The 72,089-nt window shown below is 45.0% G+C and overlaps 1 protein-coding gene across 1 annotated transcript; it reads right to left on the reverse strand.

Annotated features, from left to right (window-relative positions):
- Positions 1 to 10,338: 10,338 nt before the first annotated feature.
- On the reverse strand, positions 10,339 to 34,598 carry LOC311233462 (olfactory receptor 5AN1-like; the record flags this gene model as incomplete). Its single annotated transcript, XM_084320429.1, has 2 exons — positions 10,339 to 10,589; positions 33,683 to 34,598. 2 exons carry the CDS (start codon positions 34,596 to 34,598, stop codon positions 10,339 to 10,341), a joined length of 1,167 nt encoding a protein of 388 aa, XP_084176555.1.
- Between the last annotated feature and the right edge of the window lie 37,491 nt (positions 34,599 to 72,089).

Here is a 72,089-nt window from a genome sequence, read left to right on the forward strand (position 1 = left end):
GTATTCTATTAAAGGTTCCTAGTTACACTATGTAAACATTTTGTCACAAGCATGAGGATGTATTATTCAGTGAAACGGATCCCCTCATCAAGTAAAGTGTCAGCAGATTCAAACTGTGAAAACCATTGTCAGAAGACCCAAACGGTTGTGTCAGCGAAACATGTGGTCACAGGACACCAGCAGACAAGTTTCTGCTGGAATGTGACCAAAATAAGGCAGGCAGGGACTCGCTCTCTCTCCCCCCCCCCTCTCTCTCTCTCTCTCTCTCTCTCTCTCTGATAAAAAGGGCTGATGGCGACACACTGAAGGAACTCACACCCAGAAGGGACCTGGGGAAGCGCTGACACAAACCCGGACACACACAGGGGACGGACCCCTGAGAGGAGAGCCACCCAGAACTCGAGAGCCGAGCAAGACACTCAGAGGAGACGGAGAAGGACCTGGAGAGCCACACAGAACTCGAGAACCGAGCCTGAGACTCGCCAAACCGGCTACTGAAGAGCCGATGACACAGAGAGCCATTTGAGACCAGATGACCGAGCCGAGGTTCATAGCAGACTCCGCCGATACGAAAAACGAGCGCTCTCTGCTGAGCACCGATACTCACGGAGACCAGGTTGCATTGACAACCAGACCAGCAAACCACTAAGAGATGACTCGTTGTTGCCATGGACAACCTGAGACAGCGAACAGCACCGAGAGACGATTAGATTGAATGAAAGAGACAATTAGATTGAACCAAAGAGACGATGTACTTGTTGATTCCTAAAGCTGTGGTTTTATTAATAAACACCGCCGCCCGTTGATTTTGACCACGTTGTCCGTCTCCCCTCACTTGAACCAAACATTTAAAATACCTAACCAATGCAGAGGAAAAGGGTAATAGAAAACTATACGATCATTTAGATAGAGATGAATGAAGCAAGAAAGATACTTCAGTACAATACACATACCTTACTAGGACTGATCAGATCAAAGTGTTCCCACATTTGAGAACGGCTTCTCTTCCTAGCTGGCTCCATGATGATCAAAAAACAACTCTCAATAGCAACTCTCAAAAACAACTCTCAAAAACAACTACCACTCCTACACTACAAAAACAAAAACGCACAGATGGAGATCAAAAAACAACTCTCAATAGCAACTCTCAAACACAACTCTCAAAAACAACTACCACTCCTACACTACAAAAACGCACAGATGGAGTGAAATGTTTGGGGCGTTTATGTAGAGTAGAATGCCGCGCAAACAAAGTCTCGCGTTACGAAACATTCTTGCTGTGTCGAAACCAGTCACATGATTCACTGAGCGAACGATACACTTACTGGTTCGGATGTCATAGGTCACGTGACTTTTGCCATAGCAAAGCAGGCTTTGAAGCAGGGTTTGGGGGAAATGTAGTTTCGAGTTTGACGCTTGTATCGGAGCATTGGTTTCATAGGGCCATCACTATCATTTGGCACTAAAAGCTAAACATGGTCACCGATATGGCTGTCCGCAACATGTCATTAATTGTGTACGCGAGGTGGTCGATCAGTGACTGACTATGTTAACGTGAGCTAGGTTAGCTAGCATGAGCTACTGGCAGATGGAAAGACTAACTTTACTGGTGAAAATGTGATTTACGTTGGAATACTCCTTTGCCAACTTGCTGTACTTTGCTTGCAGGTCTGCAGCCATTATTGCTGGATTATGATGAATAGTCCCAACTTTAGCCAAGGTAACGCGTAACGTTAAGCTAAAACTAGCTCTTCAGCTAATGCTAACACCAGCAAGCGAACACATCAGAGCTCCCCGTCACACTGCTCTGTCGGGAGGATGGCATTTAAGAAAGTATCTGCTGTTAAAATGACAAACAGCATTGACACTTTAATTCACGGTCGGTTAAACACACGTTTGTTTTATAATGATCACAGCAGACAGCAGTGTTGTTGATAAATTACGTGGGGCCGGGGGGATTTAAGTTCTGCAAAAAAAGGTTCTGCACCGTTGCAATCGTACGGTGCACAGCCCGTACTGTACCGGAGGACCACATTGACGCGGTACAGTACGTATCCGCGTACCGTTACACCCCTACCGTCTATACACTCCACTTAGTGAATTGTTTGTGCCCAAGTACATTTTTAAAACATGCATTTCACAACCTTTGTCAATAGTCAATAGAAAAACAAGTTTTCACATATAGTACATGACCACCCCATCCCCCGTTCCAACTCTATCTATTCTAAATACATTATAATGGCTTAGTGCAATGGAGGAGTCATCATTAGATTTTTTAAACCATGATTCTGTTATTACTATGACATCTGGATCTGTTTGAGAGATTATGATCTTTAAGTGGTCTAATTTGAGCTAACTGATGAGCTAACAAAGTATTTATACAGGAGAGTAGAGTAGATTAAACAAGTTGAGCATTGACGTACCTAATGATGTACAGAGATATTTGGATAATGACATATCGGCCAGCTAATCACCCAACTCACAAGAGTGTGTGATTCAACACAAACTACCATTGATCTCATTCTGACCTCTGACAAGTCCAGGATCTCCAATAAAGGGGTTATAGTATACGGCTTAAACGATCATTATGATATTCTGTACTTGCAAAAAGCGAAAACAAAATGCCGGATGTCACAAAACAGTCACATATAGGGACCTCAAAAACTACTCTAGTGAGGCCTTTAACCAAGAACTGGAGAGCCTAGACTGGTCAGATGAGCTCAGTGGTACACTAGTTGAAGAAACATGGATTCAAAACCAAATTCTCAACAATACTAAACAACATGGCCCCCCTAAGAACCACCAGGGTTAAAAATCGTGCTGAGCCATGGATGCACTCAGACATACTGACCGCTATGAAAACCAGAGACAAAAAATGCTCTGAACTTCATAAAAGTCAGTCAAAGCTTGCCAAAAGCTCAAACAGTGATCTCCAAGCCCACATGGTTGAACTCAAACAACAAAGAAACAGACTAAGAAACGATGTAAATGTAGCCGGTCTGCAGCCTACTCCTCTGTCGAACGTGTATAGGAAGTGAAGACAGGCTCGTGATCCATTTTAGTATTTATTTCACCTGTGAGACACACAGATAATACAATTATCTTTTGTCCACAGGATGGCGCCAACAGCTCACAGGCTCCTCAATACCCAGTAGAGACTGCCATTTTAATCAAGCATTGAAAATAAAACATTTATAATAAAACAGTACAATAAACCAATACAAAATAAACAATATGGGTCATTCATTTACCTGTGAGACACACAGATAAATACAATTATCTTTTGTCCACAGGATGGCGCCAACAGCTCACAGGCTGCAATGAGGGAAATATATCACATTTCAGAACAGGGCCTACTCAACCTGCTCGTCCATTACTACTAGCTCAATCACATGTGTTCTTACAAAAGTTCGTCACCACGACTACATTTCTTTACAACAAATGCACAACTGCTCATCCTTAACATAGATACTATTATATACAAATGGTTCATAGCCCGAAACCTTATTTACAACATTTAAACCATCATAACGTTCTTTTAGACCCGAAATATATTTACAGACAGAGTAGACATCGTACCTCCTCAATACCCAGTAGAGACTGCAGCGTGAGGAGGGGCGCACAAAAGGAAATACGTCACTTCGGGAGGAAGTGACAACGGTGTCGATTTCAAAATAAAAGACTTAGCTCCCAAAAGTGCAATAAAACAAAACGAAAGCAATGAAATAAAACGTGAGGGATTATTTGTGGAATACATAACAGTATATTATATATACCTGCTACATACACCCCCCCTGAATTCCACTAAAATCATGAACCGACAGGACACACTAACAGGGACCTCCAACACCATGTCAGAACCGGCACGGGTTTATCTAAAGACACGCATCTTCAAAATCAGCTAGAAGCTACCTGTCACACAGGTTCAGAGAAAACAAAAAGATGATCGGTCCTATGTTCCTCCTAGAATAACTCGGTGCCTCGTACACAAACCACCCGGCCTACTCGAGTCCCACATCTTATTCGTGAGCACAAGTACGCTACTTACAGTGACACATTGCAAGATAAAAAAAAACAAAAAAAAAACTGAAAGAGATAGTACAGTACGCCTAGGACAGAGCGAGAAGAGACTGGGGACTCCTACCAACAGAACGGCCTCTGAACCATTGTCTCTATCAACCGGTTGACTCCCCTAACCACCCTGCCAGCCCGTGTCCTGACTACACCCTCTGTGCCCCTTAGTGTAGGTGTACGGCAGTCCCGATCCCGTTCTATAATAGCCGGAATGACTACAGGAATAATGGTCGGGCCCTTAGCACTGTGTCTGATGTGTCAACTGTAGACACTGGTCCGGAAGACTGGGCACTACTTGCATCAACCACCGACACTGTCCCTGATACACTTTGCAGGCTCTGGTCCACATCAGACTGATCTTCGTCCACATCAGCCACGTCACAGGAGCCATGACTGGTAGCTTCTTCAGCCCCACTCAACACCCATGCACCCGTCCTATCCTCCAAACCTCCCTCTTCCTCCAGAGTCCAGAGAGTTGACGAGACCCTTCTGAGATCCGCCCTCTGATCCTCTCTCTTCCTCCAGAGAGTCGACGAGACCCATCTGAGACCCGTCCTCTGATCCACCAAGACTGTCCTCAGTCTCCGGCGCGACCCCGCCAGCAGCCTCTATGGGTAGGAAGCTGATATCCAAGACAAGGTTGCGATGCACTACTCTCGTCTTCCCCTTGTCATCCTCCAGCTTGTAGACATGAGTCCGTGGGTTGCTGTCCATGACAGTATAGACTGTTGGTTCCCACTTGTCCGCAAGTTTCTTCTTCCCCCTCTCGCCTTTGTTTGCAAGGAGCACCCTGTCCCCCACGTTTAAACAAGCCCCTCTGACTTTACGGTTGTAACCTTTGGCTTGCATGTCTTGCTCCTTGATGGCATGTCTCCGAGCAATGTCTGCTGCTTCATGGAGGTGGGACATAAGCGTTGTCACATAGCTGCTGTAGTCAACAACCACTGGGTCATGCAGAACCTGTCTGAACATCACATCAACAGGGAGCCTCGGAACCCGCCCAAACATTAGGTGGAAGGGTGCATACCCAGTTGTCTCATGCACCGTCGCATTGTATGCAAATGTCAGAGTCTGTATTTGCTGAGGCCACCTGGCCTTCTCTCTCAGCGGCAGTGAACGGATCATACCTCCCAGGGTTCTGTTAAACCTCTCAGTCCCTCCGTTCCCCATGGGATGGTAGGCGGTAGTGTGTGACTTGGAGACACCTGACAACCTAAGCAGTTCCGCTATGAGCTCGCTCTCGAAGTTGGCTCCTTGATCCGTATGTATGCGCTTCGCAAATCCATATACACAGAATACGTTATCCCACAACTTCTTCGCAACTTGCTTCGCGTGTTGATTTGAGCAGGGAAAGGCATGTGCCAACTTTGTGAAATGATCTGTCAAGACAAGGATGTCCACCGAATGCTGTTTGCTATCTTACGCACTCCAGAAGTCCAAACACACTAGTTCCATGGGAGTGGAGGTCCTTATACTCTCGAGTGGAGCCCTGGCAGACAGATCTGGAGTCTTGGCCAAAATGCACCTCTGGCAGCACTTCACATAGTCTTTAATTTGACGCTCCATCCTCGGCCAAAAGAAGCGTTGTCTTGTCAGGTAGATCGTTCTTGCCTGCCCTTGATGTCCGGCTAAGTCATGTACGCCCCTCAAGGCCTCGCCCACTAGACTCCGGGGCAAGACGAACTGAAGCCTCTTCTGCTTGCTCAACGGATCCTTAGTGACTCTATAGAGCACTCCATCAGTGACCTTCAGTCTCTCCCATTGTCTGATCAGTACCAGAGCACCCGATGGTCTCCTCTGTCGAATCAGAAAAGACGTGACCTTAAAGATGTCAGGGTCACTCTCTTGGCTTCTCTGAAGTTCTGCCAGAGAAAAGGCAGGTACCAAATCCTGTCCTGATGGAGCAAGATGTTGAACGGTTTGGATCAACTCTGTTGCCCTGGACTCCGCAGCTGCATCCCAATGGTCATGGGAATCAAGGACCGCTTTCACAGCGTCGTTACACAAGAAGGGTGGCGAACACTGGGACTGCATCATAGCAACGCGCTCTGATCTCTCTCTCCCTCCAGAGAGTTGACAAGGCCCATCAGAGACCTGTCCTCTGATCCTTTCACTTCCTCCAGAGAGTTGACGAGACCCATCAGAGACCCGTCCTCTGATCCTCTCTGTCCGTTGACACTGGACCTTCAGACGGAAAACATCCTGAACCCCGTCCTCTCCAACCTCACCCGATTCGGCGAGCAGATTGCCGTAGGACTCTGTGACCAGCCTTCGCCCAACCGTCTTGGCAAACGGATCCCAACTGAGAGCATCAGCCACTATGTTATTGGTTCCTGTGATGTGCTTCAGGCTGAACGTATAAGGAGCGAGCTTTGCGACCCAACGTTGTTCGCAAGCATCGAGTTTGGGCTTGGTCATTATATAAGTGAGTGGATTGTTGTCCGTCCATACTGTGAAGGAGTTGCCCTTCAGCCAATGACTGAACTTGTCGCACACACTCCATTTCAGTGCCAAAAACTCGAGCCGGTGGGCTGGGTAATTCTTCTGAGAACTGCTCAGGGTCTTGCTTGCGAAAGCTATGGGGCGCGCTTTACTTTCACCAGCTGGTACTTGTGACAACACCGCTCCGAGCCTGTCCAAAGAAGCATCGGTTGACAGAATCAAGGGACGTGAGAAATCAGGATGCGCCAGAACCACACAGTCCAGCAGACTCTCCCTTAGACTGACGAAGGCGACGTCACACCGAAGTCCAGTCATCGGGTCTCAGTCTCCTGAATGTTCTCGCCTTCACCTTCACCTTCATCCCTCCTCTCCTCTTTTGTCCCCCAGTCAGAGCGAATAGCGGTTTGGCGATGGAAGAGCAATTAGGGATGAAGTGCTGATAGAAGAAAACCATTCCCAGGTAGGATTTTATCCTGCGTATTGAGGGTGTACATCCATCCTCCTCCATGAGATCTGTCTTGGACATGCTGGATATGACTTCCACCTTTGCGGGATCCACAGCTACTCCGCTACCGTCTATGATATGGCCCAGAAACTTGACAGACGACCTCATCAGATGACACTTCTTTGGACTCAACTTGAGATTGTGGTCTCGCAGTCGCTGGAAGACGACCTCCAGTCTTTGTAACACCTCCTCTTCTGTTGATCCGAAGACCAGCAGGTCGTCCAGATAGCATAACAGGCTGCTGAAGTTCATGTCCCCGAATATACTCAGCATCATGCGCATAAATGAGGCGGGACTATTGCACAGTCCCCGCGGCATTCTATTATACTCATGTAGGCCTATCGGTGTAGTGAACGCTGTATATCTCTTATCCTCTTCAGCCATGGGAACGTTGTAGAAGCCGGACGTCAAGTCCATCGTGCTGAAGAAGGTGTTCCCTCCCAAGGCAGCCAGACAGTCCGACTGATGTGGAAGAGGATGGGCGTCCTTGAGTGTCCTCGCATTCAACCATCGGAAATCGGTGCAGATCCTCAAATTACTGTCCTTCTTCCATACCATCACCAGCGGTGAAGCATAATCACTCACTGATTTCCAGATTATCCCTTGTTGCTCCATGTCTGTCAAGACCTGTCGTAGTTTCTGGTAGTGAGCAGGGGGTACTCTCCGGTAAGGAAGGCGGAATGGACGATCATCGGTAAGTCGAATGCGGTGGACGAAGCCCTTTGCCTCACCACAGTCCATCTCATGCTTGGAGAAGATATCGTTGTAAGACTCGAGTAGCTGGACTAACTTCTCCTTTCCTATGTTGCTGGTATGACAGGGTTGGATATCGAGCTTGTCAAGACCAACATCACGTAGCCTCTGTTCGAAGTCTGAAAGACTGGTTGCCGTATGGTGCTCGGTCGGAGGAGCCCTGTCAATCCGACTACAGCCGTGGAGAAGCTCCAAATCTTCCACAGCCAAGCAGGGAGACACATCTGCCAGCTTACAGTTCCTCTTCAGCGTAACTGGTCTATCAGACAGGTTGGTGACCTTCATGGGGACCCATCCATCACCCCACAGAGGTGTCACGATCCGACCAACCATAATATTCCGTGGCATGGATCTTGATGAAGTCGGTTCCACTATCACGGTGCTTCCCGGCGACATGATGGTATTTTTGGGTAGCTTACCCCAGACGAGGTGTTCTTGCATCACCAGAAGAGTGATCGACTGCTTGAGCTTGACCGTGCCGATCCTATCTGGTAGCTCTTCACCCCTCCAACGGGATGTATTCGCCATGAGGTCCAAAAACTGTTCACACCCTGGGGATGAGGATGGACTGCAGACGGAGATGAGCCGCCAGTAATCGTCACTGTTCTTCAACTTGTACATGAGGAACTTGATCACATTCGTGCCGATGATGAGATCATCCCGCTGGCCCGGCACCACAAGAACTGGTACGATGCAGCTCACCCCATATACTTTCAGTTCAACTTCGTACACACACTTCGGTTTAGTGAGTTTTCCTCCACACCCCACTAAAACCACTTCCTCAGTCATCGGTCTTGATTCTTGCAATACTTTTCCCTTCAACATCTTTTCCTCTGCATCTTCACTGAAAGTACATGCCATGGAACCTGAATCGAGCATCCCTTGCATCTGAAACATATTATTTACAGCATACGGCTCAACTCTTTGCGTGTCCTGTGCTATGATCTTCACACCAGCCGGCGCTGCACTGCACACCTTCACATAACACTGTTCATGTTCACTTTCAGCACTGAGGGTCTGTTTGTCCTCACCCACACGTTCCCCCTTCAAATGCAGGTTAGTCAGTTTAAAGACTGCTGCTCTCTGGGTGAAAGCGTGGCCTGGTCTCCCCGTCCGGGAGTGTAACTGCTACAGTCTCTGCGGATATGGCCAGGTTCAAAGCAACCCAAGCACAGGTGCTCCTTCATGTAGTGTGACACAGTGGAATGCCCCGTCAATTTGCATACCTTGCAGACATCTCGCCGTCTATACCTCGGCTGGTGGCTCTGGGCCATCGGCTGGTAGCTCTGAGCCATCGGTTGATTGTCCTGAGAGACCGGCTGATTGTTCTGAGCCCTTGGCTGGTAGTTCTGAGCCATCGGCTGGTAGCTCTGAGCCATCCGTTGATTGTCCTGAGAGACCGGCTGATTGTTCTGAGCCATCGGCCGGTTGTTCTGAGCCATCACTTGGCTGTTCTGAGCCATCGCTTGACTGTTCTGAGAAAGTGTCCGGTCAAGCAGGCCAATCAGAGTCTTCAGGCAATTACCATCAATCTGAGGAGCAGACGTGACACTCGCTCCGACCTGGACAGGGGGCGACTCTGAAAGGCCAGGCGCAGACCCCTCCTCAAACACAGGTGTCTGGACATGAACTGTTAAAGGTCTCCCCAGACCTGCACGGTTTGTTCTGGTGTTCAGCTGTCCTCTCATGCTGATCTGATGACGGTCAACATGGTCCTGTATTTCACCAGCTGTCCACTCCTCTGGTGCTTTGAACCGCAAAGAAAATTAATAAAGGGAAGATGAAACAGAAGGATTTGTAGATACAGTAATTAATGATAATAGATTTTAATTATAAATTCATATTTGACCTTGAACTTGACCTTGACCTTATTATGGCCAAATCATACATCTATGGATAGGGAAAATGCTCCTCTTTCCAATGGCAGGGTTGAATCTGGATTTAGTAATTTCCTTGCGGTTTTTACGATAATTAGCATTTTCCGATAAATTCGTATTTCCGATAAATCGTATAAAACATCGGTAAAATGAAAATATACACTTTGACTACTGTTTTTGATAGGGTTATGGTCTTTACTCTTTGCTACAAAAAAATATATTTAAAAACATTAACCTCTTAACATCCAAGGGCCCACATGTGGACGATTCTTTGTTGACCTCTAGTGGCTCGGGTGTGCATTTCTTTTAATACAATATATATATAGAATTAAAGCCCTATTTGTTGCCTGTCGATTGCCCTTTCAGGTGACAAAATCCGTTCAGCGGTTCTCGAGTTACATGCCGATATGTGAGGCGTGCCCCAAAGTATGCAAAAGTACACATTACCACCCCCGACTCCCGGGGCTCTAGTTCCGTCAATCATTTGGCAATCTCGAAAATCTTTGCACAGGGTTGTAGCCAATTAGTGTGGCTTTCCAATGATACCCCATGATATAATAATTGGGGATCTAATACGATTTATGATGAAAAGCAGGGGATCCTATAGGGGGACCTTAAGGCTTACATTTTCTTAGCCACAACACTGGTTAATAAACTACCCTCCCACTCAGGGCATTTTTGTTATGATTAGGCATGTCCCGGCGTAGGACCGCGGTCCGGGGGCTCCTCGGCAGCGAGACCCGTCGTAGGACCCCGGGCTGCAAGCTCCTCGAAGACAGGGCCCAGCGTAGGACCTGGTGTAGGACCCCCGACTGGGGTCCTTCCGGCAGTGGGATCCGGCGTAGATCTCCGGGCAGACGACACCCCCGTGAGGTGGGCCCGAAAGCAGTCCCAGAGCGTGGGGTCGTTACCAGGAACCTCCTCTGGAGTAGGAGACCCTGACCAGAGCGGTGAAGGGGACCTGTGGTCTCGGGAACCCCGTCTCCCCCTGGGGCTGTGGCATCGGGAACCCTGTCCCTTCCCTTCCCGGAAGCTCCCCTGTGGACCTGACGACTTCCCTCCCATGGGTCCAGACCAGGAGCGGCAGCTGGGTTGGTACCCAACATCGTGGCACCCAGAACCATCGGCGTAGCTAGGTTGGCAGCTCCGTCTATCCTCTTATCTGCTGGGTTGTGGTGTGGTCGCGTCATTCTGTTACGATTAGTGTGAGAATGCTGTTCATCGACTACAGCTCAGCATTCAATACCATAGTCCCCTCCAAACTCATAGCCAAGCTCAGGGACCTGGGCTTGAACTATGACCTCTGCCAGTGGGTCTTGGACTTCCTGACGGGCAGACCCCAGGTGGTAAGAGCCGGCAACTGCACCTCCTCATCCATCACGCTCAACATAGGGGCCCCCCAGGGCTGTGTTCTGAGCCCCCTCCTCTACTCCCTGTACACACATGACTGCGTAGCACAGCGGAACAACAACACCATCATCAAATTTGCTGATGACACAGTAGTGGTGGGCCTGATCTCTGCCAACGACGAAAGGGCCTACCTGGAAGAGGTAGAGAACCTGTCACAGACTAGTGGTGTCAGGAGAACTGCCTCTCCCTGAACGTCAGCAAAACAAAAGAGATGATTGTGGACTTCAGGAGGTCGGGGGTCAAGGACTACAGCCCCCTCAGCATCGACGGGGCACCGGTTGAGAGAGTGAACAGTTTCAAGTACCTCGGAGCCCACATATCCGAGGACTTGACATGGACCACACACATTGACAGTGTTGTGAAGAAGGCACGACAACGCCTCTACTTCCTCAGGCGCCTAAGGAAGTTCCAAGTCAGTCAGAAGATCCTTAGGAACTTCTACTCATGTACAATAGAGAGCATCCTGACCGGCAACATCACCTCCTGGTTTGGGAATAGCACTGCACAAGACCGTAGCAGACTACAAAGAGTGACACGTTCAGCCGAACGCACAATTGGAGGGGGGCTTCCCACCCTCCAGAACATTTACAACAAGCGGTGCAAGGGGAAGGCTAAGAGAATTATTAAGGACTCGAGCCACCCGAACAACTGCCTCTTTGAACTGCTGCGGTCAGGCAAGCGATACCGGAGTCTTAAGGCGAGCACAGAAAGACTCAGAAGAAGCTTCTATCCCCAGGCCATCAGGCTGCTAAACGAACAATAAACACTATGCAACAACCATCAAATGCACACAGCACACACACCCACACGCACACACTCACTCAAACAAACAACACACTGCAGCACCCACTCTCCACACTTTAGATCACACAAACACACTTTACACTTTATATTTATTGATAAAGGATTTGCACTACAACTCGTACACCTACTGTGAATTTTACCTAAATTGCACCTCGTCCCATTTCTGCCTTGCACTATATAGTATTGTATATTAGTACACTGCACAGTATTGTATATTGTATGGTAACTCAGTTACGTCTTCTGCATCGAACATTGTACATATGTCTAAACTGAACACTGTGACCTCATTTTTTTACTTCTAATTTTACTATGTTATTTTATTTCATACTTATCTTGTCTTGCACAGTCTCTGGAGCGTAACAGTAAGAAGCATTTTGTATAAAAGTATTCTGTACTTCTGTATGACAACTATTAAAGAAACTTGAGTCATGACAGTGGTGAACAGAGAAGGACGCAAGCGCAGACCAGCAGAGGATAGACAAGAGGCAGGTGTCGAATTTTGAAATACAGTTACAGCATTGCAAATTGAGGTCCCTCCTACCGCCATTCCAACGGCCTCTACCGCCCATTAACGTCCCTCGTCAAATGGTTTTATTAGGGTGGGTGCGGCTTCTGTTTTGTGCCGCCAGGAGGCGCAAAGTCAAAGTCAAGTTGGAATTATATCCATCCAGCGCACCGCTGTGTGTGTGTGTGCACACTACAGACATGGACATATTATTTTGCAATGTAATGCTTTTCTGTAGATTATTTGACTGTCATTGGTACAGTAATGGTGTGGTATTTTTCGATTTTCGATTAACGTGCGTTTTTTATGGATAATCAGCTAAGATGTACTGTACAGTATTATTCTTTACGTTGGATTCTTTACGTGGATTCCGACCGATGCAAGATGTTGCTGAATTCGTTTGGTCGACATGCCTTGAGATCGAAGTCTGCGCACATCTCTCGAGTGTTTGCAAATTTTAGTCATTTTGGGCAGCAACACAACATGACACTGTACAAACTATAACACTTTATATATACAGTAGTACAGTAGTGGATTGATATGATTGGTCTGATACAGATGGGCCATTCACGGGTTTGAGGCGGGGCTTCGTGGCGTAGACAAGTATTCGTGGGGACAGTGTCTCCCCCCCCCCCTCAATGTACAGTTTTGCTTGTTTATACAGTGTTTCTCCCCCCCCCCCAACCATAAATGTATAGATGTAGCAGTACTGACTATCTGTATGTCATGTATGTCATATATGTCCTGATGAATTGAAAATGGGGGACCCTGATGTAAACAAGACGAAAGTCTTTCTCTGGTCTGCATTCCCTTAACAATTGTGTGTATTGAGCTGTACTGTATTGTACCCATTCTGCAATCTGTTAATAAACTTTTCAATCAATCAATTCAAAAGTCCCCCATTTTCAACTTAACTTTCGTCTCGTTTACATAGATCCCCATAGCCCCACCAAGTATGGCTTAGTCAGTATTCCAATGTACAGTGTACAGTGTCGTCCCCCCCCCTACCCAACCCCCCCCCTTTCAGATTTGATGGTCTCTCAGTGCTGATGCTATATATGACATACAGATAGACAGTACTGCTACATCTATACATTTATGACATATCAGATTTGCAAATACAGTACTGTTTGTGATACAAAAGTGTCCAGAAAAAGAGTGTATATACATTTGACGTAGAAAGGTTAACCATCTGTACAGTAGTGTGGTAGTGAAAGTTTAACCTTCTGTAGTGCCACCTATTGCTGTAACACTTATTTTTTATTAAACTCTGTGTAAAATATATAAATTAGTACTACTGAGTACTTTAAGTAGTAGCTCAACATTGTATTGCAAAATCCTTTATTGGCACAACTGCATTTTGTAACAGTAGTGTGTACAAGTGTATGTTGTGTATAGACAGTGTATGTCATAAATGTCTTGATGAATTTAAAATGGGGGACCCTGATGTAAACAAGACTAAAGTCTTTCTCTGGTCTACATCCCCATAACAATTGTGTGTATTGAGCTGTACTGTATTGTACCCATTCTGCAATCTGTGTTCAATTTTTTTTTCAATCAATCAATCAATCAAAGTACAGTAGTAATGTCGTTTGTTGTGGACATTTAGTTTGACCAAGTCCGGTGAGCTTTATACATTTAATTTCAAACCTGTATTTAGAACAGCTGTGTTCTAAGCTTTGCATATAATTTCCCCTCCACTCTGTGTCACTGATCTCTCCACACAATGCCAACCCCCCACGCCCCTACTGTATACACGGAGGTGTTATATTTTGGGGGTTGGGAAGTGAGTCAAGTCTTTAACAGATTGCAGAATGGGTACAATACAGACCAGAGAAAGACTTTCGTCTTGTTTACATCAGGGTCCCCCATTTTAAATTCATCAAGACATTTATGACATACACAACATACACTTGTATGTTGTGTATGTCTACTGTCTATACACAACATACACTTGTACACACTACTGTTACAAAATGCAGTTGTGCCAATAAAGGATTTTGCAATACAATGTTGAGCTACTACTTAAAGTACTCAGTAGTACTAATTTATATATTTTACACAGAGTTTAATCACCTGTTCATTGTATATCACTATTGCACTTTACTGTTACATTTGCACTCTGGTTGGATGTCATGTTAATGTACATTAAACTTGAAAACTTATTATTATTCACTGTAAAAAATAAGTTTTACAGCAATAGGTGGCACTACAGAAGGTTAAACTTTCACTACCACACTACTGTACAGATGGTTAACCTTTCTACGTCAAATGTATATACACTCTTTTTCTGGACACTTTTGTATCACAAACAGTACTGTATTTGCAAATCTGATATGTCATAAATGTATAGATGTAGCAGTACTGTCTATCTGTATGTCATATATAGCATCAGCACTGAGAGACCATCAAATCTGAAAGGGGGGGGGGGTTGGGTAGGGGGGACGACGACACTGTACACTGTACATTGGAATACTGACTAAGCCATACTAGGTGGGGCTATGGGGATCTATGTAAACGAGACGAAAGTTAAGTTGAAAATGGGGGACTTTTGAATTGATTGATTGAAAAGTTTATTAACAGATTGCAGAATGGGTACAATACAGTACAGCTCAATACACACAATTGTTAAGGGGATGCAGACCAGAGAAAGACTTTCGTCTTGTTTACATCAGGGACCCCCATTTTCAATTCATCATAACATGACATACATGACATACAGATAAGTAAGTTGAGAACAGCTAAATGGCAAGTGAGCTGTATTTCTTTGAATGGATACACAAGTGGGCTACTTAGCAAAACAATGATTACATTCCATTCCAACATTTCTGATGTAAACTACTACACTTTGCCAGCTTTGGGGGAGCAGAGGTGAGTGTCCTCAGAGTGAGTGGAGGCTATTGCCAGTAGTTTAGAAAACAAAGGCTATAGCTGAGGTCTTGGGGAATTCATATGGAAATGTGACAATGGTCTATCTGGGGGTGTTGGTACAGTCGCATACAGATTACTATCCCTGGCCACAATAGTAATCTGGCAATCTATCCATGAGTTAAGATAAGACATTCCTTTATTGATCCCATTGGGGAAATTCCTGTATCATAGCAGCATGGGGGAGGGGGGTGGGGAAGTAAAGGTATGGACAGGGTAATAGTAGAAAGACATAAATATAGGCAATAAAATGAGATCTGAATATAAAAATATGAGAAAAATAAACAGTATAAACAAAGGTGCAGATGAAGGTCTGTATCCCCTATTGGTTATATTATATGTTACAATAAATATAGGCAATAAATAATTTGAATCTGAATATATACTACACCATTTCACATCAGGTGAAACGGTGTGACATCATGTTGAGAACCCAGAGACTGATGTACCTCCAATGTACAGTAAAAATGACCAAGTATGGTCTTGTCAATATTCCAATGTACAGTGTTGCTTGTACAGTTGTACAGTGTCCCCCACCCACCCCTCCTACCCAACCTCCCCCCACTCGTACCCAACCTCCTCCAATGTACAGTACCCCCCCCACCATCAATCTCGAACACGCCTAGCTGCTATTGGCCGAGCGCAAGATACGTTGGTTGGTTGGTGAGCTCGCACCAATGGGCGACTAGCAGCTGAATACATTTTATTTCACAGCGATACACTTTTTTCAGTGTAATCACTACCAGTGATGCCACAGATTACTTGTAAAAGTAATCTGATTACTGATTACTGATTACTCCTTTAAAAAGTAATCTAAGTTACTTTACTGATTACTTGATTATCAGAGTAACTTAGTTACTTTGAAAGTAACTAGGTTACGAAGTCGGCGTCGTTCCCCCAACAGTTTTTTTTTAAACGCTTTATTGAAAGTGCATAAATTGTTTTTAACTTGTTTCTCTGCACATAACGTAAATTGTTAAACTAGTGCTTCAGCTTCTGTACCATCAAGTTGGTAAAGCAACAGTCTATGATGCTCACAGCATTAGAGCAGCCAGCCAGTGGTTTTACAAAACCAGTGTATCACATCTAACAAATGCAGGCTGAACTATTCAATTATATCAACTGTAACTATTAAATTGTTTTTATAAATGTCTCTCTATAAACATACAATCAGTCTCTCTTTAACATGTAAATTAACTGTAAATCTGGCAAATAAGAGCTTTTGCTCTGCCACCATCACCATTTGCTGTTTGGCTGCTGGACCTCTGAGTCCTCCTGTACCTAGTCGAAGCGTCGGCTAGTGTTGTGATTCCAGATGCTTTCAATGCAATTGGATGTGCTGTTTTTAGCGGTAGACAGTATTTTGTTTCCTCCGCATATGAATGTTTTTTTCACCCGGCTTAGCTGACACAAACGTGAAGTAGTGAGGCTACGTTTAGACAAGCGTTTTGGGATGGAAGTCTGAACAGAAACCGCAAAAGTCTTCTTGCGGTTTCACTTTTAATTTTGCGTTTAGACAAGCGTTTTGGGGTGGAATTCTCCGTGCACGGAGCCCTGCTGTCACACGATTGGCGCATATGTCACATGACGTGCTGTGAAGACCCGCCCTACTCTGCCTCTGATTCGCAGACTGTGGATGGGGAATGTGATTGGACCAAAGCAGAGTCACTCACAGACAGAGGGTCCAGTCACGCCGCGGGACACATTCTTGTGTAACCCTTTCACTGCCACAAGACGTCACTCCCAAATAAGAAAAACAGCTCAAAATGTATTTTTGACTGTCGAAAACGAAATAAAATACTGCATTCCGCCTGCATTATGAATTTATGATGAGATAGTAACGAAATAGTAACGCACAGCCACTTGGACAAGTAACTGCAATCAGATTACTGGCTTTTAAAGATTAACGCGTTAGATTACTATTTTCGGGGAAAAGTAATCAGATTACAATAACGCGTTACTTAGTAACGCGTTACTGGCATCACTGATCACTACAGTATACAGTATTCTTACTGAGTACAGATCGCAATGACAACTTTTTACAGTAAACAAACGAAGAGATCTACTGTTGATCGGCCGTGCGTAATTGCAGCTCCAATCAAAGAAAAGCAGCCGCCAAAGATCAAGATTCGGATGGTTAAGAAAAAGGCTGTAAGTATTACATCAACATACTGTATGTGACATGTGTCCGTTCGTACCCGTATCTCTGTCCGAAACCCTCATGCAACTGTGAGTATAGGTTCGGCCAGAACCAGTCCTTCATGGTCACATACTGTATGTTGGTTTCCTATTGAGACATCGGACATTTACGCATATAACGTAGAACATTTGCGCATATTTCTCTACAGTAACGTTTAGGGGTGGGACGATACAGCAACGTAAAAAGACCCAACCCCACCCCACCCACCCAACCTCCTCCAATGTACAGTTTGGGGGACCCTGATGTAAACAAGACGAAAGTCTTTCTCTGGTCTGCATCCCCTTAACAATTGTATGTATTGAGCTTACTGTACTGTACCCATTCTGCAATCTGTTAATAAACTTTTCAATCAATCAATCATTCAATCTAACCTGCTTTGCAATCCTCGCCATTCCACTACTACTATATATAATAATAATAATTTATTTTGCATCCCTTTTTTTCCTGTGCAGGCTGCAGTTACAATCATGTTGACGCCGCAGTCCACTGTCCTTGGACCAACACCAGCAGATGCAGAAAAAACCATTACTGAGATGTGTAATGGAATCGTCATGTCGATAGTCAAAGTATACTTTGCCAGGCTGGAGCAACGGCATGAGGCGACGGAGAAAGACTTGGCCATACTGCGTACACAACTTCAGGCCACAGAGCAAGGTCGTGCTACGCTGGAGACGACTTGAGGCTACAGAACATCTGCACGCCACACAGCTTAGACAGCTACGCAACCAACAAAAAGACCAAGGCTAGTCGAACCCTCTGTCACTGCTCGGGCTTTTCACCGCCAGCTATTCACACCTGAAAGAGATGAAGGTTCTCCGTCTCCGTTCGAAGCCGCCACGCCTGCAGCAGCGGATGAAGGGGTTACCATAAGCTTGACGCTGTCGCCGTGCAAAGCCGCCACGCCTGCAGCAGCGGATGAAGGGGTTACCATAAGCTTGTCGGTGTCCCCGTTCAAAACCCCAGAACCGTTCAAAACCCCAGAACCGTTCAAAACCCCCCAGCCGCCAGTGGCTAAACGAAAGAGGCCGACAAATGGTCAACTTTTGCCCGACATACAACTGCAAACCATTTCAGCAGAAGACGAGCAAAAGTCGTACGAAATGTCTAGCAAAGCCGGCAATCGAGCCGATGATTATGCAGCTCGAATGTTCATGTTGCTAATTGACTTTCCAACATACCAACTGTGGGCTCAGAAGGTTAATTGGAGCGGCCTACAGGGAAAGTCTGCCTTACCTCTCAACCTACGACAGTCGTTGCTCGATATGGTTAAACGCCGCTATAGTGTTTTTGAGTATGGAGCAGTTCGTGATCGGATCAATGAGCGTTTACGAACGCCACGGACAGAAGATCCCAGGAAGAACTCTGTTGTGATTTAATTATTCTCACATTTTAGTGTGAATTTGGAGGCATACAGGACCCTGATGTAAACAAGACAAACGTCTTTCTCTGGTCTGCATCCCCTTAACAATTGTGTGTATTGACTGTAGTGTACCCATTCTGCAATGTTAATAAAATTCTCATTGTAAAAAAATAAGTTGTATCTATTCTATTCTACTATTTTATTGCACTGCACTATTTTACTCTGTCTATTTTATCTTACTATTTTTTAGATTGCTGGACAGTAGTCCAGATGTGACAAAACTAGTGATTGTATGACTTGCTTGGTACAGTAGCTGTGTCTGTTAAAAAATAGGCATTCCGTCTAATAATTGAAATACTTCTGCTCATTTTTGTTACAATATTGTTAATGTGAGTTGACCAAGAGAGTGTTTCATCTATTATAACTCCAAGCAATCTGGCCTCCTGAAGAAGTGTCTTTATTTGAACTCTGCAGAGGAAGGATGGCAAAATGTTCCAGTTTCTGAGTCCTTATGGGGTTGTCAGTCATCATGCCTGCAAGAAAAAAATTAAAAATTAAAATGTACAAATCCCCATCTCGGCTTATTTTTAAAGCAAACTACAAAAAAATTGTAGTGGCCATACTGGTTGTTTACATCAGGGTCCCCCATTTTCAATTCATCGTAACATATATGACATACACGGCATACAGATAGACAGTACTGCTACATCTATACATTTATGACATACCAGATTTGCAAATACAGTACTGTTTGTGATACATAGTAGTATAGACATAGCAGCATAGGTAGTAGTAGATAGTAATACATACTGTACTGTAGTCAGAAATAAAACGTTACCAAAAGAATAATATTCTAATGATATTCCTACTTCTGCAGTAGTTGCATTTATTTTACAACATATTCAAAATAGTTTTGGGAGCAGGACTAAGTGGATTATGACTTCTGCAATCTATTCAGTTCATGACAACAATACATGACAACAATAACAATACACTTTTGTATTTATTAAACCAGAAGTGAATAGGAAAATATGATTATTCGATCCACAGGACAGCCTGATCACAAGAGTCGACGGTCCAGTTTACATTTTAACATAGATAAATGCCTTGTATTTTCAATTCATCATAACATATATGACATACACAACATACAGATAGACAGTACTGCTACTGTACATCTATCCAGCTAAATGAACGTTAGCTAATGTTACGGCCAGCCTTGCGGTCGCATTCTATTTTCGAGGGACCATAACCATAACGTTAACTTGACAGCAAATGTGGATATGCTTTATTTGAGCAGTTGCTAGTGTTAGTTGATTAGTTGATTGTCGTTCTGACATAACTGCAGTAAACAAACGAACGGTAAACCTAAGTTATCTTACCAGTTAATTCACTACATGATCCACCAGCCTGCTCACAACTGGTTCCATCCAGTTACATTCCCCCCAGAGCCTAACTAGAGCCACAGTCTGCGAATCAGAGGCAGAGTAGGGGCGGGTCTTCGGTGCCAGCACGTTGGGTTGTCTCGTAAAGAATAATACTGCACTGTATCTAGCTGATTATCCATAAAAAACGCACGTTAATCGAAAATACCACACCATTACTGTACCAATGACAAATACTGTACCAATGTCAAATAATCAACAGAAAAGCATTACATTGCAAAATAATATGTCCAAGACTAGTGTCGCATGCACACACACACACACACACAGATTGTAGAATAGCTCCCTCTCTCCACCGTGTAACTCGACTCCCCCTACTGGTTGAACCAGGCAGAGCAGCGTCAGCAGACGTCATCTTGCGTCAACCACCGGCATCTAGCTTGCTACCGGCGGGAGAGGCCTCATTTTCCAGTCCCACATCTGTATGAGCACTGCTCCTTTAATGACGGTACGAGTAGCTCCAAAAACACAGAGAAAGGGCAAGTCTTCCAACGTGCTAATTGCCCTACAAACATAAACACTATAACTGATACTATCCTCCGTTACATGGAGCGATAGAGACTTCGACAAGAACAGATAAGCTACTTACAAAAGGTGTTCAGCGAATGGCTGACAAACACATGAGCACAACACGACAGGAACCAGGGAACACAGAGTAATGACGCGACAGGGAAGTCAGGGCAGACCACACTTAAATACACAGATTAATTGACACATGAGGGTAATGGGTAATTACACAGCTGGGAGGAACAGAGTGACACAGAAACATTACATGGTCGAAATATAAATACACACAATAGAACAACACCAAACCAGATCACAAAACCAACACAGACAGGGGAGACACTAGGCCAGGGAGTGGAACATCACAGACAACACAGACATCAAATGCATAGACAACAAATTGGTAACAATCACATAGAACAAAATTAATGAACAGGGACAAGAGCTGCACCACCTGAATTAGTCCACAGGATGGCAGGATCGCATTGTTCACCAGATGAGGTGGAGACAGACCAAAGGTAGCACCGTGGGGAACGTTACAATTTTGGGGTAGAACACATCCTAGCCTTCTACAAAAACCTAGGGGTCCGCAAAGACGACTTCAAACAAAAAATGGTAACAACAGATGAGGTGCTCAAAAAACTGAGCGCCCTGCAACCTAACAAGGCCACTGGCCATGACAATATCCCCGCCAAATTCCTCAGAGACACAGCAGCCGCCATCACCCCAGTCATCACCCACATAATAAACCTCTCCATAAAACAGGGATACGTCCCCAAAAACTTCAAAATTGGGAGAGTGACCCCCCTGCACAAAAAAGGCAGCAAATTAGACCCAGGCAACTACCGCCCTGTTTCTATTCTTACCTCCATCTCGAAAGCCATGGAAAAAATAGTCTACGAACAGGTAGAAAAGTACCTTGTGGAAAAAAAGCGAATCTACGAATTCCAATCTGGCTTCAGAACATCCCACTCCACTGACACATTCTTTCTCTATTTGAACGACCACATCAAACAAGAGGTGGACGCGGGCAAATACTGCGCCATGGTCATGCTGGACCTTCAAAAGGCTTTCAACACTGTCAATCACTCCATTCTGATTGACAAGCTAAAAGCAATTGGTTTTGTTAGTTCATCAGTGAGCACCGTGAGCTGGATGCAATCTTACCTGGGGGGGGGAGAGAACAGATAGTGGAGGTAAACGGTACACTACCCCCCCCCCCTCCCAGTGAGCTGCGGTGTTCCACAAGGAAGCATACTAGGGCCATTACTGTTCCTAATTTATGCAAATGACATGTCATCAGCTTGTGACTGCAACTTGTTCCTGTTCGCGGACAACTCAGCCCTGCTGGTCTCTGACAGGGACAAGTTGCAGGTACAAGCTGATGACATGACATTTGCATAAATGTTGAAATACTAATCCCTACCCACCTTCAAAACTGCCCTCAAAGAGCACCTACGGGAGGCTGCAATTCGAAACTGGCCCCCGTAAATGTCCAAACTCCCCCACCTCCACCCTCCCAACCCCCTCCTAATGTACAGTTTCTTCCCCCTCAAATGTATATATTTTCTTTTAGGATCACTGTCTCCCAAACAGTACTGTATATTTGTTTATCTTGTATGTCATGAATGTCTGGATGTAACAGTAGGCCTACTGTATATTTTAATTGAAAATGGGGGACCCTGATGTAAACAAGACGAAAGTCTTTCTCTGGTCTGCATCCCTTTAACAATTGTGTGTATTGAGCCGTACTGTATTGTACCCATTCTGCAATCTGTTAATAAAATGTTCAATCAATCAATCAATCAATCAATCAATCAATCAATCAATCAATCAATCAATCAATCAATCAATCAATCAATCAATCAATCAATCAATCAATCATATAGGCTATAGCTTTCTTCCATGTTACACCTTTTACCTCTGCTCTGCTCATTCGTACTGCCATATTTACGTTGTCATTTGATAGAGCTTGCTTGGCCAAAACATGTACAACTTAAAGTCCCTCAACCCCAACATGAGCTGAAACTCACATTTTATTTCAATACCTTGATGAACAACCTTTATTATAAACATGAAGAAAATTAAACAATAAGTCTTCCTGACTCTTCGACTCGAAAGACATTATACTCATGGGGAGCTTGAATCAGAACATACTGCTTTATCTGGCTTCATCTCCCCCGTTGTAAGGCTTTCAGCAATGCACTTCCACTGTATATATACGGCTGGATAAGCTGAGGATTCTTCTAACTTCTGATCCAGACATCATAGAACAAATGAACCCAGACAAATCTGACATGGGGAATTCCTTAAAAAAATCGAAATGTTTGTGATGAAACAACATTAAATGTGTAAAATGATGGGAAACATGTAGAAAATATTATAATATTTTTTATATATATATATATATATTATATTAAATTCATATCAATATTATTATTACATTTTAACTAGGAAGGTCATAGTCTAGTATTCAGGGGGGCCTCCAATGTATCCCCCGGAAGATTTATGAAGACATACACCTTTAGACCTAGTAGTTCCTTAGCAAGGCCAGATTAAGACTTCAGAGGCCCCTGGGCCAGATTCTTGTGGAGGCCCCCCCACACACACATACACGTGCACGCACGCACAGTGGCGTTTATATATGTCACTTTAAAAAATATATAGAATATTTAGAAGTGGTGGGCTCTGAGGGCTAAGCTAAAAGGACTTTGATCACCCCTGCCCACTTTGACAGCCTAGGATGGCTTAGAGTAGACGACAGAGTACAGCAACTTGCAATGGGCCTGGTCTACAAGATACACTACACGACCAAGGTACCCATGTACATGTCAAAATACTTCCCAAAGGCCAGTGAATACCACGATCACAACACCAGAGGGAGCTCCACAAATCATGTTAAACCCAGATTCGGCTCAAACAAGGGACTAAACACGTTTCGCAATTATGCCACATCAATGTGGAACGCCCTACCCAAAGCTGTAAAGGAATGTGAATCACTACCCACTTTCAAAAACACTCTCAAAGAACACCTACGGAGACTGCAATTCGAAACTGGCCCCTGTAAATGTCCTAACACAACCCCCTCCAATGTACAGTAAATGACCAAGTATGGTTTTGTCAATATTCCAATGTACAGTTTTGCTTGTACAGTTGTACAGTGTCCCCCACCCACCCACCCCTCACACCCACCGAACCACCTCCAATGTACAGTCCCCCCCACCCCCCAACCCCACCTCACCTACCCAACCTCCTCCAAATAATGTACAGTTTCTACGTCAAATGTATATACTCTCTTTTCTGGACTCTTTTCGTATCACAAACAGTACTGTATTTGCAAATCTGGTATGTCATAAATGTATAGATGTAGCAGTACTGTCTATCTGTATGTCATGTATGTCATATATGTTATGATGAATTGAAAATGGGGGACCCTGATGTAAACAAGACGAAAGTCTTTCTCTGGTCTGCATCCCCTTAACAATTATTGAGCTGTACTGTACTGTACTGTACTGTACTGTACTGTACCCATTCTACAATCTGTTAATAAAGTGTTCAATCAATCAATCAAGAAGAGAAAAGAAACACATCATGTTTAGATGGGGGGATGGCGCCATCCTCAGGAAGAAAAAAAACATGCACACACTTTGGAGACAAGAATATAATATTAGAATAGTAAGCTTACTTTTACGTGAATGTCAATTTAAATTATAATTAGGGAAGGGAGGGGGTTGAAATGTGTTTTTGTCCTGTGTTACTGTCTGTGAATGAATGAATTCATGAAAATTGTATTTAAAGGATAACTCCACTTTTTTTTTAAATTAGCTTATTTAACATCTTCCCTGGAGTTAGACAAGAAGATGCATACCTTTTTTGTCTCTGTGCGTGCATTTTAGCTTTGGGAATAGACGCTCCGTTAGCATAGCTTAGCTTCATCACTGGAAGTGGGGGAGGACAGTAGCCTTACAGTGCCTTACAGTGTATTGCAAGGTCTGACATTGACCAAACTTGATATGCATGACCTTGGTGGGCTCTAGGTCAACTCCTGAAAAGGGGGTCAATGTCAGACTTTGTAATCAAAAGTTAGGGGGCTAATAACCCTTGCCATAATTTCAGTGCGCCCCTAACTTTTGATTGCAAGGTCTGACATTGACCCCCTTTTCAGGAGTTGACCTAGAGCCCACCAAGGTCATGCATATCAAGTTTGGTCAATGTCAGACCTTGCAATACACTGTAAGGCACTGTAAGGCTACTGTCCTCCCCCACTTCCAGTGATGAAGCTAAGCTATGCTAACGGAGCGTCTATTCCCAAAGCTAAAATGCACGCACAGAGACAAAAAAGGTATGCATCTTCTTGTCTAACTCCAGGGAAGATGTTAAATAAGCTAATTTAAAAAAAAAGTGGAGTTATCCTTTAACAGATTGCAGAATGGGTACAAATAATACAGTACGGCTCAATACACACAATTGTTAAGGGGATGCAGACCAGAGAAAGACGTTTGTCTTGTTTACATCAGGGTCCCCCATTTTCAATTCATAGTGACATGTATGACATGCACAACATATATGACATCATGACATTTATGGCATAGGGACATACATGACATACAGGTATATAGTACTGTTACATTTGTGACATATATGATATGCAAATATACAGTACTGTTACCAGGGCCGCCTCAGGGGGTGTGCGAGCAGTGCGGTCGCACAGGGCCTCGCGGGAAGGGGGGCCTCGCAAAAAAAAAATAAAAAAAAAATAAAAAAAAAATATTTTTTATTTATTTTTTTTATTATTTTTTATTATTATTTTTTATTTTTTTTTAATTTTTTTGCGAGGCCCCCCTTCCCGCGAGGCCCTTTTTCATCACAGACCTAAAATCTAGTTTTGCTTATATGCTTATATATTTCACATTAGACACGTTTGTAGAATGTGTCTGACTTCCTGGCTCTGCAGACTGCAGTTTTCCGGTTTCTGCGGATTTGCTGCTCTACAGATTTTAGGATAGTGTTTCCGGCCCGTCCGCCGACCGCCGTAATACCAAATAGAAGAAGAAGACACACGAGGTAGATAATTCAGCGCTATTCAGAGGAGCGAGGCGAGTGGATGTCTTTTCAAAAGAAGGAGAAGAGAACTTGTGAGCAGATAAATCTGTTAGGCAGCAATATGCCGAAAGGTGTCCAGTCTGCCGGAAAGTACTCGAAGAAGAAGAAGAAGAAGAATTACACCGTGGGCCAAGTCTCCTTCCAACTTCTCCATTGGCGCCGGCCGCGCCGCATTCATTGATACTGCGTTATGTGAGTCAACCTATGATTAAATACCCGCCGTGGACCTGTCCTGACCTATCTATCTTTCTCTCTTTCTGGAGCCAAACTGGTCGACAAGCTAATATATAGTACTACTAGTAGCTAACTGTGTGTGCCTGCTGAGAGCACCTGGCTGTATGTAGACAGTAGCCGCATAGCTTGTTAGCTGTTAGCTAACGCAGAAGCAAGCTATGCGGCTACTACATGCAGCCAGGTGCCTGATTGAGCTAACTGTTAGCCAGTTAGCTGTTTAGCGTCAGCTGGGAACGTTCGTTTGATGCTATCAGTTAGCCTTGAGAATAGCAGGCCCTGGCACTCTGACTACGACATCATCTTTGACAGAAGATGTAGTCGGGCCTGCACCATGACAAGGCTCTGGCCATAGCTTTGTCCCGACAGCGAGAGGCCTTTCGTCAACGTGGAGACCTGTGTTCCTCGTGCAGGTAAAATGTCATGACATTACCCCACTCTTCCTTCCTTCCCCTCCCGAATGTTTTGTTAATAACGATGTTTTTTTCCAGGCAAAACATATGCTACTTCACAACATTTGGAGATACGACATGTGCTGTGTGTGAATGGTCGTTTGTGTAGCTTGGGTAGCGTTGGGCCGTTGGCCAAAGCTGTGTGTCACGTGGCCTGGTGTCACAGTACCTGGCTAGCCTATTTAGCTGATGTCGGCCATTGGCTCCTTGCTGCTTTGGTTTCTCTGGTATAGACGCTCTTCTTGTTGGATTGTTGATCTTTGTCCTTTTGAATCTCTCATACATGCTATAGTCTCTCTCTAACACACACACACATGACAAACACACATGTTCTCTCTCTCTCTCTCTCTCTTTCTAACACACACAGTCTGCCTATGGCGGCCTTTCTCGATGGCTAGGCTGTGCTCAAGGATCTTCAGTCACAGTGCTCAGGTATTCTGCCACTGTGTACTCTCTGTTTAGGGCCAAATAGCATTTCAATTTCTTTCCAATGTGTCTCTCTCTCTCTCTCTCTCTCTCTCTCTCTCTCTCTGTACACTGTATATTGACTGTAGAACGGGAGCTCTCTCTCGCTCTCTCTTTTGCTATATGTTGACTGTATCATGCCCCGCCTCGGGCAGCGCTATTATTTAAGAATATGTTGACTGTATAAAAAAGAAAAAAAATATATATATATATATATATATATATATATATATTTTTATTTTATTTTTTTTTACCTTTTGGGGGGGGGGGGGGGGGGGGGGGCCTCGCGTTAAATCTCGCACAGGGCCTCGCATTTCTCCCAGGCGGCCCTGACTGTTACCCATAGATCCTGACAGAGAGTATATACATATGATGGGGAGGGGACTGTACATTAGGAGGGGGTGGGTGGGTGGGAGAGAAATATACATACGGTGGGGAGAGAATATATACATTACATACGGTGGGGAGGGGACTGTCTATTAGGTGGGGGTGGGGCTGTATGTATGTATGTATGTATGTATGTATGTATGTATGTATGTATGTATGTATGTATGTATGTATGTATGTATGTGTATGTATAAATGTATAAAAGAAAAAAAATACAATCGAAATATTGACTGACGTTTCTTAGGCGACTCTTTCGAAGTTGGTTAAGGTTAGAGTATGGAATCAGGGCTGGTGTTCTATCGCCCTGCTCTAAGACAAACTCTAACCTTAACCAACTTCGAAAGAGTGCCTAAGCTTAACCGGTGAAAAAAGGAGGCGTCACACGATTGGCGCTACCAGAAACGTCAGTGGCCAATCAGAGCGCAGAACGCGAACGCGGAACTGGAAATCCGTTGGTAAAAGTATTCAGGCGTCAGGGCTGGGATGTGGAGATGCAAACCTCAAACTCTTATGAAGAGGAGAAAAAATACTCATGATTAGCCACTTGCAGACGGCAGGGGTGTGACGTACTGTATATTTTAGTTGATGAAATATTTTTGTTGACAAAATATTTTAGTTGATATGTTTTCATTTCAGTGTCACAGTATGACATCGATCTCCAAAATAAGAAAAAAAAATAAATAAAATGTGGGGCCTCTAGTGACGAGGGGCCTCCAAATGTTTTTTAAATAAAAGTAAAAAAAAATAAACAAATATTTGGGGCCTCTAGTGACGAGGGGCCGCCAAAAGGCCTCGAGTGATGAGGGGCCTCCAAAAAAATTTAAAATAAAAGTTTAAAAAAGAAGAATACTAATTTGGGGCCTGTTGTGACGAGGGGCCTCCAAAAGGCCTCTAGTGACGAGGGGCCTTCAAAAAAATAAAAAATTCAAGTTAAAAAAAATTACGTTTTTTTTTATTTGTATTTTTTTTGGAGGCCCCTCATCACTAGAGGCCCACGGGCCGCGGCCCGGACGGCCCGGTCGTTAATCCGGCCCTGTTCCTTAGACACCTTTAGATATAGTAGTCCCTTAGACACCTTTAGACATAGTAGTCCCTTCCATATCCATGTCTCTTTTAATACCACCCTGTAATTACAGACTTTTGTGTTGAAGAAATGACAGACATATAATAGGAAAAAGTACTATTACAATTGACACAATCTTCCAAATGGGTAATGAACTGTATTACAATAAACCCTATGTTATATGTAAAAATGTACACACAAAGAAACTCATTTAGCACAGAGCTTCACTAAAACCACAGCAACAAGTAAAAGTAGCTAACATTCTAAAATGTAGTCAGTAAAGTTCAATATAAGGAAAAACCCAAAACGTGGTAACAGTGGTGTGTGATTTCATTCACATGATGTCATCATCAATAGCCTCTCCTGTTGAGGCTTGTCTGTTGCCTGTGTTCAGTGAAGCCCGTCTGTATGGTTGTAATGACTCTACTCCATAAATTCCTAAAACACATTATACAATATCTGTGTCATCGTTGGGCCTCATAGGAAATGAGACACGCAGCACCTATAGGGAAATTAAAAAAGAATGCATTACCATACTGCTAATTAGGGAATCCAAGTATATAATCATGCCATTATGTGAAAACGTTGATATTATAAATGACAGGACTTACAAAAATCCTTTTCCGCAGCCCAGAGGTCCAAAGAACATCTCTGTTGGAAGGCAAACCTTCCTGCAGACTCCACTCAGACTGGGACAGGACCAGGGGAAGGCTTGCGCCTCAACCACTAGAAGAAAAAGGGATGGAATTGATAATTTTGCTATCTTTCAATGGTCACCCCCCACACACACTTTCTCCATCCATCACCTGTAAGTGTAACCATTACTTTTTTTTATGAATGATGATATTTGAGGAGCATAATAATAGGGACTTTCATTCATCTTGCTTTTGTTTCCTCTTGGTTAGATTACTGCAGTGCTCTTTTTACCTGTTTGAACTGCAAACGGTCCAAAATGCAGCTGCATAGCTTTTAACTACCAACAAGAGATCACATTATTACCCCAAATGTATCCTCTTTGCACCGGCTATCAATTCATCTCTGGGTCCAGTTCAGAGTACTGGTGCTAACCTTTAAAGCCTTGCATGGTCAGACACATGGCAACACTGCTCACCTTCTTCTCCCGTACACTACCAGTTTACCAGTCAAGCTCATCTCAACAACTATTATCCGTCCCTCCAACCCATCTAAACACCAGAGGTGACCATGCTTTTAAAGCCATTGCACCACTTTTATGGAACACCCTCCCCTTAGCGCTGCAATCTGCAGAATCCTGTCATTCTTTTAAAAGCCAGCTGAAAACCAGCTTTTTTATTCAGACAGGCTTTTAGTTAACGACATCATTGATCGTTATTGTATATTTTATTATGTATCTGGTCATGTCTTTCTGTCCTGTTTCAGCTCGTTTTAGCTTGTTTTAATCTGATTTTACTTGATACTGTTAGCTACTGTGTTATCTGTTTCATTGCTTTTTGCTTTTAATTCTGTGAATCACCTTGTGATTTTGTATCTGTAAAAGGTGCTATACAAATAAACTTTAAACATACTTACTTACTGTACGTGACCGCAGATATCACAAGCATGAACAACGACGAAGCAGTGAAACATGCAGAGAAATTAAATCAAGACTTACTATAAAGAAAGACAAGCAAGACCACCAAAAGAATCCCACGTTGACCGGACATCATGCCTCTGGTGTTGCTCTCTCAATGTTATTGGACAGAAATGAACATCTACTCCAGAATCTTAGTCTTTATTGAATAGGTCTCAAGGGAGGAGGGATGTTTATTAAAGAATTATGTGTATTGAATGAACACATTGTAGGGAAACTGTGGGAAAAAGAAGGAGCTCGTGATTAACTGTTGTCATGGGACTGTCATTTAAAACTCATGCTTGTCATTAACCCAGCGATTTTTCTCTCAGGGAGGGTTTCGCCTGACATAGAGAAGTAGTCGACTTGCCTTTCCCTCACTTGATAGTCTAAAGGTCATAAAGGAAACATTCTTTGCAGAACATTTTAGGTAGGGAGCCGTATCCTCAGGAATGAGCCAAATCATGATGCAGTGGACAAAAACAAGTTTTCTTATTTTTTGCTTCACAAACATGAACACATGATGACATTCATATATGAAGATAAACAACATATTAACTTACAGACAATGAGAACCAGAAAAAGGGGATAAGACATAACAACAACAGAATGTGTTCTGAAGGGTACATGGCAGGAGGGCTTGGATCACTATAGACCCACCAGGGCCCTATTCCCCGTACCTGGTTCAACTAAGTCGATCAAGAGTCCCATTATCCAGATTCAATTAACCCGATGTTTGAATCCGGGATTTTCCTGTTCCTCGAAGGTGGATTCAGTCTCGTTCATTTGAACCAGACTTGAGACTCAGGATAATTGCGCGCGCCCGCCTCAGCTGAAAAGACAGCAAGTGTCGATAGCAGAAATCCTGATCTTCTAACGGCATTGATTGATTGATTTAAAACTTTATTAACAGATTGCAGAATGGCCGTGCCTGCTGGCAGTATAGGCTTATGGAATGAATAATCAAATGAGATCTTGCTAGCGAAAATAATTAGTTCAGCTCTTTCAGAATAACGATAAAAACAAGCCCAAATAGTATATCTAATTGATACGAATCATATCATGAGGATATCTGTATGTGCTTAGGTATTATGTACTATATAAATACATGGTTTCCAAAGAGAGGCTTGGAGGGAGGCTTGCAGTTACACTATTAATCAGGTTTTAATCTGTTTCGGACCTAATCCATACATGCATTGAATTGATTACCATTTGGTTTATACCAGTGACACCTCATGTTCATCATCAGATAACAGTGCTTGAAAAGATAAATGCATTTTCTCAAATTCATTCATCAAAAACGTCAAAGGCTCATTCAATTTATCAAGTCACGTCACGTCATCAAATCCATCAAACAGCGCATCTCCTCATATATTTTAATCCCAGTTACAATATCACAATAACGTGTGACAATGTCACAGTGATACAATTAAATACTCCACAGATTCAGATTCCTCATAATTCATATCCACAATCCGCGCATAGACGCTTCAGCTTGAATGAAACGCATCCGGGTGCTCCGTTAAGCAAATACACAGTGAAGAATATTAAACGTTTAGTCCGTTATTAAAATAACTGTGTGTGTCGCGACTCACGAGCGCCGTATCCGTATACATATGACGTGCATTATATAGGACAAAGTAAATTCATAGGCTGAATATGATTTATTATCAGCGTTACTGCAGACCTATTACTTTACATTTCAAACGAAGCACAAAAACATAATTCAGAATGGCATAATGGGATCTAGACTGTGAGAAATATTTCAGGAAGGGAGCTGGGACTTCTTTGCGGGGGTGTGGCCATAGTTCATCCAGCTAACTGAACTTAACCCTGCCCTCGACCAGGTTCAAACTTTTTGATCTGTTGTCATAGTGATTTAGACAATCGAGCGTCGGGGAATGGAAAGGTCTGGCTTAAGTCAAGCTATGCTGAAAATTATCCGGCTAACTCAGTTAGCCAGGTACGGGGAACGGGGCCCGGCCAGATGGATCACCAAAACACCACATTCACTGTTACTTTCTACAGAATATACTGTATACCCATACTAGAAAGGGTGGCCAAAACTTACAAATATAAATATATTAATATTATAAGTAACTTTGGCACTTTTGTGATTGTAATGTAGTGCATTCATGAAAAATGTGTAGAACTTCCTCATTTCAGCCGTAAATGAATACACGATTATCATTACCGGCATCAGTTTGTTTACATATAATACTATAGGTAGAACACTATTCCCTGAGAAACATTTGCACAAGGTATTCTGAAAGAGGGGGCAGGACTAGTGGAATATCACTCCTGCAGTCTATTGCATGAAAGAGAAAATATAAAAGTTAAAGATGAAAAAAGTGACTCATGTGGAATGGGTGATAAGCCTGGCAATGATAAGATCAGGTCTGTCACATAGTAAACAGTTATTTCAGTTTGCTATGTATGCCATGAAGAGAAATACAGATGTAAACACAAAGACTAAGGTACATTTGAAAGATATTGATGACTCACAGTGAATAGTAATAATAATAATAATAATAATAATAATAATAATAATAATAATAATAATAATAATAATAATAATAATAATAATAATAATAATAATAATAATAATAATAATAATAATAATAATAACTTTATTTGTATAGCATCTTTCATAAAACAATTGCAGCCCACAGTGCTTCACAGCAGTAGATATATATATATATATATATATATATATATATATATATATATATATATATATATATATATATATATATATATATATATATATATATAATTAGCATAAAATAGACACAAGTAGTGGAAAAAAATAGACAGAATAAAAGTAGTGAAAAAAATAAATTATGTGGGCTTCATTTCCTCCATTTCACTGTATGCAGATAGATGCCACTGCAGTTGAATTGGCCATGCTGAGGAAAATGTCTGCAGTCCAAAGTGCTTCATAGCAGTACAAATAGACATAGAATAAGCATAAAATAGACCAAATAAAAGTAGTGCAACGATTGAATTGACTATTTGAAAAAGGGACATTTAGGCTTGCAAATGGAATGCGAGGAAAAGAGCATTGTACAAGTAGAGGTGTAGTGTGTACTTTATGCTCAGTTGAAATTCAGATGTCTGACGAGCAATGCTGGAAGCTATTCATGTAATATATACAGTTTATTATTATTATTAATAACGTGTTGTAAAGGTGTCCTATAATACCATGTAGGATGGGTCAAAAGTAGAGGCCAGAGTATAGTCTACAGTCCCTTTCATTGGTGAGGTGGAGATTTGATCAGATATCACAATAGTGAGCAAGAGATATAGGATATGGTCTGTAAGTGGTGTGGTTATTATAAAGGCATCAGTTTTAACAATACAATATTTAGCCACACAATGATCAATTAATAACAGGATTGTTGTGACAGCCTGGTAGCTCAGTGAGACAAGGCTTTATCACATGTCTTCCCCCTACCCTCTCATCCCTTTCATTCCTCCCCTTGCTCTCTCATCCTTGTCATTCTTATCCTCTATCATCCCTGAATATCTCTTGAAGAAGAAAACATTTTTGTCTACTAAATTGGTGTTAGCTTACTCTTCTTACCTTGGAAAATCCTAAATAGTCGTTTTCTTATGGATTGAATACTTATACCATAAATTGCTGGATTAAGAATGGGAGGGATTATCAAAAAATACAGAGACATAAATATCTGTGTTTGGTAAGGTAAATAACTCATGTCAAATCGACTTTGTAATATTTCAAAGAAGCACCCCACAGAATAATTTATTACTGCAAACAGGTGTGGAGTACAGGTTCGGAGGGCTTTGAATTTGGATTCTTTGGATGAAAATATACATATTCTCAGAATATGTACATATGAGTAAACAATCATGATTAGCTGTGGAAATGAATAGAAGAAAAGAGTTAGTAAACCTGCAATATTAATAGTAGATGTATCTGTGCAGGACAGTTTTACCAGTGAATAATTAGTACAGTATAATTTTGCTATAGTTTTTTCACAAAACTGTAGCTGAAGAGTTGCTGAGTAATAGATGACAAATGCTACCAAGGGGTAAAGCCAAGTAAATGCAATAAGTTTATACACTCTAGTCAATGATACAATAGCATGATACTGCAGTGGGTGGCATATGGCCACATACCTATCATAACTCATTGCTGCTAGAATTGTAAATTCAATAATGGCATAAGTATGTATAGCATAGATCTGTACTTGACAGCAAGGTAGAGATATCTCATATGAATGTGATAAGATATTATTCAGCATGGCTGGCAATAGACCAGTGCCTCCATAGATGCCATTTGCTGCCAAGTTACACACCAATAAATACATTGGCGCATGCAAGGATTTTTCAACACAAATCACTGTGATTAAAAGTGCATTTTCAGCAATAATGGTGATGTATAAAAAAAAGAAAATGCAAAAATATGTGGGCTTCATTTCCTCCATTTCACTGTATGCAGACAGAAGAATAGACGTCACTTCAGATGAATTGGCCATGCTGAGACAAAATTCTGCAATTGCTGTAAAGAAGCATATTTTTTATGCAAGGCACACCATACAGTATGTTGTTTTGTACAGGAATATATGAAAATATAATAACTTACCTTTCTGTGATGTCTCTCACGCTCCACAACTTAACAGAACAGAACTGAGAATATTTTATACTCTTCAGTTTCATCTCTTGTGAAATCAAGTCACATGATCGTATTCCCTAGAACATACCATAAGGCCATTGTTACGTTGATGTGTTATCACCTAAAGGCCATGCTTTACTATGGAGTTTAATTGCAGTAAACAACTATTTAATTGGCTTGAAAGATCTGCAACACTAATGAATCTACTTATAACTATCTGAGACAATAATGTTTTTGTTTTGTTTTTACATGTATTTCCAAGAAACTGCTGTTAATTATTCATACTTGAAGGTGACTTGTGACTCCTTCTTGGAAAATGTAGTCCATTCATAAGATGTAGTGCATTCATGAAATATCTGTAGAACTTCCTCATTTCAGCCTTAAATAACTCACGTCAAATCGACTTTGTAATATTTCAAAGCAGCACCCCACAGAATAATTTATTACTGCAAACAGGTGTGGAGTACAGGTTCGGAGGACTTTGAGCTTGGATTCTTATAGTCTATGTAAATATGTATACCCTCAAATTAAAGCTGAAAGTCTGCACTTAAATCCAATCCATTGTGATGGTGTACAGAGCCAAAATTATGAAAATTGTGTTGATGTCCAAATATTTATAGACCTGAGTAAGTGCTGTTAATTATTCATACTTGAAGGTGACTGGCGACTCCTTCTTGGGAAATATAGTCCATTCATAAGATATAGTCCATTCAGAAAAAAGTTATGTGTAGAACATCCTCATGTCATTTGTTTACATACGTATTGTGGCAGACCGGCTGGCGTGGTAATATCGACGGCCACTATGTATCGGCCAAGGTACTGGGGCATATGCCCATATTAGGAGATCTGAGGAGACTCCAGGCAGAGGAGAGCACATCAGCGCCAATGAAGCGCACCGATGCCAGATGTGCCCGAGACAGGTGAGCGTAATCACCACCACACAATCAATCAGCATAGAAAATGGAGACAGAGATACAGAATCATTGGAGTAGCTGAGGCGAAACCTGTATGGAACCTGTATGGAAGTGAGTAAGCGAGAAGAGAAGAAGAAGAGGAAGATTGTTGTCTGTGTGACCCATGCTGTGTTTATCTGCTTTTGGAAGGAGGACCCTACTGTGTGCTATAACCCCTGATCGGCTGATAACCCACATGTGTATCGACCCCTGCTTGTCTGGCGTCTCTTCTCCCGGATCATCCCCCACCCGTATGAGAACCACTCTTTGTGTACCAAACGCTAACGTACCAAGACAATTCTCTATTATTACGGACTGGCTGACGATCACACTAACCTCTCTTTTCCCCCTAAACAGCAATCAAATTGCTGTTAAACTCCAATCTGGTGACAGCTCATCACACCCTGTGTCTGTCACAATATACATGACATGTAGAACAATATTCCCTGAGAAACATTTGTACAATGTGGCGACAATGGCTCAGGAGGTAAAGCAGTAGAGCGGTCATCTGGTAGTCGGAAGGTTCCCGGTTCGATTCCCACTCCTCCCGGGCAGCATGTCGATGTGTCCTTGAGCAAGACACTTAACCTCTTAAGCCCGAGCGGACCGACAATGACATCACGCCATGAATCCATCTCTACAGAATGTATGTTGTTGTAGTGGGTGCTATGGACATAATTCACCATTAGATTGTTTTGATGTATTGATGGGGCACTGTCACTTTAATGAGGTTGGTTGGGGGTTGGGCTTAGAGAAGACGCGCTGGTGGAATGTCATTCATAAAATGTTTTTGGTGACGCGGAGCTGTCAGAGTCTTTTTTCAAATGTAGCCAAGAGTAAAGACCCTAACCCTGTCAAAACAGCAGTCAAAGTGTACATTTTCAGCACTATGTTTGTTTACCAATGGTTTTAAGTGTTATAATGGAAATATGAGTTATAGAAATAGATTTGGCGCAACCTAACTTGAGTGTAGTCTTTTGAGAGAAGAGACCCAGGGCTTTCAATGGGCTTTCGAATTTAAATAAACTACACTTCCCAGCTCACGCCAGCCCCTGTCAATCATCTGACTTCTTTTTCTGTTTATTTTTTCCTCTTTATTCTCGGGATAATATATCTCACGGCGGGAACAAATCTGAACGTTATTGCCGTAAATTAGAACGCAGTTAGTTTGTTTACCTTTCTGTGAACGTCTAGCAAAAAACAACGTTGCAATCTGATGAAAAATGGTGGAGAAATTTACATTATAAAAAAAGTAACTGTACTTACAGTAGATTTTATTCACGGTTTTGCTGCACGCCTGGTGATACTAAATCCAGATTGCACACTGCCATTGGAAGGGGGAGATTTTGCCCAATCCATAGATGTGCGACTTGGCCATAATCAGGTAATTTATAGGCCTGATATTCTATATTCTATAATCATATTTCAAATTGCATGTGTCCGGATGGCAGAATTCAGTACTGTATCTACAAAACCTTCTGTTTAATCATCTTCCCTTTATTCATTTGCTTAGGTTTTTTGTACACGTGATCTCAAGAAGGTGCTGAATTTTGGTCTATTAAATTTTAGCATGGTGTTATTGTCGTGGCAATATTATCATGTCATTCATTATAGATCTGCGTTGAAATATCATAGATATTCGACTGTTCCTTTAAGGAGTCCAAGGTGTGGGGAGAGGATGACTTTTGACCCAATCTTTTCCTTTTCTAGCAAGGTTGTTTCCCATTCCAGTTAGACATAACAAATAACACCGCCTAGCCAAGGCTGGTTATTCATTTCTCTCCTTTGGGCAGACTTTGTTTACCTTTCTGAATGTCTAGTGGACGTCATTTCAATTGTGTTTTAATGTACGTCTGACCAGAGCTCTTTGTCACTTTCTGGTCAGACGCTTGTGTGTGAACATGATGTGTCTGTCTGTAAACTGATCACTTTTCACTGTGGCCACAGAGAAATAAACTATGTTTCTATTTTTAATAACTCGACTCAGAATGATTACACAGCGGAGAGAGGAGAGAGGGAGCTGACCCTGCTGCTCCAGAGAGAGGCAGATGCAGCTGACACTGCTGCTTCGGGGCTGGGAGGCAGAGCGGCTGACCGTGCCGGCCTGCTCCGCTCTACAGCTGAACACCACCACCCCAGCTATGGGACGCAGCTGAAACCATCAGACCAGCCAACAGCTGACCCCAGCCTAATAGTATCACTGGCCGGTGAAGAGACAGTTCCAGCAGGCCTAAGCGGCCATTCACAGCAGGCTTTTAACTGAATCTCCTTGCATCAGAGGAAAAGACAGTTAGCCTGTTTCATCAGTCAAACGAACCGAGGACGTTGAAGGAGACCACCTGAGAGAGAGGGCCATGGATTGCAGACGGGGGTGTTTGGGTGGACAGGAGGAGGGATTACCCACTTCGAGATTCTACAAATGATTTGGAGGCAAGTTGAAACACACACTACAGATGTGCATTTAATTTTTTATGTGAATTATTTTTCATTATTGTAAGTGTTTTTTCATTATTCTCAGAGTCTTCAAGTTTTGTTTTGTGTTTTGCTATCTCTCTGCTCTGCTCTGAGTATAGCCTTGAGCCTTTCCTCTGGGAAGAGATTCCAAACACTGCATTTTGCAGTCATGTGTTTCTTGCTGTTAATCTGTTTTCGCTCTACTGAAAGAGTTTTGTCAGAATGTTTGTTTTGAATACATTTGTATGAGAAATTATTCTTCTGCAAGATACTCTCCTGTTTTTGTTGTGATTCTATTTTCCATCATGGTGATTGGAGAAATATGTTTTCCCGCCTGGACACTGTATTCTGAAATCCCGACCAACCAGAGACAGGGGTTTTTGCCAGAGACCACCTGTTTACCTGTCGCCATTAATTTATGTGTGGACTAGTGTCTCCCTCTAGTGACTGTTTGGTGTAATAATAAAAATTATATTTTTTCCCCTTTTGCTGAATTATTAAGGTTGTTATGTGTTTGCTGTTTCGATGTTAGAGACAGTGTTCCAACAAGTATTCTGCATGTACATTATAGGTTAAACTCTTGTCTGGTTAATATTTTAAAAACAGTATTTAGAGGTTTAATTCTTGATAACATTTCTATAGTTATCAAATGATAATATTTTATAGTTATTATGATAAATGATTATGAATATATTGTTATCAAAAAGGGAGAAGTGTCGTGGCAATATTATGTGGTAAATATTGAGTTGAATTTCATAAATAATATGTGTGAATAATTAGAGATCATCACAGTTACTCTGCCAACTAGCAGAGTGGGTTTTCAGTGCTAAATATAGATGAAACAGGGGTGACAGAGAGCTATTCTCCACCCCCACTAGGTGATCAGATTAGTACTGTATGGTAATTTGGCCCAAAGGGTCAAAGTGTATTCACACCCCCCCACCAGAGGACATCAGGCCAGCCCCCACCCGTGAGACAACACACAGAGAAACCCGGAGGTGGGGGCTGCCACCGCTCACAGAAGACGCCCACGGACCAACTGTATTATGTAAAGCTATTATTGGCTAGAAATTAGGGTATATAGGAGGAGACAAATGGGTAGTTCAGCAGCCCTCAGACCGGACACAACCCCAGGGGGTCTGTAGGGCTCCACCGCTCCTCCCGACCAGAGAAACTACTGCTTTTTGATGTAAGTAAGCCGGATGGAACCCGTATGTTTGGTTAGACTAGAATGTAACTTAGCTTAGAAACCAGGCTTACTTATATGCAAAAAAGGGCTTACAGTAAACTATGTATGTTCAAATTATGTTAACGAGCGACTGTTTTATGTACATTATTGAGGTTTGAGATGCAAACCTGATTGTGATATTTCTGTACACAGACAGCCCTGTTAATGTTCTCTGATAAATCTTTTGTATGTAAAAGGCAACCTTCTATTCACTCTTGGCCCTGGCTCAAATAAATCAGTTGAGTTGAACTACAGTTCTGGTTTGTCTGGTGTACACGTTTATTCCTCATCTGCTAAGTCAGATGAGGAGACCAACAATTCTATCAAGTATGATCCCTTCCTCCTCCTTCCAGATAATCAATCTCATTGTATTGTACTACAATAACCTCAAATTATTGTAGAAAGTCTGTGGGAATTTACCACAGAAATGGTGCCGTTCTTCCCACCCTTTGTGTCTCCCCCTGAAAAGGTGCGGTGGGGTCTTGTCATATCAAATCTGGACCTTGCTGTGTGTTGGGGACACGGGGCAAAGAGCTGGGGTGTTGCTGCGTTTGGAGTGATAGACGATGGGTTTGTTGTCTGAATGGAGGAGAGAGAGGGACAGGATGAAGGTTGGTTGTGTACGCCACTGGTTGGGGCCCACGGTGAATATGGCTTTTGCATGCAGGGTTGGGGGAGCGGTGCCTTAGGTTAGGATGTCCGGAGGTATGAAGGTCGCGCTTGTTGTGCAGTGAACATGCAAACGTGGGCTTTTTATGTTTGTATGTTTGTTCAGACACAGGAGGCCGGTCTCGGCCTATGCGGGCCACGGGGGTTGAGTTGGGACTCGTATGGAATATACTTTATGAAATATATGGGGGGGGTTGCACCAAGAAGAGACGGCATGTAATGTGATTGCGTATTGGTGGCGCACAGACTATCTGATCATGATGTAAGGGTGGCGTCGCATGACGGCAGATAAAAGGCTTTTCTGGCTAGGAGGCACGGTTATCTGGTGTGTACGACAGGAGCGCGTTCTGAGTATATAATTGCCCGAAATTGTTCTCAGGAAGGGGGCGCGGGTAAGTTGGGGAGATTTGATTGTTCTGAAATGGAAAGAGAGCTGTGTCCAATGTGCATTATGACCCTGCTTAGAGCCACAGAATAGGCGGGACGGGGACCGTGAGTGGGTCAGTATGGGCATAAATGCGTCGGGCTCAATGTAAAGAAGGGCTCTGTTACTATTTCAGAACATGCAAGTCAGGTATGGTGAAAGATGGGTGGACCTTGACATGATCAGCGCAGGGGGTCTGTGCGATTGCAGGATTAAAACGTAATAATTAATAGAAGATAAGGGTGCCGGCGTGTTCAAGACAAGGCTCGATAATGGACTGACTGAAGTCAGGGACCAATCAGCCTAATTTAAATGAAGATATATTTGCCGTCCTTAGGCATAGTATCGAGCGGAAGAGATGTGTCCTTTTTAATCTTGAGCGAAACCGCCCTGTTGATTCGATTACGTTCGCTGTGATACAAAAACAATTCGGTCGAAATGACTGATAAGTACTTAATGGTTGTAGGGGGGACTATGGCTATGGTTAGGAATTGTATGGGGGACTATGGCTGTGGTTGGAATGATTGGCGAAACGTGGGAGCTTATTGTTGTTTTGTTATGATATTTTAATGACCAACGGACCTAGGTCGGAGGCGGGTCCTACTGGTGGTTGGGGCTAGCTAGCTTAGCTCTGTGGAAGAGTCCGCGGCGTAACTGGGGACGTTACAATGGCGTTATGAGAGAATTGTTTAAACACTGTGGCGGCGATTGCAGGTAAGAGGCGAATCTAGACGTAGACTGGCGAGATTGTGGCCGTTTTGAGGGTTATTATTGATGCGGTAGCGATAGTGTATGATATTAAGGAGTCGCTGCTTGATGACGTCATGGTGTTGTGGAGAGTGTGTAACGTTCGCGGTGCTATGGAGTGAGGCGGAGTAGGTAGGAGGAAGGATTCGTGTTGAACTATGTGTGCGGCGTTGGTTTGTGTGAATGTTTTAAAAATTATTTTCTGTTAGAGTGGTTGGTTATTTTAAGCTTGTGTGAATTGTTAATGCTTTGGGTGATACTGAGCGAATTGCGTGGATGAACGGATCTTGAAAGGCACGGCTCCCGTGAGGGCCTTGAACGTCGCATTAGAGCTGGCTAAGCTAGTTAGCTTGCGTGCCGTTGTTGTGTGGCGTTTGCGGGCGACATACGTTACGTTTCGAGTTTTGAGAATGATGTTGGGGAAGGGGTAGAGAACGTGATGAATGTCGTGGCAGGTTATGAATGTCGGGGCATGTTATGAATGTCGTGGCAGACTTTGATTGTCGTAGCAACGTTATAACGGTCGCATCGGTTGCCACTGCGCATGCGCGGTACAGCGTGGATTGGGTCTAGTGCATTCGTGATAGTTCGCTTAGGGGACAGAAATAACGGGTAAGAGAATATTCTGCATTATGTGATATGGTTGTATTTGTATATTGTACATTGTATTTTTGTGTAAACAGGGGAAGAGATGTAACATGTATGGTGGTTAGGTTAGGGGAGATAGTCAATAAGGGTTTACTTAGGCTGCAAACAGTACAGTGAGCCTATTGAGGGGAAATGAAGTAATGGATACATTGCCTATGATAAATCTGGAGTTCACAAACCGGCTATACGGGGTAGATTGTATTATTGTCTTTGATGCACAGGGGTATATTTTTAACCAGGGGGGAATGAGTAGGGATTGATTAAAAATATTGTTTAGTTAAAAACATACAGTTGTTAAGGGGAGGCAGACCAGAGACGGAGTCACCCGTTTTAAATACATCATAACTTTTATTGAAAATTGGTAAAATGTTCTACAAAGTAGAATGCAGTAGAATCAATTTATCACTCGTGTATGGAGAAAGGAGCATTTGGACCTAACCACTAGTAATGTTTTTCTAAATGAAAGATGCTGGTGTTTGTAATATGCATAAATATTGTTTTGTGAAGATGTGAGTTTTAAAATCTGTTTAGAGTGCAATTGTTCAGAGATGAATGAGGTTGTGTTTATGCTTGTTTTAGATTGTTAAATCTTTAATACACTGTTAATATGGTTAGGACATGTGTTTATGCTTGTTTTAGATTGGTAAATCTTTAATACACTGTTAAAATGTTGACACAAGCCTCCGACTTATAGAAGATTATAATTTTATGATGTAGGCTTGTGGGCGTATATGTTATTTGGTTGCATTGTTATGTTGAAATACTGTTAGAATGTTATATCTTTAATGCCATTGATTTACATAAGCTGATGGTTTATATTAGGAATTGATTGCAAAATCCTTGGGTCACAGTGGGATAATTTAGTGACAAGGGGTTTGGTTTAGATGCTGTTTTGATGACTGTATGATGGTGTTTTTGCAGTAATTGTAATGATTTGCTGTCTAGTCTGTAATTTTTCTGTGTTTGGCTGTTAGGGACGGGAAAATGTATTACTTTTAGACTCTGGGGGACAGCTGCCTCTGGGGGATGAAATGTGTGAATTTTACCCTTTTTTGGTGTTTACAGGAGGGCCCAAGGGGGGTCGTGTATACAGCTGCTTACAATGGCTGTTCCTTTATGACAGGATGGCGTGAGATTAGATGCAACAGGAGAGAGGTCAGAGGTGAAGATGCGGAAGACAGTTGTAGAGTGAGAAAACAGTTGGCAGTTATTTTTATGACGGGGGAAATGTTGAGCCAGGAAGTGACAGGAAGGTGAGACAGGGGAAGGTTTGTCAGGGAACAGCTGGGTGAGTGAGTGAGACAATCAAGGAAGTAGGCATTCATTTGGGGTTATGACTTATGAATGTTAACTGTTTTGATAAGGGAATATTTGGATCTGTCTGTGCACTGGAAGGCATGGATAGGTCTGAATTAAAGATGGATTCCAGTCCATCTTTGAAGTGAGAGTAGAGGAGCTGATGTGAGGAGAGGCTGTAGAGCCTGAGATCAGAGTAGCCTGAGATCAGAGCAGAAGAGTTGAGCGCAGAAGAACTAACCTTTTGTTTGTCAGAGATGTGAAATGATTAACGAGTGTGGTGAAAGGTATATGTTTATAATATGAATGATGGGTGGATGATGTTGAATTGTGATGTTTGGTGGTTTTTGCTTTTATTTCTTTTTTAGAAAACTCTAAGAAGGTTCAGGATTGAATGTGTTGTGACACTGTGAAAGTGGATGTTTGGTTGAGTTGGTACAGATATTATTTTTTATTTAAATTTAATTTTTGTATGTATGTGTGAGATTGAGATGTCCTTTTGATTTCAGTGAATGATTGAGCGGGGGATGGGGGCCAGGAAGCCTTAATTACCCATTCACACACAGGCACACACACACACACACGCACACACACACACACACACACACACACACACACACACACACAGACACACACACACACAGACACACGCAGGCACACGTTCACACAATCTGATCTACACATACATACACACACACAACTTAGCTTTCACTTAAGGTGAAACTAGTCTTAAAAATAACAAAATGTGTTTAAGTGTGATATATCTGGGTTGATGTAATCAATTGGATGAGGGTATTGAATTTAGATTTCTTTTCTATTTTTGATCTATGGTTGTGTGGCCTGATTGGGTGTGAATGGGGCCTGTGGAGGGTGGATGTGCTGGCTTAGGAGGTGTCAAAGTCACTGACATGTGTGAATGGAACGGTTGGGTGATGAGATGTTGAATGGGTGGTTTTGGAAAACCTGGTTTTTATTTTATTTCATTGATTTACTGTTTTAGGTATGAATGGTTTAGATGTAGGGTTTTGGATTTCTTTTCTTTTCTTTCTAAATGTCTAGATAACCATTAAGGTGGTCTGCGGTTGGAGCTGGTTAATTTCATGGATTTGCTTTCACATCTGTGGGGATGTTTTTTTTGATTATTTGCCTTTTGTTGTTTCTCTGTCATGATCTGGTGAGAGGACGGTTGAAGGCTGGGATGCATTGGGACAGATCGAGGCTGGGGTGCATTGGATCAGATCGATGACAGTTAAGTGGTCCCATCACGTTTGCATAATGGTTAAACATTTGGCTTCTCTTGAGAATAGTTGACATATTGTGTAAAGGAAATTTGTGTTTTTGTTCCCTCGCAGGTTCAGTCGAGGGGGAGGACGGACCGTCGCAGGTGGAGGAATCATGGAAGATGTGTAGGAATACATTTCATTAGATTATGACACAATGGTGTGAACCCGTTCAGTCAGCTCCTGTGGGAGATTGTTGGATTGTGGAGAGAGGTCGCTTGTAGACACTGCCCCTCCTTCAATATAGCCCCGGATACAAAGGCCGGAGGTTTGGGACGAACCTCCAGACTGACGGAGTCGTCTGTAGATCCATGGAAATACAGTCATGGGACAGAATATGACGAGGTCACAGGCCTACAAACATTGGCTTCAGCTGAGGCTGGCCGACATGGGGTGGAGGGGGGGGGGCGAAAACGGTCAGAGACTGTGCAACCAAAACGTTGAACAAGGGCCTCTGTGTGATTGATTGGTATGTTGAACGGGAGGTGACTGAACGGTAGCAACTGGTATAGATTATGACACAACGCAAGAGTACTAAAACACATACACATAGGTAGAATATTAGGTGTAGATTATGGCCGACATGGTGAAAAAATTTTTTCCTTGCGTGATGCTCCGCCCTCCCTGTAGACTGTGCGCTGAGGTGGTAGGTGTTATGTCCATGGGATGTTCATAAAAGGGGGGAGAGGTGAGAAGACCAACTGAGTTGATTATGCAAAATGTGATTGGGCTGACTTGGAAAAGGAATTAACAAGAGAGGAGAAGCAAAATGTATGAAAGAATGAATAATAATTTCTGTGTCCTCCCCAGATCATGTAAACGAATACTGTAATTTTAAAAAATTGTGATGGATTATACTTTAAGTGTGTAATGTTTAGATTAAAATTATTTTTAATTGTTGTTAGCATATTAAGACAAGAAAGCTAATTGATGATATGTACCAAAGAAAAATGGAAAAAGAAAAAATGGAGAAATTTTGAAAAAATGAATTTTAATTTTAGAAAAAATGAATCCTTTGTATGGTTAGTATGTATAGAAAATCAAGTCAATATATCATATGTGACGATAAGAATCGTCAAAACGGGGAAATGTGGTAAATATTGAGTTGAATTTCATAAATAATATGTGTGAATAATTAGAGATCATCACAGTTACTCTGCCAACTAGCAGAGTGGGTTTTCAGTGCTAAATATAGATGAAACAGGGGTGACAGAGAGCTATTCTCCACCCCCACTAGGTGATCAGATTAGTACTGTATGGTAATTTGGCCCAAAGGGTCAAAGTGTATTCACACCCCCCCACCAGAGGACATCAGGCCAGCCCACAACACACAGAGAAACCCGGAGGTGGGGGCTGCCACCGCTCACAGAAGACGCCCACAGACCAACTGTATTATGTAAAGCTATTATTGGCTAGAAATTAGGGTATATAGGAGGAGACAAATGGGTAGTTCAGCAGCCCTCAGACCGGACACAACCCCAGGGGGTCTGTAGGGCTCCACCGCTCCTCCCGACCAGAGAAACTACTGCTTTTTGATGTAAGTAAGCCGGATGGAACCCGTATGTTTGGTTAGACTAGAATGTAACTTAGCTTAGAAACCAGGCTTACTTATATGCAAAAAAGGGCTTACAGTAAACTATGTATGTTCAAATTATGTTAACGAGCGACTGTTTTATGTACATTATTGAGGTTTGAGATGCAAACCTGATTGTGATATTTCTGTACACAGACAGCCCTGTTAATGTTCTCTGATAAATCTTTTGTATGTGAAAGGCAACCTTCTATTCACTCTTGGCCCTGGCTCAAATAAATCAGTTGAGTTGAACTACAGTTCTGGTTTGTTTGGCTTACACGTTTATTCCTCATCTGCTTAAGTCAGATGAGGAGACCAACAATTCTATCACGTATGATCCCTTCCTCCTCCTTCCAGATAATCAATCTCATTGTATTGTACTACAATAACCTCAAATTATTGTAGAAAGTCTGTGGGAATTTACCACAATTATCATGTCATTATAGATCTGTGTTGAAATATGTTCCTTTAAGGACTCCAAGGTGTGGGGAGAGGATGACTTTTGACCTAATCTTTTCCTTTTCTAGCAAGGTTGTTTCCCATTCCAGTTAGACATAACAAATAACACCGCCTAGCCAAGGCTGGTTATTCATTTCTCTCCTTTGGGCATACTTTGTTTACCTTTCTGAATGTCTAGTGGACATCATTTCAATTGTGTATTAATGTTCGTCTGACGAGAGCTCTTTGTCACTTTCTGGTCAGACGCTTGTGTGTGAACTGTGAACATGATGTGTCTGTCTGTAAACTGATCACTTTTCACTGTGGCCACAGAGAAATAAACTATGTTTCTATTTTTATTAACTCGACTCAGAATGATTACACAGCGGCTCATCCTTTGTCCTTAATAATTTCCATAACATTATTCACTGTCATAGATGAAAAAAGAAAATAAGAAAAAAGAAAATATATATTCTCCTTTTGTTCATTACAATTTACTCAAGCCTAGTAACAGACACAATATTTCTGACTGCTCTACAGTACCTCAAACGGTTCTGACCACCACCGGCGCCATGGATCTGCTTCATGCCGTCTCCAGTCAGACCTACAATTGTCTAACCATGCCTGCTCTACTTCAACTTGTTCTGAGTGGTTTTCCTGCCCCTCGGGGGAAATTACCATGAGCCAACATCTTGTATTCCATCCTGTATACCAGCGCTTGTATTCTACTTATTTCTTCTAGTTCTATTTATTACTTTAACTTTAGAATGTTCTTATATACTTAGATACTATTGCTACTAATATTATGCATACAGATATGCTTAAATTACATGTATTTATTGCTCCCATTGCTGCCTATTGAGAAGACGGGAGCTCTCTAACCCCTGTCCCTGTCTCCCTGTCTCTCTGTGAGTGGATGTCTCGAGTGTTAGTGTGTCAATATACAGACTGCAGTGACTGTTCTACCTCATACTGGATCTGAGCACCACTGGGGCCATGGATCTGCTTCATGTCGTCTTCAGTCTGACCTACAATGTATAACCATACCCGCTCTACTTCAACCTCTTCTGAGTGGTTCTCCTGCCCCCCGGGGTAAATGGCCTGAGCCATCTTCTTGTATTTCATCCTGTATACCAGCGTTTGTAGTCCTATGCCTCTTTGTTCTTAGTTCTATTTATTACTTTCATTTGATAATTTTCTTATATACGTACTTTGATTCTATTGCTACTATGTATGCATATATATATATGCTTTATTACATGTATTTATTGCTCCTATGTCTGCCCACTGCAAACACGGGAGCTCTTTAACCCCTGTCCCTGTCTCCCTGTCTCTCTGTGAGTGGATGTCTCGAGTCTTGATATACAGGTATACAGCCAGCCCTGGTCCCGCCCCATTGGGCCTGTCAAGGTGGTGTGATGGGCAAGGTGGTGTGATCTTCCCTGCACCGTCCTTGATGTGGCAAACAGTGTCGACCGCAGCGGCTATTCTTCCTCAAACTGGATCTGATTACCACAGGCGCGATGGATCTGCTCTGGAGTACAGTACGTCGCCCTTAGTCAGGGCCGGACTGGGGAAATAATTCATACCGGGAGATATAGCGCGAAATATAGCCCCAGTCAGGCCACTTTTTAAGCTGGGGGTCTGGGAGTCCCCCACCAGGAACATTTTAGTTACAACAACTTAATTTCCTGCATTCTGGTGAATTTTAGTGCATGTGAATCACAAACTAATGAGCCAACAATTGCTTAGTACAATGTACTGTTATGAACCTCAAATAAAACCAAAGGTACATATCATTAAGGAGGGAGACGACACAAGGACTAACGTTTAACCAATATTTATTAAATAACAAAATAAATAACTAATGTACAAAATCAGTGGTGGGTGCAGGTTGTTGAATGAAGTGTACTGGTGTCAAACTAGAGTAAGTGTCAGCTTAGCTGGAAGTACTGCTGCAGGAGTCAGGAGGGATGGACAGCAGCACAATACCCTATTATTCAGTTTACTGATGCACTACCCATCAAAAGTTAAAATAGCCCTTTACACAAACATTAAATAACATAGTTAAATAGCCCTTTACACAAACATTAAATAACATAGACCTTTCATTAAAGGTCCCATGCATTATAAATGGCCTTTTCCAGTGTTTAGCATTGTTTCCTAGCAATGGGGGCAGTGGCGGCTCTACCACTAGGGGCGCTAGGGCGCCGACCCACCTGCTGGCCAGCTGCTGTTAAATCAGAGAAGAAGACAATAAAACTTTTTCGTTTTTGTGTTTTATAGCCCTATAAATAATATAAACATGTTTAAAATTAATAATATTTACTCATTTTAAGTATGTTTGTATTTCCAATGCACAATATAACGTTATTATCTAAATTAAAAAAACATCGTTTTCCAGAGCAGGAAGTGACATCACGTTTTTTTTTATTTTTTTTTATTTTTTCGTATTTCTCGGCCCGGGCTATAGCGCTCTGAGTGCGCGTCACAGTTTGATCGCTGTCTCCGTCACAGCCAATCAGTGCATACGGCGTTGTGCGTTGAAATATGACTATTATGTTGGAATCCGAGCGCGATTTGAAGCGGTCTAGCCAGCAGCGTGAACTTCCGTGAAGAATTTCCATAGCCGCATTTCGCGGAGACGCTCTCTGATTGGCCGACGCCAGTATTTTTTTCCATGGCAGAATTTCACAGAGACGATCTCTGATTGGCCGAATCCAATTTCTAATGTTCCAATTCTAGCTTCTAGCTTGGTTCCTAGGTTGGTCTAGGACTGTTGTTTGTCTTAGAGCGTGCCGTGCCGTGACTGCAAGTTCTTTAGACTGTTAAGCTTAGGCACTCTTTCAAAGTTGGTTAAGGTTAGAGTTTGTCTTAGAGCATGGCGATAGAACGCCAGGTAGTTTGCAGTCTGTTCGAGCGGAAATGGACAAAGGAATGTACTTGTTGAGTGTTGTGCTAACGTCAACGAGCTCAGCTGAGCTAACACTTGGCTAACAAGCTATATGGCGGATTATACACGTTTATCAAGCTCTCCTGCCCTGGACGTTTCAACTAAACAGTGAGTCTCTCTCTCTCTCTCTCTCTCTCTCTCTCTCTCTCTCTCTCTCTCTCTCTCTCTCTCTCTCTCTCTCTCTCTCTCTCTCTCTGTGCTTAACGTTAACGTTTGTAAATAGTTTTTTTTAGGAGCAGTACTGTTAGGCTACTGCTGTGCTGGCCATTAATGAAGCGAGACATTGCTGATTGTTTATTTATTTTATAACACAAGACTATGACTACCAACTGCCTAGCCAGCCGTGTATCAATCTTGGATGCAATAATAACGTTACTTACCACACTGACTATGTCGATGGCTCATTGATTTAACTACTGCAGCTCTCTCGGATTGAAAATACGTGGATTATGGCTTGTTCAATATCGTCTATGTTTGAATGAATGAATGAATGAGAACTTTATTAACAGATTGCAGAATGGGTACAATACAGTACGGCTCAATACACACAATTGTTAAGGGGATGCAGACCAGAGAAAGACGTTTGTCTTGTTTACATCAGGGTCCCAGATTTTCGATTCATATCGATAGTTTAATAGCTAGCCTTGGCTCGTTTAACAATATGCAAAATATGTGTACAGCCCTGTACTCATACTGAAGTTATTCTTGGTATATAATAGGTCTGATTGTGTAACGAATCGATTCCACGTCGCGCTGTGTGTGAGAGAGAGAAGGAGAGAGGGAGAGATCTGCCTGTGTTTGGAGACGGGCGAGTTTTGTTTCTAACTTTTCTATTTATATTGTGTTTCAAGTTGTGAATTAGAGTCTAGACTATACTTTATTTGACTGGTTGTGTGTTGTTGTAGTAACAGCTGAGCGACTCGTTCATAAGAGCCGATTCATTGCCGTGAGCGTGAGTCGAATCGCTCACGTCTTGCCATGCGTCTTGCGTGGTACAGTACTGTACTGTACAAAATATTTGGTATAGCGCCCCTAGTGGCGAAGTACCCAGCGGCCGCCACTGAATGGGGGATTATATCAATGTGGTCTGTGTCGTTAATTAGAGATCTTCCCTCACTCAACTAAGCCGTTCTGATTTGACAGTATTGCTGACGTGAATAAGGTACTGATTTGCATATCTCCGCCCCCTCAACAGCAGAGCGAGTGGAAATACCTTCACTTCCTCAAAATGAAGCGAGGCAGAGAACAAGCGAGTGAGAGAGAGAGAGAGGGAGAGAGAGATAGAGAAGGAGAGGAGCTTCTGTCGGGGAAACAAACGCATTTTACACACAACCTGACCGCACGCATGGAGGGACTTCTCCCAGAGCACGCTCATAACACACGCATTTTACACACAACCTGACCGCGCATGGAGGGACTTCTCCCGGAGCACGCTCATAACACACACGCATTTTACACACAACCTGACCGCGCGTGGAGGGAATTCTCCCGGAGCACGCTCATAACACACACGCATTTTACACACAACCTGACCGCGTGTGGAGGGACTTCTCCCGGAGGCTTATAGCTTATCCGCAACAGTAAGTTACTTCCGGGGTAGGCCTGATTGGCCCCGACAGGCACGTGACGCGCAACTTTCTCTGCCGCGCGGCACGCTCCGCGGAGCCGAGCGGCAGAGCTTGCGGAATTACGTAACCGTCCAAATACGCCATGACTTTCATTCGGCGCTTCAGCTCACCTGGCAGAGCAGCGGTCCTGCGATCCTGCGGTCCGTTGTTGGTGAGTTCGAATCCCATCAAATCTTTTTAACGTGATTTTTTTTTTAACGTGTATTCTTTCGCCGGTTAAGGTTAGGCATGGTTAAGGTTAAGGTTAAGGTTAGGCATTGTTTTGGAGTTGGTTAAGGTTAGAACGGTTAAGTTTAGGCGCTGTTAAGGAGCTGGTTAAGGTTAGAGTTTGTCTTAGAGAATGGCAATATTCTTTCTATGGTTAAGGTTAGGCATGGTTAAGGTTAAGGTTAAGGTTAGGCATTGTTTCGGAGTTGGTTAAGGTTAGAACGGTTAAGTTTAGGCGCTGTTAAGGAGCTGGTTAAGGTTAGAGTTTGTGTTAGAGAATAGACAGCCTATTTCCGCGCGACAGCTCTCAGCAGCCTCGTTGCGCGTCCTGAGTTTGCCGCGTCACGTGCCTGTCGGGGCCAATCAGGCCTACCCCGGAAGTCACTTACTGTTGCGGAACAGTTACAGGCCTCCCGGAGCACGGTCATAACACACACGCATTTTACACACAACCTGACCACGTGTGGAGGGACTTCTCCCGGAGCACGCTCATAACACACACGCATTTTACACACAACCTGACCGCGTGTGGAGGGACTTCTCCCGGAGCACGCTCATAACACACACGCATTTTACACACAACCTGACCGCGCGTGGAGGGACTTCTCCCAGAGCACGCTCATAACACACGCATTTTACACACAACCTTACCGCGCATGGAGGGACTTCTCCCGGAGCACGCTCATAACACACACGCATTTTACACACAACCTGACCGCGCGTGGAGGGAATTCTCCCGGAGCACGCTCATAACACACACGCATTTTACACACAACCTGACCGCGTGTGGAGGGACTTCTCCCGGAGCACGGTCATAACACACACGCATTTTACACACAACCTGACCGCGCGTGGAGGGACTTCTCCCGGAGCACGCTCATAACACACACGCATTTTACACACAACCTGACCGCGCGTGTGTGACGGATTGTATTGGTCTACTCTGCGTTGTTGTTAAACGCTGATGTCCCGAGGGGGAGTCGAACAGGGGAGCTCCCGCTCCGCGGGCGACGACATAGACCGCTGCACTAAGAAGTGAATCCACTCCTAAGTACCGTACCTATGCATCTATTAACCCTGTTATGGGGAAGTGAGGGAGTGTTTGCAAAAGCCAAGGTATGGCAATTAGGGAGGGTGGGGGGGGTGAAGGTGGATTTTATTTGTCAAATCAGTTGCGCAATAGTCACTTTTGGTGAGTTGTTTCTATACAATTCACTTATATGACATTTAGGTATGACACAGGACTACACAAGCATTTTTAGTATAGAAATGTGTCAACAGACTAAAGCAGGGAACCACAATATTTTGCATACAAATTATACAGAATGCAATATCATAACTGTCTATTATTTTTCTTGCAATTGAGCCAATTCTCCTTAGGTACGGTTTTGAGGTGTGTGTTCAACAGAATGTAACTGTAATCAAAAACATGTTCAAAAAGTTACTGAATGCTGACCTGCACTGTTATAATCACTAAGCCATTGTAAGACCTTACCTGTGTCCCTGTATCACTTGTCTTTGCTGCCCTTTGATTAAAAAACGTCTGTATGTCCATTTTCCTTTTTTTTGGTGGCATATTTGAGTTAGTCACCTATAGTAAAAGTCACCTAGTAAAAGTGAGATAATTGACAATATCAAAACATGAAGTACGTCTGACGTTGAACGTCAAAATGAACGTCAAAATCAAAAGCAAGTACGTCTGCGCTGACGAGAGGGGGGGGGAGGGGCTTGTATTGATCAGGTTAGTAGATATTGTACCGATCAGGTATTACAGATCATATCCGCATGAAATAAACTAAAATGTTAAAACCCATTTAGACTGTTTCTCATTCCTGTACTGTTGTTTATACTCTTTGATTGATTGATTGATTGATTGATTGATTGATTGAAAACTTTATTAACAGATTGCAGAATGGGTACAGTACAGTACAGCTCAATACATACAATTGTTAAGGGGATGCAGACCAGAGAAAGACTTTCGTCTTGTTTACATCAGAGTCCCCCATTTTCAATTCATCGTAACATATATGACATACATGACATACAGATAGACAGTACTGCTACATCTATACATTTATGACATACCAGATTTGCAAATACAGTACTGTTTGTGATACAGAAAGAGTCCAGAAGAAAAAGTATATACATTTGACGTAGAAACTGTACATCGGAGGAGGTTGGGTGGGGGGGGGGGGGGGGGGGGACACACACACTGTACAACTGTACAAACAAAACTGTACATTGGAATATTGACAAGACCATACTTGGTAATTTACTGTACATTGGAGGGGGTTGTGTTAGGACATTTACAGGGGCCAGTTTCATAAATGTATAGATGTAGCAGTAGACTACTGTCTATCTGTATGTCGTGTATGTCATATGTTATGATGAATTGAAAATGGGGGACCCTGATGTAAACAAGACGAAAGTCTTTCTCTGGTCTGCATACCCTTAACAATTGTGTGTATTGAGCTGTACTGTATTGTACCCATTCTGCAATCTGTTAATACAATTTTCAATCAATCAATCAATCAATCAAGACCCGCGTCGCGGGCACTGCATTCCGTTCTCAGAATGGATTTGACTCGAGAGAGATCATCAGCAGGCTATATATGATATTCAGACTCTATATGAATTGAAAATGGGGGACCCTGATGGAAACAAGACAAACGTCTTTCTCAGGTCTGCATCCCCTTAACAATTGTATGTATTGAGCCGTACTGTATTGTACCCATTCTGCAATCTGTTAAATAAAGTTTTCATTCATTCATTCATTCATTCATTCATTCATTCATTCATTCATTCATTCATTCATTCATTCAGATCTATTTGCAGAGCCAGATGAGATGAGACAACCTGTGCGATTGGCTCTTGACAACAAATTTTGCACGTACTGTATACAGTATGTGTGTATGCGCGCACTGCGGGAGGTGGCCAGAAGCGCGCAACTAGCCAACTACTATTATTACTACTATATTAATACAGTCTATTCCATTATATAGCTATAGGTGCTGTATGATGACAATACATTTGATTCCTATCTAATTTTGATCCATCGCAAAGCGCTCCAGCGCTTGAATACGGCCGGGGGATCCGCTCTATACAATGCAGACCCACGGCTCTCGTATTACAATGAGCCCGCGAGGCGTGTTATTATTAGAGTTAATAATATTGTATATTGTTTACACTGCCTTTTTATTCTATTTTTACTTCTCCACTGTACTATAATGATGTCTTCTACTACCTGTACCTCCCCTCCCCCCTCCCCATGCTGCTGAATTTATCTTATCTTATGAATACAACGTTCAATTAACGTTCGCTAACGTAGAGAAACGTCAGACGTAATTCGAGATACGTCAGACGTACTTCGAGATACTTCCGTACTTTCCGCCAATCAGTGCACATTGTCCTGTCCCGGGAGAAATGTCGTGGGACCGGGCGGAAGTTGCTCAATCTGGAACAATCTCCAGGGCTGCAGCTGGAGGCTACTCGGTCAGCTGGCTAATTTCTCTCACAATACTGGCAACCTTAAAATACGGGACGAAGTGCGTCCCGTATCAGTTCAATACGGAATGTACGGTGAAATAGTCTTCATCCTTGATTAAGATTAACATTAGAACAACATAGACAATCCAGATTAATAGTATAACCACACCTCTATGATAAAAACACACAGGGAACAATACACATTTCAAATGTTTATTTCACCTCATTGTTATGGTGTTTGAAAAGTAGATTTATCATGGTGTTTGAAAAGTAAATGATCATGGTGTTTGAAAAGTAAATTATCATGGTGTTTGAAAAGTGGATTTATCATAGTGTTTGAAACTTAGATTTATCATGGTGTTTGAAAAGTAGATTATCATGGTGTTTGAAGGCCTGCCCTAAACCATTGCTGCAGTGGTACTGTGCATTTCTCAATGCTAAAGATATCAGTGAGGAATATAAATATTTGGGAAACAGCATTTTAATATGGTCTGGGTTGAAAAATAGTGAACCTATTCTTTAAAAGCTATTTACAACATATATTTTACAGGATATAAAACAGTTTAATAGTTAAAGTTAATTCGAGTGCCGTTGAGCTTCTTCCTTTCTCTCTCCTAACTCTCATTCTCTCCTCCCCTTCTCTCTTCATGCCCTCTCCTTCTGTCCTCCTATAATCCCCTTCTCTCCTCCTGTACTCCCATTCTCTCCTGCTGTACTCCCCTTCTCTCCTCCTGTACTCCCCTTCTCTCCTCCTGTCCTCTTCTTCTCTCCTCATGTCCTCTCCTTCTCTCATCCTGTCCTCTCCTTCTCTCCTCTATCTCTCCCTCTCTCTCTCTCCCTCCCCCCTCTCTATCTTCCCCATTCTCTCCATTAAACTTAATATATTGTACCTGCCTGGATACTTTAGTGGGATATTTTAATGGCAACAGGAGATCATTCAAGTTATTTGTTGTTGTGTCGTTTGAATCATTTCTCTCCTTATCATCATTTTCATCCTCGCTTTCTTTAGCATCTCCATGATCATCTTCATCATCATTTCTCTCCATAGCATCATCTGCATTCTCTCTTGCCTCCACTTCTTCATAATTTCTCTCCATAGAATCATCTGCATTTTCTCTTTCCTCCACTTCTTCACCATCTCTCTTCCTGATATCATCATCTCCCTCTTGAATATCTCCATCTTCATTGTCTGTACTGTCTTTATCCAAGGTGGAGCAAATAATATTTGTTTTATAATAGTAATATAATTGTACTGTATATAATATTCGTACTGTAGCCTACAATGTTATAATTGTATTATAAAATAATATGTCATAATATTATAGCACTACCACCACTAGCCCTCTTCCCTTGATTGGAATAAAAAGAATCTATGGTTGGTCAATTTATATGTTTAAGACACCTTTTTCTGTCCAAAATAAGCATTATTGACCATGTTAGCACCGTATTCTCAGTTATAATCCAAACTATGGCTCTGTGCGACAAGCTTGTACACGTAGCTAGTAGTGAGGACTTACAAATACATACCTGTATCCTTATCTCCTCCCTTAGTATTGTTGCTTTGGACCCAATTTTTCAAAGAGAAGCTGCCTCTCGCAGCATTTTTCATTTCATTCAATTTCTTTTTTATATTCTTCCGATTTCTTTCTCTCATTGGCATTCTGTAATCATAGAATATATATAATATAGGCCAATGCTAAACCCACTTTTAAGTTTACTACCACTCTTAAGTTAGCTTTAAAAAGCAATTCACACTGAACTTTAAAGTGCTATGGGTATATTTTGTGCAAATAGTCCTAAAATAATTTGTACACTTTATTTCTAAATTGAGAACACAGGTTAGCATAGAATCAGCTAAGCAAGGTACCTGTTTAGTTAGCTAGCTAGTAGTAATACAGCTAGGCACTAGCCTACAGTAGCCTAGGCTAAAACATACTGCCATCAATAAAATCACTTGCAGGTAACCTACTAGCCTACATACATTAGTATTTAGTAATGCATAATTGGTCAAAGAAACTCAATCTTTGCAACTTCAAAGAAAGCTTGATGTATTACCTCCCTCCAGGGGCGTAGCTGTAGATTCTGGGCCCCATGAAAGAATGTATTTGTAGGCCCCCAGTGAATGTGAGCGTGCTTAACCGCGCAAGAGATTTTTTTTTGTCATTTATTTATTGATGAAAACGCATAATATGGTTTTTACCTATACATTCGGATCAGCAGTTCAGCACCTGCACTGTTGGTGGGTGAGCCTAGTAAAGGATGTCGCATTGCGTTCATCTTCAATGAATGGACCAATGCAATAGTCTACCAAAGCCCCCCCTCTCTCTCTATATATCTCTCTCTCACACACACACACACACACACACACACACACACACACACACACACACACACACACACACACACACACACACACACACACACACACACACACACACACACACACACACACACACACACACAGTGCTGGGACCTTGGAATCATCCTAAGCTCCCCCCCCCCCAGCTACACCCCTGCCTACCTCACACACAAGCAGTAGGATGCAGGGTTACAGCTCAGACTGCATTAAGCCCTCTGGCATCTGAACATTCAAGAGGGGATGTGTCTAAGACTGAAAACTTAAATGGATGGAATATTGTAGTGACAGGGCTGCTCAGAGTTGTAGCTAACACTTTTGCGTGACATTATTTAACCGTCGTGGCACATGGTCAAGTTTAGACCATTGGAAGGGCACCAATGGGCACATCCTCAAATTTTCGCCACTCAAAAGGGCATTTTAGTGTAGCAATCTGAAAATATGGCTATTATTCAGATGTGCTGACTTGCCTTTTATCTCCCCTTTGTTCACAAAGACATGTTGACTAGTCTCCGTTAATATTCCCTCGAACAATGACGCAGGCTCCTCCTTGTTCTACCGGCTGAAATATGGAATATGAGCTATAACCTGGGTCCTATTCTCCACTCAGTTTTCCCTGTGGAGCTAGTAGGCGGTACCAGCAGGGGGCGCGGTGGCAGGCAGAGAGCGTACGGGGGAGACGGAGAAGGAAGTAGACGGAAGTGCGAGGAACCAGCCTCTTCGACATTGGACTTGGATCGGTTCGGTCGTGTCTGGACAGAGCCCCGTATTGAACTTGAGTATATTACGGGTTATCCTATAACAGCAAACGTAGAAGCGTGTTGCATGTTTCCCTACTGAATACCCTAGCGATACAACGAGTTATCCTAGAAGAAATGCGGTATCGCCCTGAGGGATTTAAGTTAAAGTTATTCCCTCTAGCGAGGTGCCCTGCCAGCGTGGTGTGAAGAGGACCGGTGTTTAGAGGCACCCTGCGTTATCATATATCCCGGCTAGCAGGAGGGCTGTTTGGGGACCCAGAGTGTAGCTGCAGTGTTAGTGAGGGCGAGTTTAGATATGCGCGTGGACCCAGCAGCAGCTGTCTACAACCAGTCTGCTCCGGCTGTCTACAACCAGATCTGCACCAGGCTGCCTTCAGCGCACGGGAGTTCGTCCCGACCAACAGAGGTCGCCATCACCCAGCACACGCTCTCAGCCCAGCACTGCCTCTCTGCTCCAGCTCCGCCTGCTAGCACCCTCGCCGAGAGCGTTCGACGCCATCTTGCTATCCGGACGACGGTGGCGCTGCGAGGCCGCCATCTTGGTAGAGTACCTTAGGGCTTCGGTGCCCAGGATTCTATTACACGTTACACAGTGTGGTGCGGCCTGCGGGCGAAGCTAACGTTGCTAACTACCGTCCATAAGGGGTACCCCAAACATTACATGCCGGCATTAGCATAGGACTTTTGTTCTGGTAAAGTGGGCCCACATTTTTGGTTTCTTTGAGTGTGATAACGTGTTTGTTCTTTAATAATATTTTCCCATCTAATTAACCCTTTCCCTGTGGGGAGGTTACAGACCTGGTGCATTATAAATAAAGCCTAGAGAGGTATTATTCTTGCTGTATAATTAAAGCCTGTCAGAGGTATTATACAGGGTGCCGACCCAGACGTGGGTGAGGAGTCAAACACATTGAAGTATATTACCCCTGATACTAACCCAGAGGTGGGTGTATAATATACGTGTTTATGAGGTATTGAGTTACAAACGGAACTATAGTGGGACTTCAGTCCATTTGGTCACTATTATTAAATCATTGTAACTGACCAGTATAATTAACATTAAAGAATTAGATGGGAGTTCTGTGTGCGTGTCCATTCATGAGCCGTTTAACAACTCTTTTGGTGTGGGTAAGGTTAACACAATTAACCCCTTCCTATTCCACCTTTCCCTTTTCATTGTAAGGTTTCTAGTGTCACTGAGGGAGGGTACTGCTTGCGGGGGGAACCCAGGGTATTTATTTACAATTCAGTCACTAGGTGTGGGAGGGTTTAAGGAGCAATTGGGGGAAGTGGGAGCGTGTTGGGGAGTACTGCTGACCGCCCTGCTGCAGGGGAGGAAGACCAGAGTACCAGACCAGGTTGGTAAATCCCGGGCCCCATCCACTCACACTACCAGCCTCCAGTCGAAGCTCCAGACTCAAAGACGGAGGTGCAGTCAGACAGAGCTCTACTGTGTCTCGCTACCCAGTGATTGTGCCCACCCGTTCCCACGAAGCAGGGATAATCCACCCTGCTACATTTGGCGTCACAAACAGGATACACATCCTACTCCACTCCCTCGTATGTGACGACCAAGAGACCTAAGATGTTGGAGAGCGACACCCCGAAGCCGGAGGTCAAAGCCGGGCCGTCCCGGGCGGAGCGACGAGATGACCCGCCGGCCCCTCTCAAAGAGGAAGGAGGGAAAGCCGAGACGGTGCAGACCTTGGCCGCAGAAGTGGAGTTCCTAAAGGGTCAACTCCAGGACCAGGCGGGCGCCCTGGACCACCAGGCCGAACAACTGGAACGGGCCAGGCGCCAAGAGTCGCTTGCCGCGGCACAGGCCATGATCCTACAGCTCCCTCCAGCGCCCCTCCCGGTGGTGTACGTCCAACGAGAGCGGAAGTGCAGCGAATTTGGAGGTGAAAAAGAGAGGGGGGAACTGCCTGTGGAAGACTGGATCCAGGCAATGAGGACCCATCTCCGTGCCAGTCGAGTGCCCGTGGAGGAACAAGCGGAGGTCGTACAGCTTCAACTCAAAGGCGAGGCGAAGCAGACGGTACACTTCCGGACGGAGGGAACTATCCCCGACACGGAAGCCTTGTTCTCGCTCCTCGAAGAAACCTATGGGGACAAGGTCCCGGTCAGCGTTCGTCTGGGGGAGTTCTTTGACCGAAGACAGGCCGCCGGCGAGACCGTACGCCAGTTCGCCTATGACCTGCAGGAGAGGATCCGTCGCCTACGACGTCGGGCGCCTACGCTGGTTGCCGACGCCACCGCCCTGCTGTAAGAGCGGTTTGTGGTGGGCCTCAGAGACGAGGCCCTGAGGAGAGAAATGCGGAAGTACATGAGGCAGGACGGGACGCGGGCGTTTCCCCAGGTACTGCAAGCGGCGATCGATTGGACGGAGGACGAGCTGGTTCTCCCCGCCGACAAGGGTTCCCCCCGGGGCTTGGTCCACGGCGCGGCCGGGGAGGGACGAGAGACCCCGCTGAGCGTTGACACGCTGCAGGATACTATTAGGCAGATCCAGGCGGGAATGGAGCGGCTAGGTGCGCGCCAGGAGCAACTAGCCCAGACCTTCTCGCAGGAACGTGACGCGCCCCGGAGAGGCGTCACCGGACGGCGACGCCGAGACGACGCGACCGCCGCCACGCGAGAGCCCCGCCGAGACGAAGACGGCAGGCTGATCTGCTATGCCAGCAATCAGCCGGGCCATATATGCAGGTACTGCCCCCGCTCGGCCGGCGAGCCACGCCCCGCCTCTACTCCCAACCCCGAAGCTCCGGGCCCGTCAGGGTACCGACCCGGACCACGAAGGACAGTCGACGCCGTCGTAACCGGAGTCGCCGACTCGGCCGCGGAGGGCACCGAGACGCAAGACGTGCAAGGGGAATGCCTCACCCTAGACGTCCAGATCGACGGGGTCGAGACCCGCTGCCTCTTCAACACCGGCGCCGAAGTCACCACCATGAACGAAAGCCACTTCCGCAGACACTTCCCGCGGTCGAGGTTGACCCCCTCCAACTGGATCACTCTCATCGCCGCCAACGGGTTGGAGATCCCAGTGGTGGGGTGTCTCTACGCCGAAGTGCCTAGATATGACATTTACGGGGAAATGCATATTCATACTAAAAGACGATTCAGGCCGAGTGGCCCCAGGAGACGCCGTCCAGGGACTTAGATGGCCTGTTCAAGGGGATCAAGGGGATGCGGCCGGCGAGCCGAAGACGTGTCGACGCTAGCAGCATCGCCATCCGCCGTGGCCCAAGAAGCCCGAAAGTGTACCGCCCTGGGAAGGATGGGGTACGTCAAGGTGGCCAGCAGAGAGCCGGTGGTCATCCCACCACACAGCGAAGTGATCGTCTCAGGCCGCTGCGAGACGACGGCGGGGATGCGGCGTCCCGTGATGCTAGAGAATACGCCGAGTGCCAACCTGCCCCCCGGACTACTGGTGGCGAACGTGGTGGCATACGCCTGCAGGGAAGAGTGCCTGTCCGGGTGTTGAACCCGACCAACGTCGAGATGGTGCTCGGACCCCGGTCCAGGCTGGCGGAACTCCACTGCCCCCGTCAGGTACGGCCTAAGGAGAGGGTGACCGTGGAGGAAGTAGACGGAGGCGTCCGAGTGACGCCGATTGAGACTCGAGACAGCCCGCCAGAAGTGGAGCCGCACGGGAAGACCCAAGGGCTCGCCGTGGCCGTACAGGCGAACCTGCAGGATCTCACACCGGCCCAAGTGCGCTGGCTAAATCAAGTGTTGGAGAAACACAAGGCGGTGTTCTCCGTGGACTATGGTTACACAACCACGGTCACTCACTACGTTCCCACCGGTGACGCACACCCGGTCAAGCAACGACACAGCCGAATACCGCCCCACGTGTTCCAAGAAGTAAAGAGACACGTACAAGACCTGGTGAACCAGGGTGTCCTGGTAGAGAGCTGCAGTCCGTGGGCGTCACCAGCCGTGATCGTCATAAAGAAGGACGGCTCCGTGCGGTTCTGCTGCGATTACCGCCGCCTAAATAACGTGACGCACCGGGATGCGTACCCCCTACCTCGCATCGAGGAGTCCCTAGACGCCTTGGGGCAGGCCAAGATATTCTCCTCGCTCGATCTCACCGCCGGCTACTTCCAGGTGGCGGTGAAAGAAGAAGACCAAGAGAAGACGGCCGTCACAACGCCCTTCGGCCTTTACCAGTGGACCCGTATGCCCTTTGGGCTGTGTAACGCACCAGCGACGTTCCAGCGGTTGATGACCGGCGTGCTGGGGGACCTGGCCTTCGACGTCCTACTCGTCTATCTAGACGACGTCTTGGTGTTCGCCAGCGACTTCGAGAGCCACTGTCAGAAGTTGGACCAGGGCCCTCATTCATCAACGTGTTCTACGCACAGATCTGTGCTTACCCTGTGCGTACGATCATTTCTAAGCAAAGAGTGGGATTCATCAATTTCGATTTGAACTTGACTTCGTGCTTACATCTACGCACAGGTCAGACCTGGCGTACCTAGCTCCCAGTGGTAGAATATATTATTACAACAAGGAAATGAGCTTCTGTGCATAATAACACCGGCATGTTCTGTACGAACCGTAGTTCATTATAGTTCATTGTAAAATAGCAACAGTAGTGTAATTATGGTCAAAACCCTATAAATAGCATTTGGAATAATAGATCTTTCTCTCAGAATGAATGCAGCATGGTTTATATAGCGTTATCGGAATATACGGGGTGTAGGCTACTGACTGACTGCGCTCTGCGTAGCTTGATTGATTGATTGATTAAAAAGTTTATTAACAGATTGCAGAATGGGTACAGTACAGTACAGCTCAGTACACACAATTGTTAATTGGGGATGCAGACCAACTTTCGTCTTGTTTACATCAGGGTCCCCCATTTTCAATTCATCATAAATCATAAAGCTCAACTCGTTATTATATTGCGCACAGACCGCCGAAACACGGGAACGTTTTGATTATATTTAAAAGGCTTTACGTTAAACGAAACAAGTGGAATTTCGAAGCTGTAAGCAGAATAAGTCATATGAATATAGTGTTCTTCCCCCTTTTTACTGTATAAGAAAGAATAGAAAACGCATTGCAATGACACCATAGTGGACAGACTATGTATATGATGGGATTCAAGTTCGCGTTTTTGTTGATCATAGGCATGCTGTCAGAGTATGATATCTTCAAACATTCTAGAACATTTGTCGTCACAGATCATGTCCTAATAGAACATAGGCTATGGCATGGATCGTGATATTGTGTGGACTGTAATTATTACTGTACCGGTACCACCCATTGTGACAACAGCCTTGTGAGTCCCGCACACAAACATGATGGAATTCAAGTTCATGTATTGAAAGGCAGACTACATCATACATGCAGTGAGATTCATTGTTCTTGTATATGATCTCTATTATTGTTTATATAGGCTACCCAATACTGACATCAAAATAGATTGTAGTATGCCTCTAGAAATCATATGCAGCAGGTAGAAAATTGACGGGAGATCCATCGCGATTTGGAAATTGAGGAGAACTTTAATCCCTGGCCCTGGGTATTAATCAAACAACACGGGAAAAGGCAGTCATATTCCAGCGCGGTCTTTATTAGCCGACAACAAAATAGATGCCTCTAAAAATCATATAGCCAATCGAACACAACTAATAAAGGCATTCATATTACAGCACGGTTATAATGACACACAACCAACGCCAAACAGTGGTCAACGAACGGTCTTTATTAGTATTTTGAGCTGTCCAGGCAGAATTGCAGCAATGGTCTTAGGGAGCCGTTGATATCTGACATCACCGTTTACAAATCCGCCTTTTATTTATCCCATAATACGCGATAGTGTCTTCTTGGTTCGACAGCAGTGAATTCTCCGTGGAGTTTCTCAGAGTACCGCTCGGGTCAGTCCATTATTTCACATCCCATGGGGGGTGTTTCCTCACTTTCATGACCATATATGGATAATCATGCACGAGCATTGACGGTAGAACAAAGTGGTATTCATCAACACGGAGGAGCATAGAGCCTGCGTACGCAGTGTGTGATGAATCCCGACTTCCCTGTGCGTACACTAGTTCTACATTCCGTGCTTACGTGTGGAAGTAGGTCAAGTTCTACGTCCACGTTGATGAATGAGGGCCCTGGTGTTTGGACGGCTTCGGGAGCATGGGCTCAAACTCAAGCCCCGGAAGTGCTTCCTTCTAAAGACTGAAGTCAAATTTCTGGGACACATCGTCTCCGCAGCCGGCATACAGGTCGACACCGACAAAGTGAAGGCGTTGGAGGACTGGCCGGCGCCACGCTCAGCGAAGGAAGTGAGGCAGGTGATCGGGTGCCTGTCCTATTATCGGCGGTTCGTGCCCCGCTTCGCACAGGTGGCCCAGCCACTGCACGCCCTGATGGGGAAAGAAAAGAAGGGGTTCACCAAAGGCCGGCCCGAGTCCTTCAAGTGGACTCCGCAGTGTCAGACGGCCTTCGACAATCTGCGGAAGTGCCTCTTGACACCCCCGGTGCTGGCCTACCCCGACCTCCAGCTCCCCTTCATAGTGACCACAGACGGGAGTTACTTGGGACTGGGAGCGGTACTAAGTCAGAAACAAGAGGGCGTGGAGCGAGTCATCGCCTTTGCTAGCCGAGGCCTGCGTGGGTCCGAAAGGAATGACCAAAATTATAGTGCGTTCAAGCTGGAACTCCTCACCCTGAAGTGGGCGGTCACTGAGAAATTCAGAGACCTCTTGATGTACGCCCAGTTCACCGTGATCACCGACCACAACCCGCTGAGGCACCTCGGCACGGCCAACCTGGGAGCAGTGGAGCAGCGCTGGAACGCTCAGCTTGCGGAGTACGACTTCGTGGTGCACTACAAACCTGGTCGACTCAACCAGAACGTGGACGCCCTGTCTCGCATGCCGATGCGATCAGAACCTGAAGTGGAAGACACTGAGAAAGACTTCCTAATGATACCCGCGACCGGCACCCACACCCGTCAGGGTCTCCAGGAACGGACCGCTCCATTGTCCGTCCCCGCCCCAGTCGCCCGCGATGGCTACGTCATGGTCCCAGCGGAGGAAGTACGGGCCCTGCTGTGCCCCGGGAGACCGACAGAGACGCGGGAGGTCCAGAGCGTCAGCGCACGACAGATAGCGGCACAGAAGGGGAACAGCGGATACGACTGGGCAAAAATGCGGCAACTTCAGGCCGACGACCCCGAGTTGGGCCCGGTGTGGCGGGCGGTGACGCAGGGGGTCCCTCCCACTAAAGTACAGCTGAAAGAAGGAGACCCGAAACTCTGCAAGTTATACGGGCAGTGGGAGCGGTTCCGTCTGCACCAACAAGTACTGTTTCGGCGCGTCAGCGATCCCCGCGACGGGGAGGAGGTTCTCCAGCTGCTGGTGCCCACAGTCCTGCGACGGAGGATCTACGAGACCCAGCACGAAGATGCGGGACACTACAGGGGACGAGGGACGGTGGTCCTGATGAGGCGAGGTTATTACTGGATCGGAATGGCCGAAGAGGTGAAGAAATGGGTGCAGCAATGCAGGCGATGTGCATTAGCTCGCGATGTGTTCCCTAAAGCCCAGGCCCAGATGACCTGCACTAACGTGACGGCACCCATGGAGGTCCTGGCCATGGACTTCACCGTATTGGAGAGGTCGGTGGGTGGCTACAAGAACGTACTGGTGCTGACCGATATGTTCACCAGGTTCACTATTGCCGTGCCGACCAAAGACCAGACTGCGAAGACCACCGCCGCTGCCATCATCAAGTACTGGTTCGTGTACTACTCTCCCTTCTACCTGCTCTTCGGGAGGGACGCTAGGATGCCCCGGGACGTCCTGTGGGGCAGAGACGTCATTGAGGAGGGGGCGGCGGACCTGGACGAGTGAGTACAGAGTCACCACGAGCGACTGAAGGCCGCCGCCGAGGCCGCCGAGGCCACGGCGAAGCAGGCGTCTCATCGACGCAAGAGAATCTGTGACAGGAAGAGCAGAGGTGCACTCCTGCGGGCCGGAGACCGGGTCCTGATACGCGACCACCGAATCCGGGGCCGTAATAAGATACAGGACAAGTGGGAGCCTACGTCGTATGTGGTGGTTAAGCAGAGCCACGAAGGGACGCCCGTGTTCACGGTCAGGCCCGAAGCAGGGGGTCCAGAAAGGACCGTGCATCGAAACCAGCTCAAGACCTGTCCCTTCCCGGCTTCTGACCCGGAAGAGCGGGCGAGAGCCCCTCGTCAGATCCCGGTGGCACCGCGGAGCTCGTCCGAATCAGACATCGGAGGTGCTTTCTGGCCCCGGCGGGAAACGCATCCTAGGGCGTGTAACCACCCCGGGCCCCGGCGGGACGCCCCTGAAGAGGCCGAGAGCGCCGAGTCAGAGGTGGAGTCGACCCCCTCAGGAGAGGATGGGGAAGACGGCGGAGACGGAGTCGAAAAGGAACCCGCCTGGCCCCAGAGGAGCACCAGAGGTCGGCTACCCGCTCGGTATCGCCAGGACTACGTGCTCAAGAGTGTGTTTGTTGAACAGTGTGTCCAACTCATGAAGGAGTGTGTGAAACTGTTAGCATAATGTGTGATTGTCGATCTATGTGGGAAACTGTGGTCTCAGGACCGTTTTCATTGGTTGGTGTTTCATTGAGTTAACTTGCAGAGGACTAAGCAAGTTCAAAGTGGGGGGAAATGTAGCAACCTGAAAATACGGCTATTATTCAGATGTGCTGACTTGCCTTTTATCTCCCCTTTGTTCACAAAGACATGTTGACTAGTCTCCGTTAATATTCCCTCGAACAATGACGCAGGCTCCTCCTTGTTCTACCGGCTGAAATATGGATTATGAGCAATAACCTGGGTCCTATTCTCCACTCAGTTTTCCCTGTGGAGCTAGTATTCGGTACCAGCAGGGGGCGCGGTGGCAGGCAGAGAGCGTACGGGGGAGACGGAGAAGGAAGTAGACGGAAGTGCGAGGAACCAGCCTCTTCGACATTGGACTTGGATCGGTTCGGTCGTGTCTGGACAGAGCCCCGTATTGAACTTGAGTATATTACGGGTTATCCTATAACAGCAAACGTAGAAGCGTGTTGCATGTTTCCCTACTGAATACCCTAGCGATACAACGAGTTATCCTAGAAGAAATCGCCCTGAGGGGTTTAAGTTAAAGTTATTCCCTCTAGCGAGGTGCCCTGCCAGCGTGGCATGAAGAGGACCGGTGTTTAGAGGCACCCTGCGTTATCATATATCCCGGCTAGCAGGAGGGCTGTTTGGGGACCCAGAGTGTAGCTGCAGTGTTAGTGAGGGCGAGTTTAGATATGCGCGTGGACCCAGCACCAGCTGTCTACAACCAGTCTGCTCCGGCTGTCTACAACCAGATCTGCACCAGGCTGCCTTCAGCGCACGGGAGTTCGTCCCGACTAACAGAGGTCGCCATCACCCAGCACACGCTCTCAGCCCAGCACTGCCTCTCTGCTCCAGCTCCGCCTGCTAGCACCCTCGCCGAGAGCGTTCGACGCCATCTTGCTATCCGGACGACGGTGGCGCAGCGAGGCCGCCATTTTGGTAGAGTACATTAGGGCTTCGGTGCCCAGGATTCTATTACACGTTACACAGTGTGGTGCGGCCTGCGGGCGAAGCTAACGTTGCTAACTACCGTCCATAAGGGGTACCCCAAACATTACATGCCGGCATTAGCATAGGACTTTTGTTCTGGTAAAGTGGGCCCACATTTTTGGTTTCTTTGAGTGTGATAACGTGTTTGTTCTTTAATAATATTTTCCCATCTAATTAACCCTTTCCCTGTGGGGAGGTTACAGACCTGGTGCATTATAAATAAAGCCTAGAGAGGTATTATTCTTGCCGTATAATTAAAGCCTGTCAGAGGTATTATACAGGGTGCCGACCCAGACGTGGGTGAGGAGTCAAACACATTGAAGTATATTACCCCTGATACTAACCCAGAGGTGGGTGTATAATATACGTGTTTATGAGGTATTGAGTTACAAACGGAACTATAGTGGGACTTCAGTCAATTTGGTCACTATTATTAAATCATTGTAACTGACCAGTATAATTAACATTAAAGAATTAGATGGGAGTTCTGTGTGTGTGTCCATTCATGAGCCGTTTAACAACTCTTTTGGTGTGGGTAACGTTAACACAATTAACCCCTTCCTATTCCACCTTTCCCTTTTCATTGTAAGGTTTCTAGTGTCACTGAGGGAGGGTACTGCTTGTGGGGGGAACCCAGGGTATTTATTTACAATTCAGTCACTAGGTGTGGGAGGGTTTAAGGAGCAATTGGGGGAAGTGGGAGCGTGTTGGGGAGTACTGCTGACCGCCCTGCTGCAGGGGAGGAAGACCAGAGTACCAGACCAGGTTGGTAAATCCCGGGCCCCATCCACTCACACTACCAGCCTCCAGTCGAAGCTCCAGACTCAAAGACGGAGGTGCAGTCAGACAGAGCTCTACTGTGTCTCGCTACCCAGTGATTGTGCCCACCCGTTCCCACGAAGCAGGGATAATCCACCCTGCTACATTAGCATGATGTTTTCAACTGTGGGGGCACATGGTAAAGTTTAACCATTGGAAGGGCACCAATGGGCACGTCCTCTAGTTTTTTCCACTCAAAAGGGCACTTTAGGTTTAGCGCGATGTTTTCAACTGTCAGATTCAGATTCAGATTACTTTATTCACATATTGTATATACAAATGGAACGTGATTCAACATTACAGTGCATGATTTTTTTCACAAATAGGAATAACATAATAATAAATAAATAAGTGCAAAAACAGGACAGAACAGTGAGACAACAATAAGACAGTAAAGTGCAGTGGTTGGGGACATGGATACAGTGCAGCACAGTTCAAGTCCAGAGGTATGTGGGGGCACATGGTCAAATCTAGACCATTGGAGGGGCACATCCTCTAGTTTTTTCACTCAAAGGGGCACTTTTGCGTGATGTTTTTCAACTGTGGGGGCACATGGTCAAGTTTAGACCATTGGAAGGGCACCAATGGGCACGTCCTCTAATTTTTGCCACTCAAAGGGGCACTTTAGCACGATGTTTTCAACTGTGGGGGCACATGGTCAAGTTTAGACCATTGGAAGGGCACGTCCTCTATAGTTTTTGCCACTCAAAGTGGACTTGGTGCGGGGATACCACCAGGTACCAGTTCACCCACGGGACGTTCCCAAGACGGCGGTCATCACTCCTTTTGGCCTGTTCGAGTTTCTGCGGATGCCCTTTGGCCTCAAGGGGGCGGCACAGACTTTCCAGCGACTGATGGACTCGGTGCTGCGGGATATGGCATTCATGTTCGTATACTTGGACGACATTCTCGTAGCCAGCACGTCTGCAGAGGAGCACCTGACACATCTCAGGCAGTTGTTTGAGCGGCTCAGTGCACATGGGCTCATTGTTAACCCCGCCAAGTGCCATTTCGGCCGGTCGTCTATTGATTTCCTCAGGCACAGGGTCTCAGCAGAGGGAGCCGTTCCGCTCCCTGCCAGGGTGGACGCCGTTGCCAGCTTTCCACGCCCCCGCACCGTGAAGTCCCTGCAGGAGTTCCTAGGCATGGTGAACTTCTACAACAGGTTCATTCCCCGTGCTGCTCACCTCATGCGCCCCTTGTATGAGGCCCTGCGTGGTAAGGACCCCAAGGCCGAGGTGGACTGGTCCCCGTGTACCGACGACGCTTTTTTGGGCGCTAAAACTGCACTGGCCAATGCCGCATTACTGGCACACCCATTTCCTACCGCCCCTATCGCCCTCACAACTGACGCCTCAGACTACGCAGTGGGGGCAGTGTACGAACAGTGGGTGGGGGGGGGGGCTGGCAACCGCTTGCTTTCTTCAGTCGCCAGCTGCGGGACAATGAAAGAAAGTACAGCACCTTTGACCGGGAGCTCCTAGGCCTCTTCCTGGCCATCAGGCACTTCAGATTCCTGCTGGAGGGCCGACGGTTTAGTGCCTTTGTGGACCACAAGCCACTCACCTTCGCCATGGCCAAGGCCACCGAGCCGTGGTCAGGGCGCCAGCAGCGCCAACTCTCCGCCATCTCCGAGTTTACGGACTTACGGCATGTCGCAGGTAAAGACAACTACGTCGCTGACTGCCTCTCCCGGACGGTGGTGGGGGCCGTCCACTTGGGACTAGACTACGCTGCCATGGCTGCCGACCAGGCCACTGACAAGGACATGCAGGCCTACCGAACAGCCGACACTGGACTAAGGTTAGAGGATGTGCAGTTTGGTATTGCCAACACCACGCTCCTCTGCGACGTCTCCACCGGTCAGCCCCGTCCGATGGTTCCCGCTGGCTGGCGGCGGCAGGTATTCGAAGCCATCCATGGCCTGTCGCACCCGGGGGTGAAGGCGTCAACTAAGCTGGTCAGTGCTAAATTCGTCTGGCATGGCCTCAGGAAGGACATCGCAGCCTGGGCCGGCTCCTGCGTGGCGTGCCAGCGTGCAAAGATACACCGTCACACCAAAGCCCCCTTGGCACCATTTCTCGTGCCGGAGAGGCGCTTTGACCATGTCAATGTGGACCTGGTGGGTCCCCTGCCCGCCTCCCACGGGTTCACTCACCTCCTCACCATGGTGGACAGAACCACTAGGTGGCCGGAGGTGGTCCCGCTGGCATCGACCACATCCGCCGAGGTGGCCCGGGCGTTCATTGGGTCCTGGGTAGCCCGTTTTGGCACACCATCTGATCTCACATCCGACCGGGGCCCACAGTTTACGTCCGGGCTCTGGACTGCAGTCGCCGAGGGCCTGGGAGTGAAGCTCCACCGCACCACAGCCTACAACCCACAGAGCAACGGCTTGTGTGAACGGTTTCACCGCTCTATGAAGGCTGCTCTGCGGGCCAGCCTTACGGACTGCAACTGGGTCGACCAGCTTCCCTGGGTCATGCTTGGCCTGCGCTCCGCCCCCAAAGAAGACCTGCAGGCCTCGGCTGCTGAGCTGGTGTACGGACAGCCGCTGCGAGTCCCTGGGGAGTTCCTCCCGGATGCCGAGGCTCCCTGGTCGGTCACCTCATCTCGGACTGTGCTCAGGGATGGCGCCGGTGCTTTCACCCCAGTCCCAACTTCCCAGCACTGCCTCCCGCAGTCCTACATGCCTAGGGATCTGCAGTCAGCCAGGTATGTTTTCATTCGCCATGACAGCCACCGTACTCCTCTGCAGCCCCCTTACGACGGCCCTTTTCGCGTCCTGGAGGCGGGGCCTAAGAACTTCATGGTGGACATTGGAGGAAGGTCAGAGCGGGTATCGGTCGACCGGCTCAAGCCTGCCCATTTGGACCTAGACAGGCCAGTTGAACTGGCCCGGCCCCCGCGGCGTGGACGACCCCCTGCCCGGCCCCTGCCAACTGCTTTTCCCTCTAGTCACCTCATATCTCCTGAATCCCCCCCACACGCCCCACACGCCCCAATCCCCACCTCTACCCCTGCACGGGTGATACGGAGTCGTTTTGGGCGCCTGATCCGCCCCCCGCCTCGTTGACTGTGGATCTTTTGGGGGGTTATTGTGAATTCTGGGGGGGCCTGTGTGGTGACACTTATCACGCACAATTGGTGCAGACATTCACTGGACTTGAGGAGCGGGGGAATGCTCCTTTAAGCCTGGGGATTCTGGGAACGGGTTGGGTATTTGGTGACGTATATTATGTCACCTGTCAGCTGTCAGCTGGCTGCTGTCACTTTGAAGTAATAACGTTAAACGTCTCTGCACTCTGTTTTGATGTATGTAATTTATGTTGGGAAGTAAAGGAAAGACTCGACTACCGTCTCCCGTTTCATCCTTTCTTGCGATCCCACAGTATTATACTTTTTTTGTATGTATATTCCTGTAGTTTTGACCTAACCAGATTTATCATGACATGAGCGTTACTACTATGAACAAAACAAAGCCAAGAGAACAGTTTTGACTCTTCAAATAAAGTGACTATATTTATTTTTCCAAATAAATATAATTTGAGTCAATCACAAAATTCACAATCCGTCAATGTCATTAACAATGCGTTTCCCTGAACAATGAGTGAACTAAAAACCAACAGGTATTGTGCTTTGTCAGCAGATAAAACATTTGACGCTATAGGAGAGGAGACTGTTGTGGTCTTGGTGCATGAAACAACTATTACTTGGCATTTATAGGACAGCATGCCTCAAAAAGAATTAAATAAACCAAACAAATCATCTCTGTCAAACGTCTTTAATTTTGCAAACGGCAAGCCGTGCCGGTTCCTTTGCAGCTGGCTTTGGATTCG

This window comes from Notolepis coatsorum (assembly GCF_963971535.1).
Source record: "Notolepis coatsorum genome assembly, chromosome: 8".
In the NCBI taxonomy this organism is placed as follows: Eukaryota; Metazoa; Chordata; class Actinopteri; order Aulopiformes; family Paralepididae; genus Notolepis; species Notolepis coatsorum.